This window comes from Delphinapterus leucas, chromosome 8 (genome assembly GCF_059928025.1).
Source record: "Delphinapterus leucas isolate spDelLeu-1000000601 "Yukka" chromosome 8, BTC_Dleu_Yukka2, whole genome shotgun sequence".
NCBI lineage: Eukaryota > Metazoa > Chordata > Mammalia > Artiodactyla > Monodontidae > Delphinapterus > Delphinapterus leucas.
In genome coordinates, this window is record NC_143136.1 from 100,108,517 (window position 1) to 100,180,605 (window position 72,089).

Here is a 72,089-nt window from a genome sequence, read left to right on the forward strand (position 1 = left end):
CTTTCACTGTGCACACCACTAACTAGAATAGAGACATTTATATCATTACTTGCTTGATATTCCTATGTCTTAGTGAGTAAGTGTGGTAGGTTGAATATGGCCCCCAAAGATTTCTATGTCTTGATTCCCAGACACTATACATTATGCTACCTTGCATGGAAAAGGAATTTTGCATATGTTGTTAAGTTAAGGATCTTGAGATGTGCAGATTATTTGAATTCCTTATAGCCACCGGCAGAAATAACTCTCATGTCAGTTTCATCTTCCCACCACTCCTGCCCCGTTCTTCCTGCTGCAGAGGATATTAGGAACCCAAAAGGCTAGACAAGCATCAAGAAGTGAAAAGCTTGACTGTGTCTTGAATTATAAATGGGAGTAGATCAAGTGCGGATGGTTAGGGAGTGGTTGAGAAAGGCTTAAATGTGAAGTGGTATTAGGTTGGACAAGTGGAGACAAAAAGACAAGAAACAAGAGAGAAATGAGAAGAGGGCTTTATAAACAGTGAAAAGATGAAAAGTAACACAGAAGGAAAAAAATGAGTATGACTGGAACAAAGGATATGTTGAAGGAAAACTTGGAATGATAACGTTTAAGAAGTTACCAAAAAAATCTTGATTGAAAGGATTAATGAGCTTAGATTTATTTTGATAGAGATGTTTCAGATCACTGAGAAGGGAAAATGATATATCACCAAGAATGCAATTCCAAAACTCTTCCCTGCCTGACATAAACCACTGACCAATATAGAAGTATATGCTCTTATTCTTTCTCAACAAAAGGAAAACCCTGATTCAGGCACAGGTATACACCCCACAGGACATTAGCATGAGTCAGCTCCAAATCCATCCTCTCCATGTTTGTCCAGGCTTCCTCTAATTCAGTCTGAATCAGGTCCAGATATGCCTTATGGCAATTCCATGTCTTGGGCTAAATGCTAAATTCAACCTCTCTCTGGCACCAGTGACTGAAGAGAAAGAAGGAATATGGTCCTAGGTAGACACCTTGCCTTCAATGGGTCTGTGGGGAAACCAACATGTCGACCACTGCAATACAGTGTGGACATTTCTGGGATGGAATTTTACACATATGTACTCAAGTGTTAGTCCTATTCTCTGAAATTAGATTGCAGCCTCCTTGAAGTTACACTTTACTCTCTCCTAGCATCTAGATTCAGGCTGATAATCACCCATTCATTATTTATTGAATGCACAGACAGAAAAACAGAAGTTTTAATGTAATTATTAAATTAGTGTAACTTGTCCTATATAGAGCCAACTGCTCATTTTTTTAAATAAAATTACCATTGTGAAGAGTGAGATGCTTTTCACTCTAAGCTTTAATAATGATTAGATTATACTCACTAATGTAGAAAAGCAAATTCAAATGAATCAAAATGTTTTTCATTTAAAGGTGATTTAGGAGATTGTTTCAAGATGGCAGAGCAGAAGAACATGCACTCACTCCTTCTCGTGAGAGCACTGGAATCACACTAACTGCTGAACAAGCATCAATAGGAAAACACTGGAACTCACAGAAAAAGATACCACACATTCAAAGACAAAGGAGAAGCCACAATGAGATGGTAGTAGGGGCACAATCACAGTAAAATCAAATCTCATAACCACTGGGTGGGTGACTCACAAACTGGAGAACAATTATACCACAGAAGTCCACCCATTGGAGTGAAGGTTCTGAGCCCCATGTCAGGCCTCCCAACCTGGGGGTACAGCTACAGGAGGAGGAAATCCCAGAGAATCAGACTTTGAAGGCTAGTGGGATTTGATTGCAGGATGTCAACAGGACTGGGGGAAACAGAGACACCACTCTTGGAGGGCACCCACAAAGTAGTGTGTGCATAGAGACCCAGGGGAAGGAGCAGTGACCCCATAGGAGGCTGAACCAGACCTACTTGTTAGTGTTGGAGAGACTCCTGCAGAGGCAGGATGTGGCTGTGCCTCACTGCAGGGACAAGGACACTAACAGCAGAAGTTCTGGGAAGTACCCCTTGGCATGAGCCTTCCTGGAGTCCACCATTAGCCCCACCAAAGTGCCTGCAGGCTCAAGTGCTGGGTTGCCTCAGGCCAAACAACCAACAGAGAGGGAGCTCAGCCCCACCCATCAGCAGACAAGTGGATTAAACTTTTACTGAGCTCTGCCCACGAGAGCAACATCCAGCTCTACCCACTATAAGTCCCCACCATCAGGAAGCTTGCATAAGCCTCTCAGATAGCCTCATCCACAACAGGACAGACAGCAGAAGCAAGACGAACTACAATCCTGAAGCCTGTGCAACAAAAAGCACATTCACAGAAAAATAGAAAAAGTGAAAAGACAGAGAACAATGTACCAGATGAATGAACAATATAAAACCCAAGAAAACAAGTAAATGAAGTGGAGATAGGCAATCCAGAAAAAGAATTCAGAATAATGGTAGTGAACATGATCCAAGACCTCGGAAAAAGAATGGAGGTAAAGACCAAGAAGATGTAAGAAATGTTTAACAAAGACCTAGAAGAATTAAAGAACAAACAACTAGAAGAACTAAAGAACAAAAAAACAGAGATAAACAATACAATAACTAAAATGAAAAATACACTAGAAGGAATCAATAGCAGAATAACTGAGGCAGAAGAATGGATAAGTGACCTGGAAGATAGAATGGTGGAATTCACTGCCATGGAACAGAATATAGAAAAAACAATGAAAATAAATGAAGACAGCCTAAGAGACCAATGGGACTACATTATGCACCAACATTCACATTATACGGGTCCCAGAAGGAGAAGAGAGAGAGAAATGACACAAGAAAATATTTGAAGAGATTATAGTTGAAAAATTCCCTAACATGGGAAAGGAAATAGCCACCCAAGTCAAGGAGGCACAGAGAGTCCCAGGCAGGATAAACCCAAGAAGAAACATGCTGAAACACACAGTAATCAAATTGACAAAAATAAAAGACAAAGAAAAATTATTAAAAGCAACAGGGAAAAAAATGACAAATAACATACAAGGGAACTCCCATAAGGTTAACAGTTGATTTCTCTGCAGAAACTACAAGCCAGGAGGCAGTGGTAAAATATGTTTAAAGTGATGAGAGGAAAGAACCTACAACCAAGATACACTACCCAGCAAGGATCTCATTCATATTCAACAGAGAAATCAAAAGCTTTACAGACAATCAAAAAGTAGGAGAATTCAGCACCACAATACCAGCTCTACAACAAATGCTAAAGGAACTTCTCTAAGTGGGAAACACAAGAGAAGAAAAGGGCCTACAAAAACAAACATAAAACAATTAACAAAATGGTAATAGGAACATACATTATTGATAATCACCTTAAATGTGAATGGATTAACTGCTCCAACCAAAAGACACAGTATCGTTGAATGGATACAAAAACAAGACGCATAATATACTGTCTACAAGAGACTCACTTCAGACTGAAAGTGAGGAGCTGGAAAAAAATATTCCATGCAAATGGAAATCGAAAGAAAGATGGAGTAGCAATACACATATCAGATAAAATAGACTTTAAAATAAAGAATATTACAAGAGACAAGGAAGGACAAAATAATGAACAAGGGATCAATCCAAGAAGAAGTTATAACAATTATAAATATATATGCACCCAACATAGGAGCAGCACAATATATAGGGCAAATGCTAACATCTATAAAAGGGAAAATTGACAGTAACACAATAATAGTGGGGGACTTTCACACCTCACTTACACCAATGGAAAGATCATCCAGACTGAAAATTAATGAGGAAACACAAGCTTTAAATGACACAACTGACCAGATAGATTTAATTGATATTTATAGGACATTCAATTCAGAAACAGCAGATTACACTTTCTTCTCAAGTGCACATGGCACATTCTCCAGGATAGATCACATCTTGGCTCACAAATCAAGCCTCAGTAAATCATATCAAGCATCTTTTCCAACCACAACATTATGAGATTAGAAATAAATTACAGGGAATAAAAAATAAAAAAACACAAACAGATGGAGGCTAAACAATATGTTACTAAATAACCAAGAGATCACTGAAGAAACCAATGAGGAAGTCAAAATATACCTAGAGACAAATGACAATGAAAACACAATGATCCAAAACCTACGGGCTGCAGCAAAATCAGTTCTAAGAGGGAAGTTTATAGTAATACAATCCTACCTCACGAAATAAGAAAAATCTCAAATAAACAATTGAATGTTACACCTAAAGTAACTAGAGAAAAAAGAACAAACAAAACACAAAGTTTTTTTGTAGAAGGAAAGTAACCATAAGGATCAGAGCAGAAATAAATGAAATGGAAACAAAAAAAACAATAGCAAAGATCAATGAAACTAAAAGCTGGTTGTTTGAGAAGGTAAATAAAATTGATAAACATTTAGCCACACTCATCAAGAAAAGGAGGGAGAGGACTCAAATCAATAAAATTAGAAATGAAAAAGGAGAAGTGACAACAGACAATGCAGAAATACAAAGCATCATAAGAACTACTACAAGCAACTCTATGTGAATAAAATGGACAACCTGCAAGAAATGGACAAATTCTTTGAAAGGTATAACCTTCCAAGGCTGAACTCGGAAGAAATAGAAAATATGAACAGACCAATCACAAGTAATGAAATTGAAACTGTGATTAAAAATTTTCCAACAAACAAAAATCCAAACCAGATGGCTTCACAGGTGAATTCTATCAAAAATTTAGAGAAAAGCTAATACCCATCCTTCTCAAACTCTTCCAAAAAACTGCTAAGGAAGGAACATTCCCAAACTCATTCTCTGAGGCCAGCATCAGCCTGATACCAAAACCAGACAAAGACACTAAAAAAAAAGAAAACTACAGACCAATGTCATTGATGAACATACATGTAAAATTCCTTAACAAAATACTAGCAAACAGAATCTAACAACATGTTAAAAGGATCATACACCCTGATCAAGTGGTATTTATCCCAGGAATGCAAGGATTCTTCAATATATGCAAATCAATCAATGTGATACACCATATTAATAAATTGAAGACTAAAAACCATATGATCATCTCAATAGATGCCCAAAAAGCTTTTGACAAAATTCAGCACCCATTTATGATAAAAACCCTCCAGAAAGTAGATATAGAGGGAACTTACCTAAACTTAATAAAGGCCATATATGACAAAACCACAGCCAACATTGTTCTCAATGGTGAAAAACTGAAAGCATTTCTTCTAAGATCAGGAACAAGACAAGGTTGTGTTCTCTCACCACTATTATTCAACATAATTTTGGAAGCTTTAGCCACAGCAATCAGAGAAGAAAAAGAAATAAAAGGAATCTAAATGGAAAAGATGAAGTAAAGCTGTCACTGTTTGCAGATGATATGATACTATACATAGAGAATCCTAAAGATGCTACCAGAAAACTACTAGATCTAATCAATGAATTTGGTAGTGTAGCAGGATACAAAATTAATGCGCAGAAACCTCTTGCATTATTATACACTAATGATGAAAAATCTGAAAGAGAAACTAAGGAAACACTCTCATTTACCATTGCAACAAAAAGAATAAAATACATAGGAATAAACCTACCTAAGGAGACAAAAGACCTGTGTACAGAAAACTGTGTGATGAAAGAAATTAAAGAAGATACAAACAGATGGAGAGATATACCATGTCCTTGGACTGGAAGAATCAACATTGTGAAAATGACTATACTACCCAAAGCAATCTACAGATTCAATGCAATCCCTATCAAACTACCAATGGCACTTTTTACAGAAACTCACAATTTTTATGGAAACAAAAAAGACCCCAAAGAGCCAAAACAATCGTGAGAAAGAAAAATGGAGCTAGAGGAATCAGGCTCCCTGACTTCAGACTACTATATAGCTACAGTAACCAAGACAGTATGGTACTGGCACAAAAACAGTAATATAGATCAATGGAACAGGACAGAAAGCCCAGAGATAAGGGCAAGAAAGCCCAGGCAGCTATGGTCACCTTATTTTTGATAAAGGAGGCAAGAATATACAATGGAGAAAAGACAGGCTCTTCAGTAAGTGGTGCTGGGAAAACTTGACAGCTACATGTAAAACAATGAAAGTAGAACACCCCCTAACACCATACACAAAAATAAACTCAAATTGGATTAAATACCTAAATGTAAGGCCAGACTCTATAAAACTCATAGAGGAAAACATAGGCAGAACACTCTATGACATAAATCACAGCAATGTCCTTTTGACCCACCTCCTAGAGAAATGGAAATAAAAACAAAAATAAACAAATGGGATCTAATGAAACCTAAAATCATTTGCACAGCCAAGGAAAATATAAATAACACGAAAAGACAACCCTCAGAATGGGAGAAAATATTTGCAAATGAAGCAACTGGCAAAGAATTAATCTCCAAAATTTACAAGCAGCTCGTGCAGCTCAATATCTAAAAAACAAACAACACAATCCACAAAGGGACAGAAGACTTAAATAGACATTTCTCCAAAGAAGATATGCAGATTGCCAACAAACACATGAAAGGATGCTCAACATCACTAATCATTAGAGAAATGCAAATCAAAACTACAATGAGGTATCACCTCACACCAGTCAGAATGGCCATCATCAAAATATCTACAAACAATAAATGATGGAAAGGGTGTGGAGAAAAGGGAACCCTCTTGCACTGTTAGTGGGAATGTAAATTGATACAACCACTATGGAGAACAGTATGGAGGCTCCTTAAAAAATTAAAAATAGAACTACCATACAACCTAGCAATCCCACTACTGGGCATATACCCTGAGAAAACCATAATTCAAAAAGAGTCATGTACCACAATGTTCATGGCAGCTCTATTTACAATAGCCAGGACATGGAAGCAACCTAAGTGTCCATGGACAGGTGAATGGATAAAGAAGGTGTGGCACATATATACAATCGAATATTACTCAACTGTAAAAAGAAATGAAATTGAGTTATCTGTAGTGAGGTGGATGGACCTAGAGTCTGTCATACAGGGTGAAGTAAGTCAGAAAGAGAAAAACAAATACCGTATGCTAACATATATATATGGAACCAAAAATAAATAAATAAATGGTTCTGAAGAACCTAGGGGCAGGACAGGAATAAAGACACACATGTAGAGAATAGACTTGAGGACATGGGGAGGGGGAAGTGTATGCTGGGACGAAGTGAGAGAGTGGCATGGGCAAATATACACTACCAAATGTAAAATAGATCGCTAGTGGGATGCAGCCACATCGCACAGGGAGATCAGCTTGGTGCTTTGTGTCCACCTAGAGGGGTGGGACATGGAGAGTGGGAGGGATACGCAAGAGGAAGGAGATATGTGGATATATGTATGTGTATAGCTGATTCACTTTGTTATAAAGCAGAAACTAAAACACCATTTTAAAGCAATTATACTCCAATAAATATGTTAAAAATAAAATAAAATAAAACATGTAGGAATAAACGTACCTAAGGAGGTCAAAGACCTTTACTCAGAAAACTATAAGACACAGATGAAAGAAATCAAAGATGACACAAAGAGATGGAGAGATATACCATGTTTTTAGATTGGAAGAATCAATCTTGTGAAAATGACTATACTATCCAAAGCAATCTACAGATTCAATGCAATATCTATCAAATTACCAATGGCATTTTTTACAGAACTAGATCAAAAACATCTTAAAATTTTGTACAGAGACACAAGAGACCCCGAATAGCAAAAGCAACTTTCAGGGAAATAAACAGAGCTGGAGGAATCACAGTCACTGTCTTCAGATTATACTACAAAGCTACAGTAATCAAGACAATATGGTACTGGCACCAAAACAGAAATATAGATCAATGGAACATGATAGAAAGCCCAGAGATAAACCCATGCACCTATGATCAACTAATCTATGACAAAGGAGGCAAGGATATACAATGGAGAAAAGACAGTCTCTTCAATAAGTGGTGCTGGGAAAACTGGACATCTACATGTAAAAGAATGAAATTAGAACACTCCCTAACATCATACACAAAAATAAACTCAAAATGGATTAAAGACCTAAATGTAAGACCGGACACTATAAAACTCTTAGAGGAAAACATAGGAAGAACACACTTTGACATAAATCACAGCAAGGTCTTTTTTGACCCACCTCCCAGCGTAATGGAAATAAAAACGAAAATAAACAAATGGGACCTAATGAAACTTAAAAGCTTTTTCACAGTAAACTATAAAAAAGACGAAAATACAACCCTCAGAATGGGAGAAAATATTTGCAAATGAATAAATGGACAAAGGATTAATCTCCAAAATATATAAACAGTTCATGCAGGTCAATATTAAAAATACAAACAACCCACTCAAAAAAATGAGCAGAAGATCTAAATAGACTTTTCTCCAAAGAAGACTTACTGCTGGCCAAAGGCACATGAAAAGCTGTTCAACATCACTAATTATTAGAGAAATGCAAATCAGAACTACAATGAGGTATCACCTAACACCAGTCAGAATGGGCATCATCCGGAAATCTACAAACAACCAATGCTGGAGAGGGTGTGGAGAAAAAGGGAACCCTCTTGCACTGTTGGTGGGGATGTAAATTGATACAGCCACTATGGAGAACAGTATGGAGCTTCCTGAAAAAACTAAAAGTAGAATTATCATATGACCCAGCAATTCCACTACTAGTTATATACCCAGAGAAAATCATAATTCAAAAGGACACATGCACCCCAATGGTCACTGCAGCACTATTTACAATAGCCAGGTCATGGAAGCAACCTAAATGCCATCGACAGATGAATGGATAAAGAAGATGTGGTACATATGTACAATGTATTACTCAGTCATAAAAAGGAACGAAACTGGGTCATTCATAGAGATATGGATAGACCTAGAGACTGTCATGCAGACTGAAGTCAGAAAGAGAAAAACAAATATCATATATTAACGCATATATGTGGAATCTACAAAAATGGTAGAGATGAACCGGTTTGCAAGGCAGAAATCGAGACACAGATGTAGAGAACATATGTATGGACACCAAGGGGGAAAGCAGAGGGTGGTGTTGGTGGTGGTGTGATGAATTGGGAGTTGGGATTGACATATATACACTAATATGTATAAAATAGATAAATAATAAGAACCTGCTGTATAAAAAAATAAAATAAAATTCAAAAATATAAAATAAAAATCTAAAGGTGATTAAAAAGGATCTACTTATGCCTTTTATCCATGAAATTCAATGTTCTGTATCCTCATGTTGTCAAAATAAGCTCTGTGGATTTTCTTCAATAGAATCCCCTGAGACACTTGAGAAAAATGTAGATTCCTGGGCCCCATAGTGGAACTGCTGCATGGGATTCCCCGGAGAGAGAAGGGTTTTATATTTCACAAACACATCAAGTGAATTGTTACACACTAAAGTGTGAAAAACACTGCCGAGCATTCTATATAATTGGTGTTTGTCCCTATTTGTCCAGCTAGCAGTCAGCTTTACTCCACTCTGAACTGAAAGAAGATAGCCTTTCTTGTCTGAAAAACTGGAGATTATATAGTAAATAGAATGTTAAGATCTCATCTTTTCATTTTTGCTTGAAGACTTAGTATTTACATCTAAGATGTTATTCCCAACTAAAATTGTTAGAAGTGACTAACTGACCAGGCAATAAAAACTAAATGTATTGAATCACTGAGAAGTGCTAGGACTGTGCTAAGACTTTTATCATGCATGATGTATAGTATTACTTCTCTTTTCACATATTAGAAAACTGGTGCTCATACAGTTTAAGTGCATGCCTAATATCACACCATACATTTAATAACTGGAACAGCTATTCAAACTCAGTTCCAACATCTTATATATTCTCTACTTATATTATCTAGAGGGTCAGACTGTCCTCTGAGATTAGTCTCAGATTTAAAAAAGTAGGAAAGAAGGAAGAGAGGGAGGGAAGCAGGGAAGGAAGAAAAGAAAGGAAAACCTCTAACAATTTTACAGAATCTATGTGTATTAAGAACCAGAGTATAGGTCAATTCAGATTCTTCAGCCCCTGAATATTCTTCCCTTGATGCTCCCCTCATCTCTGGGGCATGATTTTACTTACTTGTTATGGTCACAAACGTTCATTGTATGTTTGGAAAGTTTTGTCAATTAGAATGAAGCCTTCCTGGGCCAATAGGTTAAGAAAGATATAAAGAGACTTTTAAACTGTGGACCAAAGGTCCAAGAATTTCCTTAACAATTACTTTAATAATTGGTGTCTTGGGCTCAACCACTGAATATCAGTGTGACAGGTTAGATTTATTCCTTTTAGTTTGTGTGTTTTCATAAAGAAGAGGGAAAAAAATTACCCAATATGCAGTATGTGGGAAAAGAAAAGTCTGTTTCGGTAACAAAGCAGATTAACTTTAAAATACATGTTCTTTTCTGCAGTCTGCAAAGTCCATACATAAAGCAATAGAGAAGACATACATCAATGGGGGCAAATTATATTTTAAAATAGGTCAAGTTCTATGGACCTGATTAGGATTATCAGATCAGCAGGTTTTTTTTTTAATTGTAGTATAATTGCTTTACAATGTTGTGTTAGTTTCTGCTGTACAACGAAGTGAACCAGCTATATGTATACATATATCCCCTCCCTCTTGGACCTCCCTCCCACCCACCCCCATCCCGTCCATCTAGGTCATCACAGAGAACCAAGCTGAGCTCCCTGTGCTATACCGTAGGTTCCCACCAGCTATCTATTTTACACACAGTAGTGTATTTACCAGATCAGCAGTTTTGAATGTCATTTTTTATAAACTTGGTTTCCTCATATGCTGATGAAATTAATCGTATATTGTTTTATTTATCCTGAAAGGAAATTATATGTTGGTCCTTCGTTTACATGCTAAATCCACACCAAACATTCACCCAGCAATCATTGCACCTATCAGCCATTTTTGCAGCTCCATCCCACAACCTCGTATCTTCAGGTATGACCCATCCAGAATCTGCTGATATCAGTCAGTGCTTCCCATGTAGGAGACTACAGACTACAGCTCTATGAGACTGAGTCTCCTTCCTAACCATTCTTTTATTAAGGATCAAAAATGTACATGAGGTAAATGAATAAAATAATGATTGATTTTTCTTCAATCCAAAAACACTAGAATTTACACATCCACATTCAAGATGCACAGCAGGGGAATAAGCAATATTCTCAATCCACCAAATTTTATAAGAAGCCTCTTTTGGAATTGGATTTAGAGCTATTTCTAAACCCCACAAGAAAATTATCTTACTATTTTATAGCTACACTATTTGGACCCAAATTTGTTTATCCAGCTAACACTACTTCTAAAATCACAAAGAATAAAAATGCACCACCATCGTGGCTACTCAAAAGAAACTGAGGGCAGTTCCAAAATCAGAGTTCCCCAAAATGCTGTGAGCAGCTTGTTATAAGCACACAGCAGGGAAATCTCAGTTCGGAAAGTAACAATGCTCATTTGGAAATAGTATGTCTCTTAACTCCTGTTTACAAAAATAAAAACAAGCACGAAGAACCTAGTTTGGCTTTAAAGACTAGTTACATCTAGAGTCATTAGAACGGTGCCCAAATGAGATACAGAAAGAAGGCATTTTAGACAATGGACGGGGCAATGGGAATTGAAACTGATAATGGCTCTGGTGATGACAATGGCATAATAAATAACTGGTAATGGCACTGGAATGAGTAAAAAGTCACCCTCCTGTTTTCCGGGGGTGTGTGGGGTGGCCGTGGCTGTCGCGGCTTTAAGCAGGATCTCAGTTCCCTGACCAGGGATTGAACCCAGGGCGCAGGGCTGCCCTGGGTCTTTTTTCCCTTTGGAATGGAATTTCAACAAAGAGACGGAAAATAGTGAAGTAGGTAGAGTGTTTATTAAGAGAGGAATACGCGCAGATAGACACACAAGCAGACTCAGTAAGAGAGAGCGACGTGGGCTTTTGGGGTGGATTAAATCACTTACACGGGGGCAGTTCTTCCAGGTCTTTGTTTTCCTCTGGCAAATCATCTTGCTTTGTTCTTTGTTCACTTAGGGCCCTCCCCAGTAGGCAGGCACACCCTTTAGCCAAAATGGGTTTCAGTCCGAGGGTCCCCAGGAAGTTAGCAAAACTTACTATGATCTGGAGTCTCCTCCCTTTTTGACCTGGAGGAGCCTTTTTGCTCATGTGCGGTGGAGGCTTCCCTGACCCCAAGGATGAGAAATATGTGACCTCTTTACCTTTCACCCAAGCAGGGCTTAGCCCCTCTCTGCCCCTTCCAGTATTCATATTCAAAATATGAATTTCAAAGAATTATGAAGGATTATTAAAGGAAGAGGAATGATACTTGAAATATATCTCCAAGTTTTAATTGAGGCAGCATAGACAGGAAGACCAATAGATGGAGAGAAAGGAAACCCAAATGAGCTCAAGCCCTACCACTAAGTAGCTGAATGCTTTGGGGCAAATTTCTCTTGAGCTTAATTCCCTAACTTGAAAAATGAAGAGATGAACTAGTCAATCCCTTATATACCTTTTATTGCTGTCATTTTCTTATTTGGGGACTTCATGAGAGGAAGAAGGAAGAAGGGGACAGTTGTATACAGCCTACAGATGGCCCAGAAGGAGCAAGGATGTTTCCTAAGAAAGAGAGTAAATTGACGCTCACGAGTGATTTTTTTCCTGAGCATTGCCTTTCACAGAGAGAATAACTCTGGGAATCAGGGTACCCACACAAGCCTGATTACAGTTTGAAATATTGACATTTGGTGACATCACCCCACTACAGCCTATCCAAGATTTTTGCTGTTAGATGCAGCCTCTTTCAAATATAAGCCAAACCCATATCTTTAGAACCCATGCTGTTTCTTCTTGTCTCAAATAGCAACCAGCAAATGGATGTTAAATGTACAATCCATCCAGCCTAGATTTGTTTCCTCTGGTGTCTCATGTATTTTATGATCAGTATACCCATTAAGTGCTCTCCAACAACTTCATTAACTCTCTCTCACCTTTTAGAAGCCTCTCATTGCCTTCCCTGCCTAAAATCATGTTCCTATCTGTGCCCTAGACTCTTTAATTGTATACAAATATGTTTCATTTGTTTCTAACTGGAAGGCACACATTTTCCTGTGACTTATACCACCTTTTAATATCAGCTTCTTTCTTTCCTTCATCTCCTTCCTCTTTCTATATGCACCTTCCTCCAGTTAAATTTCTCTCCCACAGCACTCACTGATGAACTGATGAGGCTTCAGGTTGCACTGACTGTGTAGCTTATTTGTTCCACAACTGCCTGGCACGGAATTGCTCCCGATCAGAGCAGTTGTGCACTCAACGAGTCAGAGACAGTAGCAACTTCACAGGCAGTCAGTAGCTCATGCGTGCTGTCAAATTAACGTGGCTGAACTAGCACAGGGGAGCCAAGTCTTTGCTCTCATAGTGGTGTTCTGGTAAGGAGATAATATGCTGCATCCTAGTCTCTTTATTTTTCCTGTAGGACATTTGAAGAGCTCTTGGGGGAATTTCTTAGCACTCCTGCAAGTTGCTCTCAGCCAACCTTCCTATCGTTTCTAAACTGTGTCCTCAAAAAAAAACAACACCGGACCTTCCCTGGCAGTCCAGTGGTTAAGACTCTGCACTTCCACTGCAGGGGGCACGGGTTACTTCCCTGGTCGGGAAAATAAAATCCCGCATGTCACACGGTGCAGCCAAAAAAACCAACCAAACAAACAAACAAAAAACAATGAAACCTCAATGCCGTTCTAAGATTTTCACAAAACAGAGCCTAGAGTTAGAAAATAGAGGAGCCAGAAGAGACCTGAGGTGTCTTCTAGCCCAGACAGCTGGTTTGTCAGAAGGAAATCAAGGTGGACAGAGGTGAGCTTACTTAGCCAAAGGCACCTCCTCAATCAATACCTTAATTTTTCCCAGTGGGCACAGGGAGAATTTAAGCTAAAAGAAATGTTTAATGGTTGATCTACCTCAGTAAAGTGTTGACAAGATAAGTTTCAAATTTATATGAAGCTGGCAGAGTTGCAGGCTACTAGCTCACCCATCAGAGCAACTCAGTATGCACCAGTGGAAACAGAAGAAGCATTTGCCATGAGGTAAGGATGAGACATTCCCATGGGAAGTGCTGTTGGTATCGCAGCTGCACCTAGGCTGGGTTCTGGGTAGAACCAGCCTGACAGCAGGACTGTTAATAATGTAATGCAAATTGCTGGAGTATCCAAGAACCACATGGGTTAAAGGTTTCACTTTTGAGCTTAATTTTTTTCTTAACCAACATATTTTTATTGACATGAAATTTGCTAATACACACATATTCCCATAGACATTGTTTTCACACACTGGGAATAGGCAGTTCTCTTCTGCAACTCTGCTTCTTTCACTATGCAATATACAGAGGCTGTGCGTTCCTCCCAGGGTGCACATCTAGATCTACTGCATTCTTTTTGTTGCTGAATAGTATTTCAGTGTTTATATAACCATATTCATATAGTTACTTTTTTAAACTAGTCTTCTAATAATAGAAAAAGCACAAGACCTTATTAAATAAAAATAATTTGAATGCAGGAATAAAATAAAAGTGAAACAATCTTGCTTTCCCTCAATCTTCTTCCTACTCCCCAGATCTCTGCCAAGACTTTTTGTTTTCTGTTAACCTTCATGGCTTGAGATAAAACACTTTGCTATCTTTTTGGAATTTACCAACTTGAGAGCATTTACTGATGCCCTGTCATCAAAAATGAGGAACTTGGTCTAGTTAATCTTCCTTTGTCACCCCTCTCATGATCCATGAACTCCTCATTCCAATGTTACTGTGTTTATACTTTCAATATAAACATTCTCAATGTTTAATATACTACATTTTAAAATGAGACTATAATTTAGTCTTCTATACTTTGTATTTAAGGTGTTGCTAAAACTCAACATTGGGACTTCCCTAGTAGTCCAGTGGTTGAGACTCCGGGCTTCTACTGCAGGGGACATGGGTTCCATCCCTCGTTGGGGAACTAAATCCCACATGCCACGTGACCAAAAGATAAAAATCAATCAATCAACATTTTCTTTATTATGACTTTGTAATTCTATACCAATAACAGTTTATTGGTAGAAGAAAAAATTTTATGTACCTTTATTAAGAAAATATCATATTTTCTCTTTCATTTCTTTGACCTCTGTTGGGATATAGTTAACTGCCACTGTTTCTGATATCTGATGTTTTCTTTTCCCAGGATTAATTTTTCCTTTTCTTTTTTTCCTAGAGAATGCCCTAAGGTATACTTGTTCATATAGGATGCCTAGGAGAAAAATTTTCTGCCTTCTTACATGTCCAAAATGATTTTTATATTTTGCTCTTAAGCTTATTTGAGAACTTTCCTAGAAATAGAATTCTAGGTTCAACTTTTTTCTATCAGATTTTAAAGATATTGAAATATTATGCTCTGGTGTTCAATCTGTTATTGGTCTGATTCTTAATCCTTTGTGATTAACATAACTTCCTCTTAATAACCTCCACTTACTAAAATTATGAAGTCAAATTTGTATGATTGGTTTGTCATCATTAACTTCGGGTTAAATTCATATTCTTTCTTTTCTTTTTTCAAAAATTGTAATGAGTAGGCAATTTGTGGACTTTAACATTATGGATGTATTCTGTTCTCCAACAGCATTTTACCTTTGATGACCTTCGCCTGAAGCAATTTTCATAGTGGTGAATTGCAAAGTAGCAATTTTATAAATTGTTCATTCCTTCTATTAAAAAAAAGAAGCTTTTAAAAAAATCTTTCCCTCTTTCTCTCTGCCTCTGTCTCTCTCTCTCTCTCTTTCTCTCACACATACACACACACAAATATATACATATGTATATATGTATATCTTGACTATTAATAAGGACTCATAAAATTATCTTTATTCAATATTTACAATTCAAGTTCTGATTTTAGTAAAGCGGAAGTAACTTGTTTTGTATTAACCCTTCCAGAAATAACAACTATAAACAATGGGAAAATATAATAACTGTTTGAAATCCCTGAAGGCAGAACTTAGAAGGAATCTGAACCTTGAAGGGCAAGAATCATACTGAGTGAGACCCAAGTTTATCCACCCTTTCCCCAGAGAGCATCCCCCAAGCACAGGGCATTGCGCAGCTAGAATTCAAAAAGAGAGCTCCAGTATCATTGGTCTGAGGAATCAGAGGAGGAGTATGGGACTCTCAGAGTTGCACAAAATTGAAGGGAAAATCCTAGAAAGAGGGAAAACTTAAGGAATCCCAAATCTACATATAAACTCTTGTCAAATCCTTGGCCAACCCCTGAACTTACATCTTTGGAAGAGGCCTGAGAGACCAAGAAGAAAAGAACAGCTAAAAAGTTGAGACAGCTGAGTAGAGGTGTCAGCAGGTGGACATAGAATTCAGAGTTCTAGTCCTGCCATGAGAGAGGGGCTTGGTAAATACCCCAAGTTTCTGCTGAAATCTCACAAGGCTCACACATTAAAGACATAAAATAATTAAACAGATTTGTTTTAGGACTAAGGGAAAATCCAAAATAGACTCACACTAACAACACATAACCCTAAAGATAAAGAAAAATATCTTAAAAACTGCTTAAAAAATATGACACATGATTTACAAAGAAATGAAAATAAGAATGACAGATGATTTCTCATCACAAACAATGGAAGCCAGAAGATCATGTTTTGACATTATTAACTTACTAAAAGAAAAAATAAATCAACCTAGAATTTTGTATTCACAAAAGACAAAATAAAGATATTTTCATGTAAATGAAACTAATGAAATTGTTACTAGTAGACCATCATAAAAAGTATTAAAGTCCTCTGTTCAGGTAGTAGGGTAATGACACCACATGGGGAATTGGATCTAGGGGAAGAAAGGAAGAACACCAGGAAATATACGTGTAAATATAAAAAAAATTCTTTTTCTTTATTTTTTTTTAATTCTTCAAAGGAGAACTAACTCAAAACAAAAATAATAACACTGTATTGTGGAGTTACAACATATGCAGGCATAAACTATATGACAACAATAGCACAAAGGATAAGAGAAGATGTACATGGGATATTCTGGTGTAAATGTTTCTTATTTTATATATAATATTATTTTACTAATATTTTATTTATTTTTTACTGCAATTCAAAATTAAAATTGAGTTGGTTTGTAGTTTTCATTTTTGTGCTACTTTATCAGGTTCCAGTAACAATGTTGCACTTCTTTTGTATAAATAATTTTCTATACTCTGGAAGTACCATTGAGCATTAGAATTATCTAGTCTTTGAAATTTTGGTACAATTACCAATGAAACCATCTGGGACTGTAGCATTTTGGGAGGCTATTTTCAAGAAAACTTGCATTGCTCAAAAGGAGCAAGAAATTTGAGAACAAGTGTTGAGGACTAAAGGTCAGGAGGAAATCCAGCAAAGAGAGCAGCACACAAGAATTTGACTTTTCTATTAATTCTAAATTGAAAAGAAATCTAAGAAAATGCAATAATAAAGGAAACAACTGGCCTACTCAGAAGACTGGCAGAAAGCCACAAAAAGTAGAGGAGGATTGTCTAGTAGGAACCATTCAGTCAATTACAGACACCAACATGGTGGAAGGAGGAAATAAAGCCTCTGGCACAAGATGTCCTCAGGGAGAGGGAAATAAAGCCTCTGGAACAGGATGTCCTCAGGGAGAGGCAAGAGAGAACTTAATATTTATTATTGACGGTGTACCAGGTACTGTACTGGGACTTTCACGTGCATTTTTTTCTTAATGCTGACAAAAACCTTATGCAGTAAATAGTATTATACTATTTACTAGTATAATAATAATAGTATCGTTACTTCCTTTTTCTAGATAAAGAGACAGGAGTATCCAAAATTAATTAACCTTCCTAAAGTCACATAGCTAACAACTGTTGGCAAAGCTGAGACTTAAAGTCAGTTATGCTTGACAAAAACCCTTCCTTTCTGTTTGCCTTACATTTTTACCTTTTTCTTACTTTTTTATTGCCTCTTGTTTCCACAAGACCAGTGAGACCAATAAAATTAGGCATTAGAAATGAGAATGAATACTGTAACATATAGATATTCATGGACTAGAGAAGCACTGCTCTGCTCTAGAGGAAAGAGACCAGACAACTTGTCATGAGTCATGAGCACATCCCTCATATCAGAGCCAGAGCGGAGTCTTCCTTGGTTGTAGATTTACAGTGGCCTTCTTCCTCTGACAGATTAGCATAATTTTATCAACATTTTAGGGGCAATCCCTTTGTTGTAAGGTAAATCGTACAAGGACAATAGCAATCCAGCATAGAGCTTGAGCTTAGAGGCCCTGGAACCCAGCTGCCCAGTTCCACCACTTACTAGTTATGCGACCTTGAGCAGGTTACTTATTCTTTCTCTGCCTTACTTTCATTCATCTGCAAACTGTGGACAGCCATACTACCTAACTGTAAGTCTTTTTAAATTACATTAAACTAATTGAGTTTATACCTGTAACGTAGAAAGAGCAGCTTCACACATAGTAAGCATGCCCTGGTTAAAGAAAGGTGAATATGCATAGAATCTTCAACAATGACAATGCCTGCGTAGATTTTATAGAACCCCTTAAGATATCACAAAGCACAATCATAAAGCGCTGTTCTCAACCCTCTCATTTATAATTTTCTTGAAATGGCCCAACATAACGTGGAAACAGAAAAATAAAACCCTCTCTCCACCTTCATGCATCAAAACTGAGAGAGAGATCTTCTTAAAATGTTTTGTAAAAAGGTCCAGAACTCTAGGACAGGCAGTTTTACAGATACATTTTTACCAAGTTATAAGAGAATAAAATAATCTCTCTTGAATTAAAAAAAAAAAACTATTGCAGAAAGTATAAAAACAAAAGATTAATCAAAAATGAATTAAAGGATAGCAAAATAAGAAAAAAAGTGTTAACTAATCTCATGTAAATATAATCATCACCAAAAAAAATAATCATCACTTATAATCTTAGCTTTCATTATATATATTCAGGTATTTTATGTCCTTCAAAAATATTTTGTATTTTCTGCATAGATGGCTTAAACAAATTTGTAAAACTTATTCTAAAGAACTATGTATATTTGTTGCTATTTTTAAATAAAATTCTTGAAGATTAAAATCCTACAGTAAAACACTATTAAATATAATTCACCACAGTAAAATTAAAATTCATGTTTCAACATCAGAAAATCTATTAACACCGCATTAAGAGAGTAAAGGGGAAGATCATATAATCTTCTCAATAGGTATAAGAAAAAATATTTGATAGAACGCAACAGATGTCCATGGTAAAACTCTAAGCAACCTAAGGATGGAAAAGAAATTCTTTAGCCTGAAAAAAGATATCAGTAGAAAGTTGATATACTATCAGCTTTAGTAGGTAGTATACATAACACTGAAAAGGAATGTCAAAACATTCCCATTAAATTTAGGAAAGAATTAAACATGCCCTCTATTCCCACTTAGAATCAGTATCACACCAGTGGTCCTGGCTAATGCTTTGAGTCAACAGAAAGGAAAAGGAAAGCATAAGAATTAAAAAAGAAGAATAGAAATGTCAATATTTTCAAATTTATGATTATTGCTATAACAAATCCAAGAGAACCTATAGATAAACTATTGACATTAATAGCAGTTAGCAAGATTCCTGGATACACAAACCAATTATATCCATGTATACCACTCCCAATCAAATATAATCAATTATATATAACTGACAATAACCAGATATCAAAAGCACAATATTAAATAAAACCCTAAGTTACAGAGTGGTATATACAATATTTTATTATTTAAAAAACTTAAAAATGTGTACGATTTGGGAGTGTATACATAAGTAGATAAAAGCGTAAAAGCTTCATGAATATGACAACCAACAAATCAGGCAACGGCGGGCTACAGGAAAGGAAGAGGAAAAGAATGGGAGTAGGGAGGAGTATACAGGGGTCAACTGTTTCTGTAAAATGGCCTTTGAAAAAAACGAAGCAAATGGGACAAAACGGTAAGTTTTGATAAAGCTGGGGGTAAAACTGACTTCATTGTATTGATCTCCATACTTCTCATATATTTATAATATTTCCAAGATGCTTTTACTACACCCCCGCCCCCCAAAAATGAAAAGAAGTAGTGCAATAAGGGAAAATGTGTGCTAAAATTTTAAATAGCATTAACCTCTCTACACAGGTGGACCTATTACAAGCTCCTGCCAGAAGGAGGGGTCTTCCTCTAGCTCTATCCAGGCAGTACCAATCTGCAGCTTTAGAAACTGACATAACATGACATTTGCAGCAACATGGATGAACCTAGAGATTGTCATACCGAGTGAAGTCAGACAGAGAAAGAGAAATATCATATGATACCGCTTATATACAGAATCCACAAAAAAGTACAAATGAACTTATCTACAAAACAGAAATAGAGTTACAGATATAGAAAATAAACTTATGGTTACCAGGGGGTAAGGGGGGGAAGGATTAATTGGAAGATTGGGATTGACATATACACACTATTATACATAAAATAGATAACTAATAAGGACCGACTGTACAGCACAGGGAATGCTACTCGATACTCTGTAATGGTCTATATGGGAAAGAATCTAAAAAAGAGTGGACACATGTATATGTATAACAGATTCACTTTGCTGTACACCTGAAGCTAACACAACATTGTAAATCAACTACACTCCAATAAAAATAAAAAAAAAATACAGAGGTTTCCCAACCTTTGCCAATAACTCATATTCCAAGGCTACTGGAAGAAACCCACAGGCCAGCACAGCTGCCAGAGCAAGTGAGATCTGCGGTGCCTCGAGGGTACTTTCACCTCTGGCCATGGATTGTTGCTTCTCTTTTTTCCCCAGAGGAAAACAAGAGATCAATAGATGCATTGCTGGATGAAGACAAATGACTTCATTGCTTGGAAAATAAACGACTTCCACTACATGTTTTATACTTTTCTCGTTTTGCATTGTTGTCATTCATCCTGTCCCTAGAACTTGTCTGTGTCATTAAACGCTAGGAGTTTCTGAATATTTGGAGAATATGGAGTACAGTCCTTTATCTCCCATCATTTAATAGAAATCCTGCAGACAAATCCATTTTGTCTTTGTGGTAATCTGTCATGGAGACATGAAGGTATCTTCCCAGTCTTCCCTGTGTGATCCCTTTTAGACACAAAGTGTCTCTACCCTTCGGGTATAAGACAGCCCAAGCAAGGCCCCCTGAAACAAACCAGGATGTAACTTGGCATTATCCTCAAGAGAGCTCAGAAAACACCCACTGGATGAAACAAGTTGGACAAGCAGAATCAAAGGCACACTCCTGAGGAGCTTCATGCTGAAATACAAAATTTCAAGTCCCTAAGGGCAAGGCTCACATCAGACTGATTACAACATTTTTCAAATCAGTTCAATATTGAGAGCTCCCTAGTCAAGGTAAGAGAAAATGCATTTCTATCATATTAGGTGTCCTCACCTCTTGGCTCACATAAATACCCAGGGGGCTTAGGTGAGATGGGGAGGAGTCTAGTTCATAATCCTTGGCTCTTGGCACCATCATTGCTCCTTCTGCCACTTGGGGATCCTGGTCTCAGCATGTTGCACCACGTGTGGGGTCCTGATGTTCTCATCTGGCTCAGAGATGGCCTCACATTTATCCTTCTGCTGACTTCAGACCAGGCCACCCAGAGGCCCATGGTTCCCTGTCACACATGTGCACCCTGCAGTCACCCTATTTCTGCTCAGAAACCCTAAAACCCCAGCCCCAGAAAATGGTCTCTATCCATCCCATACTGAGCCACTGTAAAACCTGATTCTCTTTTCTTCCTCATCATTTAGGTCTCCACCTCTTAAAGTAGTGGAGTAAAAAGGGGATGTAAAAGGGGGATGGTAAGAAATGATGGTAAAAAGGGATGGTTATTATAAGTACCTGGCAAATTCTAGTATTGGTCCTCAAGCACATAGGCACATGAAAAGTTTAGAGGCACAATGCAAGTGTTGGGCATCTGATGTCTCAGGAGCTGCCTCAGTAAAATGGGAGGCTTTGGTTAAGTCAGTGGTTTATAAATTGTGATATTTGGAACATTAGTGTTTCCTGAAGTGCCTTACATCTGCTTCAGAGGTCAAGTGTGGCCAAGTCAGTAGGGATCCAAGACCTCCCCTCTTACTTTCCAGGTTCTCTCTTTAAACCAGAGAAGTTTTGTTTCACGTACATAATTTATATAAATTTCACTTAACAAATGGGTACATGTCCTTTAGCTCTCATTGTTTAACATATGGGACAGATTTGCAGACAAATCTAGATTAATTGATCTCCATGTGTCCTGGATGTCAAAAGGAGCTCTGTATTGTTAAAATCTACCAGGCACTATAACATCTGTAAATCTGTGTAGAATATTGATTTTTATCCTTTAACATACCTCCAAGTTTCTGTACCCACCCCAACTGTACAGCATAATACTTTTAACTATAGTATTTTCTCTTTATAGACATGGCCAAGTTTATCTGAATAGAAATTGTGTCACAGAAGATTATCCAATGCACTTTTTTTTTTAAAGTAGTGAATTAAGGTGAGAAAAAAAGTATGAGTATAGCCCTTCTTTCAATTACAATGCAGCCAGGAGCCAAACACTATTGGAAGAAAATGTAAAAACATAAGGAGTTGTGACATTGCATCTGACTCCATATATTCATCCCATCAAGTGAAGTCATAGTGCAATTGTTTGCTAAAGAGCCATTGTAGCCAGCCACAACCATCTTCATCTGTTAAATTTGATCTGCCTTTATCTGATTCTTCACTTGGTGCCTGTTTTCTAGGAAACCCTATGAAGAAGAAAAACTTCCCAGCAACAATGTCAGCCAAGTGTCTCTGGCTGACAGTTTGTATAGAACTTCTCCAGTTTCTATAGCCACACTCCATGAGAGAGAGAGAGAGTCTCCATTCTGAGAACTCTAATTCTATCATTTGCCATGGATGTCGGAAGCTAATTTTTATAGCTTTGCAATAAGCAGCAGTTTGTAGATTACCCCATTGTAAAGCCCTTTGGGATTTTCTAATAAAGGTAGTACAGCAAAAGTTTAGGCCATGCCAGAGCATCAGTCACTACATTGGTATCATCCATGTGCCCCCAGAGAAAGCCTGAGTAGATTAGAAAGAGATCTGGAAATGGAGGATGCTGCGTATTACAGATCTGGACTTCAGAAAAGAATGTTCTTTTTCATATTGTGCTGATAATGTTATCTAGCTTATATGGATATCTGGTTTATATGCTTCTGGAAAGCAAGCAGGTCTCTGGTCGGTGGACCCAAAGCAGACACACCTTGTATACTGGGTAATGAAGGAAAGCCAGGCAATTTGGAATTGCTCTAAACTGTTGCCTCAAGGCCATTTTCGTTTCCTGCACTTAAAAGACACAGCGACTTGATGGGACCTAACAAATTCAAGAGTAGTTATGTTGGCATCTTAAGACCTGTTAAAATGAGGAGAAGGAAAACCATACTCGAGCTCATTCCTTCTTCAAGGAAATCATACTCAAACTCTTTTAATGGCAACCAGTGGATATTTCAGAACATCATGAGAGAAATATCAGTTGAAAGGTATTGTGTATTGTTTCTTGTTTGGTTTTTCACTGTCCCATTATTTTCTGTAAATTACATTGCTAAACAGTATATAAATTTTCATTGTGTCTGGAAGAGGTATTTGTTTGAGTAACCAAAAAGTCCTTCTATCAGGATTATATGTACCTCTATGTAAGAGAAACCTTACATCACTGGCTTAAGCAAATAGGGGTTTCTATTTCGGACATGACAAGTAGTCGAGAAGTGAGCGATTTGCACAGGTGCAGTGGCTTTACCATGTTACCAGGAGTTCGTGTTCTTCTATCTTTCTTTTCCACAACCTTCATTTCAGTATGCCCCTCGACCTACAGTGACATGATGGCAGCCTGCATATGTGTTTTAGGAAAGAAGTAAGCACAAAAGGTGAAATGTGTGTGATAGCCAAATCATCCTTTTTTTCCCCTCAGGATAATAATAGATCTACTGAAACGTCCACTAAGTCATCTAAGTCTTAGATGCCAAAACTGGAGCACAGGGCTGTGCCTAGCTGCGAGGGAGTCTGAAGAGGTAAGTTTTTGGTTTTAAACTGGAGACATTGCCATCTGCAACAATATCAGGGAATTTTTGTTAATAAATACAGGTTCCAGTGTTGGGTAAGAAAGTAACAGTGTCTAACACAGTCTGGATTTGCTTTGGTTCTCTCTAAAACTTAGTAAATTTCATGCTATCTGCGGCATAGCATTCTAAACTTTCTCTTTTTTAACCCGAAAAGATATCTTTTATCAACTAACTTGGGGACTCTGTTTATCTCCCTAGCCCTTGACTTAGCAACAAGTAGTTACCTTAAGGCAATCCAAAATAAGCTTCATTTGGAAACAACCCCTTTGCCTGTCAGCTCACCTCTTAGCAGAAAATACTTAATGGAAGATGCCTGAGAAAGGCTAGAGGCCACAATGTAATCTGCTAAGGCTCACCACGTCATAGCAGTGCTTATGATGGTTTATGTTTGATGCACAGAGGTAAATATTTCCAACATTGCAAGGCTTCGTATTATAGGACTTTGGTCAATTTATACTGCAAGGCACAAGCAGAAAGCATCTCCATTAGCAAAGCTATATTTTCTTCATATCCACTTGCAGAATGGATACCCTAATTTATTCCACTCTTGAAGAGTTTTGCTAAAATAAGAAAGAAGTAACCAGCATATGCCAATTATCTGATTTTTTTCCTTCAATATCCTTCAAGGCTATATCTTTGGTCAACATGTGGTCTATATCCCATTTACTACAGGTGGCAACTTGACCAAAAGTTTTTCTGCTACATAACAAGGATCACCAGCTTGCAATATCTGGGTGCTCACCACTCATAGCCTACCTCTATCACTCAGCCAACTGTACATTGCTCTACATTCTATAACTGTTGGACCCCTATCTAATCAAATTCTCTATTAGTTAAAACTGTATATAGCTACCTATGACAGAACATTAACAACAATGTTTTCATCAAAATGTCTCTCATGAGACAAGAGAGTGATATAGCACACTCGTGATATCATCAAGAATCAAGCTTCTTCGTTGTTCTGCTCAGCCACCTTCAGCAAGTGACTCTCATCCTTGTGATCAAACTTTGGATGTTTTATAGAACTGTGTCATAAAGGATGTAGGGAAGTATTTTTAACCTGGGACATTTTCACTTCCAAACAATGTTGGAGTTCTCTTTGTAAGAAAGAAGGGAGAGTGGATATTTATTAGACAGATAGCAGTGTTTGCCACAGGTTCTGAACCCGAAGCTGGTGTAACATACCTGGTAAGGTGCATAGAGAGAGTTTGTCTTGTGAACTACAGCCAAGTCCTGTGGGAGCATTTGATTTCAACTGAAGTGTGATAGGAAGAGATCTTCTGATCCCCTTTATTACATACTCTGGTAGAAAAAATATGGAATCATGATGACATCTAGTTGATTATCATAATATTTTGATTAATTCACCTGTTGCCAGAGTAATACTGTATAACACAACTCCATGGTACTAAACAACCATCATTTGTTTTCTTCCTATATCTGTGGATTGTTTGGGACTTGGATGGTCTAGGCTGGGCTCAGCCAGTCTTGGCTCCAGGCTGTAAGGACAATGTCGGTTCAACATGATTGTCATTCTCCTGGTATCAGTGGACTAGCTGATATCTGTTCTTCCCAGCCAAGAGCCAAAAGCACAAAAGGGCACACCCATCCATGCAAGCATTATTTCAAGCCTCTACCAGTATTATATCTGCTAACGTCCTATTGACTAAAACAAGTCACATAACTAAACCCAAACTCACTCTGCTTCCTTAAGTAGAAACTCCAAAGACACATAGCAAAATGCGTAGATACAGAGAAGGGTAAAGAATTGAGGCTAATAATCAAATCTACCATAAGCCGGTGCATTCATAATATCTAACAAGGCACTCATTTCCAACTTAAAGCAAGTGGGACAATTTTTATGTATTCTATTATAGGAAAATATATATAAAAACAAAAAAATAATTTTTAGACAATAAGATTTGTTTGTAAGAATGCATGGTGTCATTCTTCACTTTGTACAAGAGACAGTGATAGTAATAGTTGCTTCATTTTGTGTTCTTCCTATAAGAAAGGAAAATTACTCCATAGTTTATGTCAGAGAACTTCAGACTCATAAAAAGATCAATCAAGGGACTCTAGTTATTTGCAAATACTTTTGGAAAGTTGTGGTTTATATTTTTAAAGATAAATTTAGAGATAATATATCTGTTTATGCCATGGAATGTCATTCTGGAAGTATTCTATGAAACTGTTTATTCCAAAATCCAACCAAGTCTAGGAATTATTTTTCTACCTTCTTTATTGATGAATAATCAGTCCGTACTATACTTCCAGTGGTGGGATGGTCACATTTTCAGAAGGCAGATCATTCCATTGTTCCATAAGCCCAGTTGGCAAAATTACAGAGTCTTCCTCCCTTGCCCTTAATTCTTAAAATCTAGAAAATATTTTGCCAATTTTATTTCAAAACAGTATCATTACTAAGGCTGTCATAGTAAATTGCCACAAACTGAATGTCTTAAAATAACAGAAATTTATTATCTCATAGTTCTGGAGAGTAGAGCCTAAAATCAAAGTATTGGTAGGACTATTCTTTCTCCAAAGAGATTACCCCCAAAGAGGACTATGTTCTCTCTAGCAAAGAATCTTTTCTTGCTTCTGGAGGCTCCTAGCATCGGGTGGTTCCTGGCAATCCTTGGCATTCCTCAGCTTATAGTTAAATTACTCCATCTCTGCCTCTGTCCTTATAACACTTTCTTCCCTTGTGTCTTCGTGTATCCTCTTCTCTTCTTATAAGGACACTGGTCATTGGATTTAAAGCCCATCTTAACCAGTATGATCTCATCTTAATTTAATCGCATCTGGAAAGACTCTATTTCTAAATAGAGTCACATCCTGAGGCTCCAGGTACACATGAATATTCGGGGGACATTATTCAACCACTAAGAAGACCATTTCAAATATCTGAAGAGATATTATGATCCCACTTTGGTCTTATCCTCTTTAGCCTAAAACCCTGAGTACCTTCAAGTGTCCTTAAATTATTTTGCCCCAGACCTTTACCATTTAGACCAACTTCTTTCAATTATATTCAAAGGCAACCATAAATTGATGTTGTGAACTGTTAATAGGTAATTTTATTTATTTCAAGCATAACTACTTTAAAAACCTTCATGAAAAGTTATTTGTAACTTTTCTTACCCAAGAAATAGTACGTAATTTTGTCTAACTAATAATTTAGCCTGGTGAGCAAAATACCTGCCCCTTGGATCCTGTACTTGGTGATCCAAGATGAGAAAGATATTACATTAGAAATTATCTGCTGATGCTGACTCTTATACTCCGTCGGGTGCTTTTTTTATTGTATTTTACTACCTAAGTCAAAGACCAATACTGGTCAAGACTTACTACCCACGATTGAGCTGTAAAGAGAATGCTGAAAAGGGCATCAGAGGCTACTGAAAATATAGGTCATACTCTGCTAGGGCAAAAATGCCCCTGGCCCAGGACTTTATTAGCATTAGAGTTTCATTACTGCCCTTTCAGCTCTGCTTCAGAGCCTCCCATTGAAACCCAGGGATTGAAAAAGGATGTGAATATTGAAAATATGCCTTATCCTACCCTAAAACACCACAGTAGGGACCACACCTCAATTAATTCCATCAGATAAATAACAGGTAGAATAAATGCAACTTTGTAGATGAATGTTCAGCCTCTGAACAGATATGGGCTTGCATTCACAATTCTGGATCAGCTACTTACTCATTAAATGTGACCTTGCTCTATTTACTAATCTCACTAAGCCTCAAATTCTTCATTTGGAAAATGGGAATGATAATCATTTTATAGTTTGTTTTTTTTTTTCAATACACGGGCCTCTCACTGTTGTGGCCTCTCCCGCTGTGGAACACAGGCTCCGGACGCGCAGGCTCAGCGGCCATGGCTCACAGACCCAGCCGCTCTGCAGCATGTGGGATCTTCCCAGACCGGGGCACGAACCTGCGTCCCCTGCATCGGCAGGCAGACTCCCAACCACTGCGCCACCAGGGAAGCCCCCATTTTATAGTATTTTATATGTATTTTATAGTGTTGTTTTCAGGACTAAATGAACAAATGCATGCAATGTACTTAACAGAATGTCTGGCACTCAGTATAACATTAGTTGCTTTCATTAAAATAGTGGGAAACAAAAGAAAACAATTTCAAAAAGGAAGAACAAAGTTGGAAAACACACACTACTTGATTGAAACACTTACTGTGATACCACATTAATCAAGACTGTGTGGCACTGGCAAGGGACAACAATAATTTGATTTGAAACTAACAGGTAAACTATTTGAACATATACTTCACCAAAGAAGACATATGGATGGCAAATAAGCACATGTAAAGATAGCCAACATGCTTAGTCATTAGGGAAATACCTATTAAAGCCACAGCGAGATGCCACTACCCACCCACTAGAATTTTTAAAATTCAAAAGATTGAAAACACAAAGTGTTGGCAAGAATGTGGAGCAGCTCTAACACTCACACACTGCTAGTGGGAAAGTAAAATGGTGCAGCCACTTTGGAAAACAGTTTGGCCATTTCTTACAAAGCTAAACATACTCTTACCATATAACCCAGTATTGCCCTCCTAGGTATTTCCCAAGAAATATGTTTCTACGCAAAGACCTGCACATATTGTTGCTTTATTTCTAATCACCCAAACCTGGAAACTACCCAAATGTTCATCAACTTATGAATAGATCAAGAATTGTGGTATATTCATATAATGGATTAATGTTCAGCAATAGAAAGAAACAAACTACCAATATGTGCAACGACATGGATAAATCTCAAAAACACTGTGCTAAATAAAAGAAGCTAGACACAGAATATCACATACTATATGATTTCATTGTATAATGTTCTAGAAAAGGAAAATCTATAGAGACAGAATACAGATCAGTGGTTTCATGCCAATAGCTCAACGGGCTGCAGTGGTGGGGAAGGGATTGACTGTAAAGGGACATGAGGCATATTCTGGACATAATGAAAATGTTCTATATTCTGATTGTGATGTTGGTTACATAACTATGCACATCTGTCAAATCTCACCAAATTCCACGCTTCAAAATAATAAATTTTATTTCATGTAAAACATACTTCAATAAAAATTGTTTATTATAGTAACATTCAAGACATTATAAGGCAATGTTTGATTTATCATCAAAGGAGACAGAAAACTAGAGAATCATATAGTCATCTGAATGTTAATACATCTTGTCCAATGAACCCATTTTTTAATTAATTTTATTGGTGTAGAGTTGCTTTACAATGTTGTGTTAGTTTCTGCTGTATAGCAAAGTGAATCAGTTAGATTGACATATATACACTACTATGTATAGAATAGACAACTTATGAGAACCTACTGTATAGCACACGGGAACTCTATTGAATGCTCTGTGGTGACCTAAATGGGAAGGAAATCTAGAAAAGAGGGGATATATGTATACATAAACTTATTTTTTAAAGGAGGACAAAAGTCCAGAAAGTGAACGGATCACTAATTGCTTACACATGAATTGACTTTGATCATCTAGGAAGGCTTTTTTTTTTTTTTTTTTTTTTTTTTACAGTGCACGGGCCTCTCACTGCTGTGGCCTCTCCCGCTGCGGAGCACAGGCTCCGGACGCGCAGGCTCAGCGACCATGGCTCACGGGCCCAGCCGCTCCGCGGTATGTGGGATCTTTCCGGACCGGGGCACGAACCCGTGTCCCCTGCATCGGCAGGCAGACTCTTAACCACTGCGCCACCAGGGAAGCCCTAGGAAGGCTTTTAAATCGAATACAGTTGCCATAGAAATGCATTGCTAAACCCCCATTAATTAAATAAAATCCACAGCCTTCCTTCTTATCACTCCTCAGTTTTAGGTAAGTGTTTTAGGTAAGTGACTGGTGTTGGTGAGGAAGAAATTTTCCTCTACCCTTCTAGGATCTTCTGGCTGTTCTAAGAAATAAATTGAGATGAGAGAGATAAACAGAAGAAAATCAAACAAAAGTTTAGTAACATGTACACATGGGAGAGACTCAGGAAAACTGAATAACTCACTAAAATGGCCCAAAATTTCACCTTAAATACCATTTTCAGCTAAAGACAAAAAAGAATGTTGCGGAGTAGGGGGTGGAGACTTCAAAGGGGAAGGGAATTGACATGAAGATTGAAAAGCAAATGTTTAGTAAATAAATGTTTGTTGGGCCCTGCAGAGACAATGGGACACAGAGTGGATTCTGATCTCTAAGAGTTTCTCCCAGCACACCTAGCCCATATTTTTTTTTAACATCTTTATTGGAGTATAATTGCTTTACAATGGTGTGTTAGTTTCTGTTGTTTAACAAAGTGAATCAGCTATACACATACATATATCCCCATATCCCCTCCCTCTTGCATCTCCCTATCCTCCCTATCCCACACCTCTAGGTGGTCACAAAGCCCCGGGATGATATTCCTGTGCTATGTGGCTGCTTCCTACTAGCTATCTATTTTACATTTGGTAGTATATATAAGTATATGCCACTCTCTCACTTTGTCCCAGCTTACCCTTCCCCCTCTCCGTGTGCTAAAGTCCATTCTCTACGTCTGCGTCTTTATTCCTGTCCTGCCCCAAGGTTCTTCAGAATTTTTTTTTTTTTTTAGATTCCATATATGTGTGTTAGCATATGGTATTTGTTTTTCTCTTTCTGACCTACTTCACTGTGTATGACAGATTCTAGGTCCATCCACCTCACTACAAAGAATTCAATTTCATTTATTTTTGTGGCTGAGTAATATTCCATTGTATATATGTGCCACATCTTCTTTATCCATTCATCAGTCGATGGACACTTAGGTTGCATCCATGTCCTGGTTATTGTAAATAGAGAAGCCATGAACATTGTGGTACATGACTCTTTTTGAATTACGGTTTTCTCAGGGTATATGCCCAGTAGTGGGATTGCTGGGTCGTATGGTAGCTCTATTTTCAGTTTTTTAAGGAACCTCCATACTGTTCTCCATAGTGGCTGTATCAATTTACATTCCCACCAACAGTGCAAGAGGGTTCCCTTTTCTCCACACCCTCTCCAGCATTTATTGTTTCTAGATTTTTTGATGATGGCCATTCTGACTGGTGTGAGGTGATACCTCACTGTAGTTTTGATTTGCATTTCTCTAATGATTAGTGATGCTGAGCATCCTTTCATGTGTTTGTTGGATATCTGTAAATCTTCTTTTGAGGAATGTCTATTTAGGTCTTCTGCCCATTTGTGGATTGGGTGGTTTGTTTTTTTGATATTGAGCTGCATGAGCTACCTGTACATTTTGGAGATTAATCCTTTGTCAGTTGTTTCATTTGCAAATATTTTCTCCCATTCTGAGGGCTGTCTTTTCATCTTGTTTATGGTCTCCTTTGCTGCACAAAAGCTTTTAAGTTTCATTAGGTCCCATTAGTTTATTTTTGTCTTTATTTCCATTTCTCTAGGAGGTGGGTTGAAAAGGTTCTTGCTGTGATTTATGTCATAGAGTTCTGCCTATGCTTTCCTCTAAGAGTTTTATAGTGTTTGGCCTTACATTTAGGTCTTTAATCCATTTTGAGTTTATTTTTTGTTAGGTATTAGGGAGTGTTCTAATTTCATTCTTATACACGTAGCTGTCCAGTTTTCCCAGCACCACTTATTGAAGAGGCTGTCTTTTTTGCATTGTATATTATTGCCTCCTTTATCAAAGATAAGGTGACCATATGTGCATGGGTTTATCTCTGTAGCCCATATTTTTTACAGATATCTCTGGTGATATCTCAATTCTAAGAACAGGCTTTCTATCTAAATTCTTTTAGGCAGTTAGGGGAAAGGTCAAAGTTTCTTCCTGAGTCTTGGGCCTTGATTGTTTTCAGCTGAAAGTAATCTGCATGCAGGAGACATTTTGGGGTGGCAAATTTTGCTTCCGTATACTGGAAATGAAATGTAGAGGAGACATGTAGACAAGGAATTGGTAAGAGGAATTCCTACTTAGTCCTGGAAAACCTCCTTTACACAGTGATTTTAGGAGCCACTTTGCAAGGTGACAGCAGGTTGACTTGGGAAGTCAATAATACAATCTTGGATGGCTGGGGGAAAACAGCAGAATGGATGGAATTTTTGAAAAATAAAGGCTCTTGAGAGTGAAGCAGCATGTGGGTAGGAAAACAGAGATGCTGTCAGAGTAATGTGACTTTGAAGATCAAGGTGTGGACCTTGGTCTGGCTCTGAATCAATAGGGACATATTTTGTCAGTTTAGTCTCCAGATTCTCTCAAGAGAGGTCTGAAAACTCATTTGACTGGCCTAGGGAGCCATTTGCTGGAGAGCTTTCTTGATTGGAAAAATGATATAAATTGTTTGAGAACTGAGAGTGTTTATTGAACCCCCTCTGAGTAGAAGGGCTGGAGAATAAAGTGGACATCAAAGAGCTAGATTCTAGACCTGGCTCTGCCAGGTTAACCTGTGTAGACTTCTAGGCTTCATCTCAAATTCCTCAGTGGTTAAGAAGAAAGAAAAAAAAGATAATTCTGGGGTAAGTGGGAGATGCTAGAGACATATATAATAACTGACTGGTTATTTGGGTGAGACAGTCTTAAATAAATGGAATGATATGGGCTATGCCTCTCTATCTAAATATTTATACTCTATTCTTTGTAGGACTGCAGGCAAAGCTGCAGCTTTTTTGTTTGTTTGTTTTGTTTTTTTTAATGAGGTACGCGGGCCTCTCAGTGTTGTGGCCTCTCCAGTTGTGGAGCAAAGGCTCCGGACGCGCAGGCTCAGTGGCCATGGCTCACAGGCTCAGCCGCTCCACGGCATGTGGGATCCTCCTGGACCAGGGCACGAACCCGTGTCCCCTGCATCGGCAGGCGGACTCTCAACCACTGCACCACCAGGGAAGCCCTATACTCTATTCTTTTTGAGAAGAATAAGCAATATCCCAGGGAGTTCATATTTGAATTGATCTCTAACTTAGTTCAAATGAGGAATGATTCCAAGTAGGTGATCAAAAATTAATATGTGTGTCCAGGTAACTCTCCAATGGGCACTGAGGTTCAAAGGCAATGAATGTACAGAAGGAGGAAATAAGATCATGTAACTAAAGATCAATAGGAGACAGTGGCTTGATCTATAAATATCATGTCCAAGAGGGTAATCTCAAATTGAGCATATAAGGTTAAACACAACCAAATGTCACATTCCTAGTAGAAAAAGATCAAAGAAATCAGAAATAAGTGCTGTGGAGCCTTTCGTATAATGCTGATGTGCAGCATAGACGAAAACCGAACTGCTCACTTCCCAAATGGCATCTATCCTTCCGTCAAAGGGAAAAAGAAAATAGAATGGGCATCCATGAAGACAATATAATTTCAGGGTGGTGAAGAAGAGTTCTTTTCTTCTGAAAGGCACTACCCTTTAACAGTGTGGAAAGCATCATTCTTATCATTGCAGCTGAAGGAGAAAATAAAATCTAAGGTTAAAAGGAATGTGGCATGCAGGAAAATGGTGTCCCACTAATCCGCAGGAGGGAGCCACATCAGTGGGAAGGTTTCTGCAGAGAACAACAGATAAAGAGTCACCTCAAATTGTGTGTCTTATTTTTGTTAATACTTCACGGAGTGTAGCCAAATAGCATGAACTTCACACAAAAATTTAAGAATGTATTTTCAGAGGAGGCACTGAAAGACTCAGAGCGTGTTCCCAGAATTGAAGACTAGCTTGGTAATTATCTTTCTAATTTGAGTAATAATAATGGCAATTACAATAATTTACATTCAGTAAGGTGGGAAATTTCCCCATGGTAACTAATCTTATGAAATGACCATTAAACAAGTACAGTTTTCCATAAAATCTACCAGGATAAATGGAATTGGCGCTCACAGACATGACAGTGAGGGAAACTGTCCTAGCCACTCTATCTTTACAGCCCCAGAAAGCAAGCTTTATTGAGACCAACTGCACATTCAGTAATGGACAAAGGGCACAAAGAATGTCACCTACAACCATCAAAGCCTTCACGAATTTCTAGACGTGGCCCTTCCAGTGGATGGAGTGGGGTTAGTGTTTATCACGTGGCTCAGCCATGTGTCCCAGATGTCTTACTTCTTTGTGGACTCCTGTTTTGTTCTATTCCACGTATTTTCCTATAGTATTGGGCAAGCAACAAACAGGCACGTGCCCTGAGCGTGCTGATGGCAAATGAAGCAAAGCAGGAACCGGCCTGCTGGGGAGGGAGTGGGCGGAGGGAGGGACTCACCAGGTTGACGGAGCTGCTGACCTTGCTGTTCATGAGTGCCACGAGGCCGTTCACCAGGTCGCTGGAAGAGAGGGAAGGCTGCTCAGGTGCCCACTGAGGCTCACAGGCACCGTGCATGGGACAGAAGCCAGCCACCTCCCGGAAGGAAACCAAAACCCCCATGGGAGACTGGACGTAAAAATAAAACCCTGCACATAAGAGGGCGCAGAAGATGCTCAAGTGTTTGCAGATGAGATGATGTGGCGTCTGGGATCTGCCTTCTGTGGGAGGGTGTAAGCAGATGGCTGAAGAGGATGGAAGCTGAGTGATGGGGCTGGTTTCCCTGCTTTGTATATTTCTGAAATCCTTCAGCAATTAAAAAACGAAAATAAAGTATGCACACACACCCCCAAAAAACTCTTAAATTGTGTATAGCACAGGGACCCATATTCAATATCCTGTAATAAACCATAATGGAGAAGAATGTGAAAAATAATATATATATGCATATATATACATATATATATAACTGAATCACTATATATATATAATTGAACCACTTTGCTGTATAGCAGAAATTAACACAGAATTGTAAGTCAACTATACTGCAATAAAATAATTTTTTTGAAAAAAAGAAAAAATAAATTTGAATTGGAAGCACATGCAAACAAGGAGTAATGTGGAGCTCATCATGGATTCTAGAAGAAAGGAAATCAAGCAGTACAAATTTACCAGCACTCCTCAGGTGAGATTCTTCTAACAGGCCAAACAACAGAGCATCTTAGGTACAAAATATGACAATGGCTGTGGGAATACTGTGCAAATGTCAGATATATTCTAATATAAAATACTCTTTTCCATGATTTTCCTGGCTTAATGACAGTCTGCTTGTCAATTATATTTTTCTATAGAAATGTATAGTGTTCTGATTGGTCAGTCAGTGTCTTGTGATTTTGATCAATTTGGAATTTGGATCAGTTCTTTGACCTGTCATAACCCAAAGAACTAAAAAAAAAAAAGTTTTATTTTGTATACAGTACTCTGGCGGACCCTGAAACTAGACAACTCAGCAGGGTAAAAATGCTGCATAGGCTTAGCATAAAATACCTGCCATTTTTTTCTAATATCTCACCATGACACCCCAACCTTATTCATATTATCCCAAAGCTATTTACCATCTGTCTTAGACTCTTTTGGTTACAAATAATAAAAACTGAGTTGGGCAAATAATTAAAGCAAACAAACAAAACAAGTGAAAAAAAGTGAGGTGTATATGATCTTCTTTTTACGAAATGGCTTTCTCTACTTCTAGGCACACATGGTAGAATACGGCGGCCCCCTAATGTCCAAGGTTGCGTCGCCTCAATTCAAACTCAGTATATGATAAACTGAAATCTCTCATCCACACTTCAAAAAACTTAGGGTTAGGGTTAGGGTTAGGGTTAGGTTTTCTAAATACTGAAATCAGAGAATTTGATTGTCCCACCTCTGATCCAGCATCCACCCCCAGGCCAAACAACTGTGGCTACAGAGGGGTTCATAAAGTATTGACAAGACAGTCATAAGAGGATGAGAGGGGCTAGATAGACTGGGTGAATGGGTATAGTTCTCCAGAAAAAAAGTCTTCATGTCTTCAGAAATGTAGCAAAATATCCTGTACATCAGTGCTTCACTAGCTATAATACATCTATGAATCACCCGGGAGGTCTTGTTGTACTGATTCTGATTCAGCAGTTTCTGTGGGGCCTGAAAGTTTGTATTTCTAGCAAATGAGGTTGATACTCTGATATGTAGGTATACTTGTCATTCAACCAAAATCGCTGGTCTCCTGTTTACACTTCAATGATTATCATCCTTGGACAGCCAGCATGGTGAACTACTCAGATCCTGATTCAAAAAAGGAAGCTGCCAGGAGGAGCACAACTAGCTGAGAGCCTCACGCTATCCTAGCCTTTAGGATCTGTCTAGGCTTTCAAACTGAGGCCAAATATTGTCTGGGCAGCTCCCCAACAGTAAGTGGGTACAGTCATGTTACAAGGCCTTGTCATTTCTCTGCCAGATAATGGAGCTTAGGTGATGACGTTTATAAAGTTCAGCCTCCTGGGGCAAGGAGCAGGGCAGAGAGGCTAGAAAATGCACCTGAGAGTTGGAGTGGAGAATTAGCAGCCCAGCGGGGTAAATGCTAAATTTAAGGTCTAAACAGAGCACTGCAGTATTGGGAAAAGGGAGAGAATGGTTGTGGAGAAAGGGGACCTTCCTTAAATCAAAGAAGAATCAAAACATGACATTGATGTCTGTCTTTAGATATTTAAGAATTGTCTCACGGAAGATGGTTTTAAGTTTTCTGTGGTGCTTTAGAGAACAAGACAATGTTTCTAATAGAAAACATATTCCATTTCAATAGAAGGGAAACATTTGTTTTCAATGGAGCTACCCTACCATTATATGACTTATGAGAGGGGGTGAGTTTTCCATTGCTGGCAGGATCCACAAAAGGATTGTTGGAACAGAAGCTTGGTTGATGGTATGATCAGATTAATTATAGTTAACTGGCACCAGAGACCAGACAGGCCTAAGGGAACATATAAGCTACTGGGGTGAGGACCAAGGTCCTGGCATAAGGAGGCGTTTAATCAGACATTATTTCTCAGGTCTAGTTATGTTGTATTCCAGACATCATAACAGGTGCTAGTGACCAAAACTCTCTCATTGACCAAACTTTGTCAGGTTCCTCTAAACTTTCTTCTCAATTAGGACTCAATCTTTGGACTTCTGTGTCTATCTTTGTACCACACAATTTTAGCAAAAATTCTGCTAAGTCAGTTTAGCAACAATCCCCACCCTGTGTATTTGATTACTCCTGATATCTCACCAAATTTCTTATCCCAGAGGGGGAAGATAGCGGAAGAGTGAGACGTGGAGATCACCTTCCTCCCCACAAATACATCAGAAATACACCTACACGTGGAGCAACTCCTACAGAACACCTACTGAACGCTGGCAGAAGACCTCAGACCTCCCAAAAGGCAAGAAACTCCCCACGTACCTGGATAGGACAAAAGAAAAAAACAATAAACAGAGACAAAAGAATAGGGATGGGACCTACACCAGTGGGAGAGAGCCGTGAAGGAGGAAAGGTTTCCACACACTAGGAAGCCCCTTCGTGGGCAGAGACTGTGGGTGGTGGAGCGGGGAAGCTTCGGAGCCTCGGAGGAGAGCGTAGCAACGGGGGTGCGGAGGGCAAAGCAGAGAGATTCCCACACAGAAGATCGGTGCCGACCAGCACTCACCAGCCCGAGAGGCTTGTCTGCTCACCCACTGGGGCAGGCGGGGGTGAGAGCTGAGGCTCGGGCTTCGGTCAGAGCACCGGGAGAGGACTGGGGCTGGCGGCGTGAACACAGCCTGCAGGGGGTTAGTGCGCCACGGCTGGCCTGGAGGGAGTCCGGGGAAAAGTCTGGACCTGCCGAAGAGGCAAGATACTTTTTCTTGCCTCTTTGTTTCCTGGTGCGTGAGGAGAGGGGATTAAGAGCACTGCTTAAAGGAGCTCCAGAGACGGACGTGAGCCACGGCTAACAGCGTGGACCACAGAGACGGGCATGAGACGCTAAGGCTGCTGCTGCCGCCACAAAGAAGCCTGTGTACGAGCACAGGTCACTATCAACACCCCACTTCCGGGGAGCCTGTGCAGCCCGCCACTGCCAGGGTCCCAGGATCCAGGGACAACTCCCCCGGGAGAACGCACGGCACGTCTCAGTCTGGTGCAATGTCACGCCAGCCTCTGCCGCTGCAGGCTCGCACTGCACTCCGTGCCCCTCCCTCCCCCTGGCCTGAGTGAGCCAGAGCCCAAGAATCAGCGGCTACCTTAACCCTGTCCTGGTTGAGTGAAGAACAGATGCCCTCCGGTGACCTACATGAAGAGGCAGGGCCAAATCCAAAGCAGAGACCCGGGAGCTGTGTGAACAAAGAAGAGAAAGGAAAATCTCTCCCAGCAGCCTCAGGAGCAGCAGATTAAATCTCCACAATCAACCTGATGTACACTGCATCTGTGGAATACCTGAATAGACAACGAATCATCCCAAATTGAGGAGGTGGACTTTGAGAGCAAGATTTATTATTTTATCCCCTTTTCCTCTTTTTGTGAGTGTGTATATGGATGCTTCTGTGTTAGATTTTGTCTGTATAGCTTTGCTTTCACCATTTGTCCTAGGGTTCTATCCGTCCTTTTTTTATTTTTTACTTAAAAACATTTTTTTCTTAATAATTATTTTTTATTTTAATAACTTTATTTTATTTTACCTTAGTTTCTTTTCTTTTATTCTCTTTCTTTCTTTCTTTCTACATTTTCTCCCTTTTATTCTGAGCTGTGTGGATGAAAGGCTCTTGGTGCTACAGCCAGGAGTCAGTGCTGTGCCTCTGAGGTGGGAGAGACAACTTCGGGACACTGGTCCACAAGAGACCTCCCAGACCCACGTAATATCAAATGACGAAAATCTCCCAGAGACCTCCATCTCAATGCCAAGACCCAGCTTCACTCAATGACCAGCAAGCTACAGTGCTGGACACCCTATGCCAAACAACTAGAAAGACAGGAACACAACACCACCCATTAGCAGAGAGGCTGCCTAAAATCATAATAAGTCCACAGACACCCCAAAACACACCACCAGACGTGGACCTGCTCACCAGAAAGACAAGATCCGGCCTCATCCACCAGAACACAAGCACTAGTCCCCTCCACCAGGAAGCCTACACAACCCACTGAACCAAATTTAGCCACTGGGGACAGACACCAAAAACAACAGGAACTACGAACCTGCAGCCTGCAAAAAGGAGACCCCAAACACAGTGAGATAAGCAAAATGAGAAGACAGAAAAACACACAGCAGATGAAGTAGCAAGATAAAAACCCACCAGACCTAACAAATGAAGAGGAAATAGGTAGTCTACCTAAAAAAGAATTCAGAATAATGATAGTAAAGATGATCCAACATCTTGGAAATAGAAAAGAGAAAATGCAAGAAACATTTAATAAGGACCTAGAAGAACTAAAGATGAAACAAGCAATGATGAACAACAAAATAAATGAAATTAAAAATACTCTAGAAGGGATCAATAGCAGAATAACTGAGGTAGAAGAATGGATAAGTGACCTGGAAGATAAAGTAGTGGAAATAACTACTGCAGAGCAGAATAAAGAAAAAAGAATGAAAAGAACTGAGGGCAGTCTCAGAGACCTCTGGGACAACATTATATGCACCAACATTCAAATGATAGGGGTTCCAGAAGAAGAAGAGAAAAAGAAATGGACTGAGAAAATATTTGAAGAGATTATAGTTGAAAACTTCCCTAATATGGGAAAGGAAATAGTTAATCAAGTCCAGGAAGCACAGAGAGTCCCATACAGGATAAGTCTAAGGAGAAACACGCCAAGACCCATATTAATCAAACTGTCAAAAATTAAATACAAAGAAAACATATCAAAAGCAGCAAGGGAAAAACAGCAAATAACACACAAGGGAATCACCATAAGGTTAACAGCTGATCTTTCAGCAGAAACTCTGCAAGCCAGAAGGGACTGGCAGGACATATTTAAAGTGATGAAGGAGAAAAACCTGCAACCAAGATTACTCTACACAGCAAGGATCTCATTCAGATTTTATGGAGAAATTAAAACCTTTACAGACAAGCAAAAGCTGAGAGAGTTCAGCACCACCAAACCAGCTTTACAACAACTACTAAAGGAAGTTCTGTAGGCAAGAAACACAAGAGAAGGAAAAGACCTACAATAACGAACCCAAAACAATTAAGAAAATGGGAATAGGAACATACATATTGATAATTACCTTAAATGTAAATGGATTAAATGCTCACACCAAAATACACAGTCTGGCTGAATGGATACCAAAAAAAAGACCCATATATATGCTGTCTACAAGAGACTCACTTCAGACCTAGAGACACATACAGACTGAAAGTGAGGGGACGGAAAAGATTTTCCATGCAAATGGAAACCAAAAGAAAGCTGGAGTAGCAATTCTCATATCAGACAAAATAGACTTTAAAATAAAGACTATTACAAGAGACAAAGAAGGATGCTACATAATGATCAAGGGATCAATCCAAGAAGAAGATATAACAATTGTAAGTATTTATGCACCCATCATAGGAGCACCTCAATACATAAGAAGAATACTAAAGGCCATAAAAGGAGATATCAGGGCTTACCTGGTGGCGCAGTGGTTGAGAGTCTGCTTGCCGATGCAGGGGACACGGGTTCGTGCCCTGGTCTGGGAAGATCCCACATGCCACAGACCGGCTGGGCCTGTGAGCCATGGCCGCTGAGCCTGTGTATCTGGAGCCTGTGCTCCACAACAGTAGAGGACACAAAAGTGAGAGGCCCGTGTACCGCAAAAAAAAAAAAAAAAAAAAGTCTTCCAACAAACAAAAGCCTAGAAGCAGATGGCTTCACAGGCAAATTCTATCAAACATTGAGAGAAGAGCTAACACCTATCTTTCTCAAAGTCTTCCAAAATATAGCAGAGGGAGGAACACTCCCAAACTCTTTCTATGAGGCCACCATCACCCTGATACCAAAACCAGACAAAGATGACACAAAGAAAGAAAACTACAGGCCAATATGACTGATGAACATAGATGAAAAAATCCTCAACAAAATACTAGCAAACAGAATACAACAGCACACTAAGAGGATCATACACCATGATCAAGTGGGGTTTATTCCAGGAATGCAAGGATTCTTCAATATATGCAAATCAATCAACGTGATACACCATATTAACAAACTGAAGGAGAAAAACCATATGATCATCTCAATAGATGCAGAGAAAGCTTTTGACAAAATTCAACACCCATTTATGATAAAACCCTCCAGAAAGTAGGCATAGAGGGAACTTTCCTCAACATAATAAAGGCCATATATGACAAACCTACAGCCAACATTGTCCTCAATGGTGAAAAACTGAAAGCATTTCCACTAAGATCAGGAACAAGACAAGGTTGCCCACTCTCACCACTCTTATTCAACATAGTTTTGGAAGTTTTAGCCACAGCAATCAGTGAAGAAAAGGAAATAAAAGGAATCCAAATCAGAAAAGAAGAAGTAAAGCTGTCACTGTTTGCAGATGACATGACACTATACATAGAGAATCCTAAAGATGCTACCAGAAAACTACTAGAGCTAATCAATGAATTTGGTAAAGTAGCAGGATACAAAATTAATGCACAGAAATCTCTGGCATTCCTATATACTAATGATGAAAAATCTGAAAGTGAAATCAAGAAAACACTCCCATTTACCATTGCAACAAAAAGAATAAAATATCTAGGAATAAACCTACCTAAGGAGACGAAAGACCCGTATGCAGAAAAGTATGAGACACTGATGAAAGAAATTAAAGATGATACAAATAGATGGAGAGATATACCATGTTCTTGGATGGGAAGAATCAACATTGTGAAAATGACTCTACTACCCAAAGCAATCTACAGATTCAATGCAATCCCTCTCAAACTACCACTGGCATTTTTCACAGAACTAGAACAAAAAATTTCGCAATTTGTATGGAAACACAAAAGACCCCGAATAGCCAAAGCAATCTTGAGAACAAAAAACAGAGCTGGAGGAATCAGGCTCCCTGACTTCAGACTATACTACAAAGCTACAGTAATCAAGACAGTATGGTACTGGCACAAAAACAGAAATATAGATCAGTGGAACAGGATAGAAAGCCCAGAGATAAACCCACGCATATATGGTCACCTTATCTTTGATAAAGGTGGCAGGAATGTACAGTGGAGAAAGGACAGCCTGTTCAATAAGTGGTGCTGGGAAACCTGGACAGGTACATGTAAAAGTATGAGATTAGATCACTCCCTAACACTATACACAAAAATAAGCTCAAAATGGATTAAAGACCTAAATGTAAGGCCAGAAACTATCAAACTCTTAGAGGAAAACATAGGCAGAACACTCTATGACATAAATCACAGCAAGATCCTTTTTGACCCACATCCTAGAGAAATGGAAATAAAAACAAAAATAAACAAATGGGACCTAATGAAACGTCAAAGCTTTTGCACAGCAAAGGAAACCATAAAAAAAAAAGACAACCCTCAGAATGGGAGAAAGTATTTGCAAATGAAGCAACTGACAAAGGATTAATCTCCAAAATTTATAAGCAGCTCATGCAGCTCAACAAGAAAAAATGAAACAACCCAATCCAAAAATGGGCAGAAGACATAAATAGACATTTCTCCAAAGAAGATATACAGTGTGCCAGCAAACAGATGGAAGAATGCTCAACATCATTAATCATTAGAGAAATGCAAATCAAAACTACAATGGGTTATCATCTCACACCGGTCAGAATGGCCATCATCAAAAAATCTAGAAACATTTTTCTTTCCAAGATTTTAACTTTTCTCTCTTAAGTATTTTCAATTTTTGAAGAGCCTTCTTCAACAATGAAGTTTTCAGCACAACTGCTTTATTAAGTTGTTAGAAGCCTCAGAATTTCTAGAGTCAAGTTAATTCTAAAATTGTTAAGCCACTAATACTAAAAAAAAAAAAAAACCTTGAAATCTGTGATCACTAATAAGATCTTGCACTTTGAACGTGTCCAAGGATGTGATCTACCCACTTCCTGCTAAAACAGATTAATGGGATTGTACATCACTAATCATGTATTTAGTAATACATGATTAGTGTATACATGTATACACTACATGTAATACATGACCATGTATTTAGTAATATTTAAAGATCATGTTTTGATATAAAATTCCTTCTGGTTTACATTTTAAAATCTTACTTATGGGAAAAGAAAAATGACTGTGTTTAATAAATTGTTAATCAGTTCTGAAAATTACAAAAAAAGTAAAAACTTGCTATGAGACTCACTTGCTCATTATACCCAGGATGGGTGGGGGAGAATATGGCATCCTTAAGGTTTGTTTTACACAAAGGAGATCTGTGTGATTTGAGGAAAGGAAATAAGGTATTCATGGGTTTTCTTTGAGTATGAAGAATTAATGAATTAATGTCTATTTTAATTTATCTATTATCCATAATAATATAATTATTTATTGAGCATTTACTAGATACTGGTCACTCTGCCACACATTTATATGAATTATTTCATGAAAGCCTCATACCCAATGTTATGCTAGTAAACCAGCTCTTTAAAATTAAATTAAATTAAGTTTTACAATAGCCCTGATTTGTAATGTTTGCCAATTTTTGTGAACTGCCATGAACAGTTTAACAACCAGCTCAAGAAACTCCTGAATATTGAACAGCTGTCTCTCAAGAATTAGTACAAGCTTGGTCCAGTACAATACTACTTAAGAAACTGTATCTGTTAGAATACTGGGCCACAAACTGCTGTTACAAAGAGAACTACAGTACAGTGGCCGAATAAGAGGAGTTTATTTCTCTCTCACATAACAGTCTGGGATGGGTTAGAGGTCTCTGCTTCTCAAAGTTATCCTCTAATCCAGGCTGGAGGGTCAGTCTGCCATCCTCAACTGCATAGCTTCAAACAGAGTTCTAGCAACAGCCTTTGCAGACAGCAGAAAGCAGAAGGAGGAAAATCAGGGCAATCACTCTTAAGATTATCTGAGCTGCCCATATCTTTTCCATTCACATTCTTATTGTAGTCACTTAACCACACCTACCTGCAAAAGAGGCTGGAAAATGCTGTGGTAGCCCCATGCCCAGCTAAAACATGAGTGCGTTCTCTAGTAGTGGACGGGGCCCCCATGAGAGTCAGTCATTTCTGCCACACACCCCTGCACGAAATGTCCATGAGGCAGGAGCGTCCTGAGGTCACCATTTAAATCCCAGCTCATTTTACCAGCTATCTGATTTTCAGATGAGTTATCTCAGTTTCCTTGTCTGTAAAATAGAGACAATAATAGTACTTACCACATGGGTTTTTTTGGTAAGGAATAAACAAGTTAATAATATTGAGACCTTGGAATAGTTCATGGTACATTGTAAGCATTCAATTTAAGGGAGCTAGTGATTTTCTCATTTAGTAGACATGGGAAGAGGCATATGAACATCATACAGCTGACAAGCAACGAAGAGAATTTGCATTTTCTCCCTCCTACTTAATTCTAGACGTTTTTGACAAATCATGTTGCCTGCTTTGCTTCCCTATCACCCTTGTATCCCAGGCTAAACAAAAGGACTTTCAAGGGAAGAATCAAAGTTGTACACAGCAGAGGCCAGGAGAGGTATAATCGTATTTGCAATCCTGAGAAGTTTTCAGGGTAAAATTTAAATGACAGCTGAATCCTGTGGAAATGAAATTCTTTGTTATGCGGTTTTGGCCAAATCCCACATCAAATAATTCAAGCACAAAAATGTATACCAACCTGCAGTGACAATCTTAACACTGTGGTTGGGTGGTGGGCAGATCGACACAGCTTTGTGAAAAGCTACTGAAATACGGTTTTGAATTACTTATTATTATCTGGATTTCTAGGATTTTGTTCCCTTCAATGAGTATGAATAACTCAAAGTTAGTTGAACATATATAGCAATAGTAATTTTAAAAATTATGGCCAATTTTTTTTAATTCAAAGAATGGCATACATCTTCTCCGGAGTGAATTCCCCACAGACTGGTATTTGAGATCATTTTCTTGTGACACCACTCAATTTCCTGATGTGGCAGGTACACTAACTTGCCACAATTCTGGAACTTTGTCAATCAAAATTCATTTTCACTGACAAAAAAGCACTCATCTTTTCCTGGTGGATTCTATATTTTTTCCTTGAACTTAGTTGCTCTGTTTGACAGTGTTAATGATTCCATCAAATGTCCTGATGGAACTAAAGAAAAGAAATAGACATCTGGGGTTTCTCTGAAACATTGTCCCCAAACTCTCTCATCATGGGATTCAAAACAGGGCTACTAGGATTGTCTAGTGCCCTGAATAAATGCAGATCACTCTACTCCTCTCTCTGCCTGAATGATTTTTGTTTGTCATATTGCAGTTATTTGAGGAGCCATGAGGTTGCCCTGAGAAATGAGGGTAAGTAGGAAGGTGTTTTTCCCCAAGGTATTGTGAGGTAGCACAACACAAGGAGAACCTAAATTGGGAAGGAAGAGAACCACAATGGGAGACAGCATGCCAAACCTTGTCTGGAAGGTTACATGGTCTGAAGATGAGAGATTGAACATCACAGTCAAAAACCAAAATGGAGCGTGGAAGAGAAATAGATCAGGACTATTTACTCTGCTGTCACCAGAGAGAGAGCTCAGATCCATTTTTATTTGGTGTCTGGATTGTGGTCCCTGGGTCCCAGTGGCTGCTGGGCTGAGAAAGAGAAATCTTGTTTCTAAAGACAAAGCCACTTCCTCAAATCTGGGTCTGAGAAAGGGGACCATTTTCCCACTCTGGATCAGATGAAGATCAGTTTCACATTCTACCCACGTTTGTGGCATCCCAGTGCCTTCACATTTCTGCCCAGCTATCTCTACTTTCCCTCTGCAGATGCTGTGGCACTACTCCCCTCCACTTTTTACAATATGTCCACATTTACCTGTCCACTCTCCTATTCACTCAGCTCCTACAGTCTGTTTTTCAAGACTGTCATTTTGAGTAAATGCTCAAGAAAACAAATCAAATACAATGTTTGCCTGCAGTGCCTGTTGTTTTATTAGGTACACTTGCATTCTCAACAGCGTGGCCAGGACGTGGCACTAAACATTAGGTCATGTGCCATTGGTGACTTCCATCTTTTTTGTTTTTGTATTTTTAATACACAAAAATCACACCATATCTGCAAATTGTATGTGGTTTTTGGATGAACATTATCTCTATAATTATGATTTTTTAACAGAAAACAGCACATGCACCACCTGTCCATCTTTCAGCTTCAAAAATGATCAACATTCTGCTGTTCTGTTACTAATGTTGAATGTTTATCTTGTTTTCCATACCTTGCAATTATAAATATGTTGCAAAGAATGGTACTTAGGGTATATAATGTATTTAGTTCATCTCCTTGGCACAGATACCCAGAGGCAGAATTTCTGAGAGTAGTCCATCCCATTTGTAAGTACTCCACGTATCAGGGGGTTAAACAAGGGTCCACTTGTTCTGTTTATGCTCATGCATTGCCCATTAAAGACAAGCCTTACTCTTTTTGGTTGCTTTGCAGATAAGGAATGACCCAAAGTGGGCTCCAAGCTCAGGGTTAAGGACTGCTTTACGCTGTGGGCAAGTCTTTGGGGATCACTTTATGAATGTCACAGAAGCTGTTGCTGTGATTGTAGAGAAATGTGAGGAGCACGGATCAGAGTCACAGTCAAAGTTGCAAATAATTTCTTTGTGTATTTTAACCAAAGAACAGTTTTCACGCAAATTATTTTTTTCTCCCTCTCCCAAGCCCTTCTTGACAACACAACAAATGATAATCTGAAATCAAACACGACACTCTACCTGCAGGACCCGATACTGACAGATGGAGCTGTGTTTAAGTAGCTTCATGTTGCCAGTTCCAATAAAGAAAAAGTACACAAAAGCGCAAGTCCGATGGGGAAAGAGCAAGCTCTCTGAATTTTAAAGGGAGTCAGGTAAGCATATTGGTGATGAGAATCATCTGACCTGTCAGTACCCGGGGCAACGTTTCCTCTGATTGGCTGGAAGAGCCATAGCTGTGGCCTGCGGCCAACTCAACATGGGTGGTGGGGTGGTGGAAAGTTTGGGGATGCTAAGGGCTTTCGTTTAGCTTAGATGGGGCATGAGGGAACCCTGCCAGATTTTTGATCCATGTTAGGCTGGTGGGTGTGCAACAGCTGCTTTTGTTATCTGAGGATGAGGCATCCTGGAGCTGTGGGACTGCTCTAGGCTTAATGATTCTGGGGTTTTGTTAAATAAAGGCACTCAGATGACATTCCAGTGAAGGATAAGGCCTCAGAAGGCCCCAGAAAGGAAAACAAGCTTTATCTTGAATTTTTGGGTTTGGTTCTTATGGGGTGGCTGTTTTGTATCAAGTTGAAAAACCTATGAAATACTTTGTGGGAAGAAAAAAAAAAAAGGGTTTTGTCCTCAAACTGATTTGAATTTGTTCCAACACCATCTGGAGAGAATGTTAAATTTGGTCTCTTTGATCAAATATGGCAAGGAACTTTGCTTCACTGTTTGTGGCCTTTTTTTTTTTTTTTAATTGAAGTAGAGTTGACTCACAATGTTGTGTTAGTTTCAGGGGTACAGCAAAGTGATTCAGTTATATACTCTTTTTCAGATTCTTTTCCACTATAGATTATTACAAGATATTGAATATAGTTCCCTGTGCTATACAGTAGGTCCTTGTTGTTTATCTATTTTATATATAGTATTGTGTATAGGTTAATTTCAAGCTCCTAATTTACCTCTCTTCTCCCCACTCCCTGCTATCCCCTTTGGTAACCATAAGTTTGTTTTCTATGTCTGTGAGTCTATTTCTGTTTTGTAAATAAGTTCACTTGCATCATATTTTAGATTCCACATATAAGTGACATCATATGTTATTTGTCTTTCTCTGTCTGACTTACTTCACTTAGTATGATCATCTCTAGGTCCATCCATGTTGCTGCAAGGGGCATTATTGTATTCTTTTATATGGCCGAGTAATATTTTATGTTTGCGGACTTTTTAATCCTCACCTTTCAGGAACTAGCTTATATCTGTTCCACAGCACTCACAGCAATCTAGAGCAGCGGTCTCCAACCTTTTTGGCACCAGGGACCAGTTTCATGGAATATAATTTTTCCACAGACTGGGGTTGGGGGTGGGGGAACGATTTCGGGATGATTCAAGGGCATTACATTTATTGTGCAATTTATTTCTATTATTATTAATTGTAATATATAATGAAATAATTATACAACTCACCATGATGCAGAATCAGTGGGAGCCCTGAGCTTGCTTTCACTTGCCACTCATTGATAGGGTTTTGATATGAGTCTGCAAGCAATTGATTTATTATGGTCTCTGTGCAGTCAAACCTCTCTGCTAATGATAATCGGTATATGCAGCCACTCCCCAGCGATAGCGTCACTGCCTCAGCTCCACCTCAGATCATCAGGCATTAGATTTTCATAAGGAGAGCGCAACCTGGATCCCTCGCGTGCACAGTACACAGTAGGGTCTGAGCTCTTGTGAGAATCTAATGCCGCCTCTGATCTGACAGGAGACAGAGCTCAGGCGGTAATGTGAGCAATGGGGAGTGGCTGTAAATACAGAGGAAGCTTCTCTCCTTCACCCACCCCTCACCTCCTGCTGTGCGACCCAGTTCCTAATAGGCCACAGACTGGTACTGCTCTGTGGCCTGGGGGTTGGGGACCCGTGATCTAGAGTTCTTGCCAGAGATGTCCTGGGTGCTTCATTGATTTGGAATTGGCTTCATCCTGGTGTTCTTCAGTTGTACTGGAGAGTTGTCCTGTATCCCTGTCACCATCTTTAAAACCCACTGATACACGGAGTCCACTAGCCTTATTGGTTAATCTTTTTGCCAAGCTCTGTAGGAAATACTGGGGTTGCAAAGATAAATAAGACAGTCACTAAACTTGAAGAGTTCATAGGAGGGACAGGAGACAGACATTAAACACATCATTATAAAATAATGAGCAATAGTCAGGGCAAGTTTTATAACCACCAGAAAGGTTATGAGGAGACAGTGACCCATTCTACCTGGGCTTATTGGTAAGAGCTGCCCAGGAAGATCTGAGGAGAGTTCACCAACTGCTCATTAAGAGAACGGTAATCCACAAAAAGCTACTATTTATGGAGTACTCAGAATGTGCCAGGTTTTAAGCTAGGCAATTTAATTTAATTAAGTGCATATAACAACCCCATGCATTAGATATTATGAGTCTCAATGTACAGCTAAGAAAGCTGAGAGAGGTAATGAGCTGCAAGATACCCAATAAGAAAGGGTCAAAACACAGAGATGAATTTAGTATTTTTCTGACTTCAAAGCCTGTGCTCCTTGCTCAATATAACACTGCTTTTGAACAAAGAGAAGTGACAGAGATGTGCACCCAAGCAGAGAGGTGGAGTTACTACCACCAACTTTTCCCATCTCTTCCTTTACCTTTTTCCCGCAGAAGAGACTCAGTATCCTGACATTTTTCTCTGCCTTCTCAGTCACCTGATTGTGACATACTAACTGCATTCCCTTCCTCACCCCTTCAAAACATGCATTCCTTGACAGACTCCCCAAGACAAACCTCAGAAATTCATACTCCTGTAAGAACAAACCAAAAAAGTGAAAAATCCAACAAAATCTTCTAAAAATGACTGATGGGCTTCCAGCCTCCTCTAGAGTCTAGATGGCTTTGCCGTGTCAATGGTCAGGGCAGCCTGGTATCAAACCATGATCTGTGCATTTTTTGCAGAGCTCTCTGCTGGTCTCAATTAACTAAAGAACACCTCTACTAGTTTGGTCACAGCCCTACAAAGGCACATGGACAATTTCTGAAGAATAGGATGAGCTAGGACCTTAGCAAACTCCAACAGGAACACTAAATACAACACTCCCCTTCCAACCAGGTAGAAGCCAAGAGGATAGAAACTCTGACTCAAGAGTTATCACAGACCACAGGTTTTAACTAGTTATTGATCAGCTGAAGTGAGCCTCTCTGTTGTCTTTGGACATTTATTATGCACCTTTATTTGTGTAGAAGGAATGAATTATTGATCAAATTTCACTCCACCACAGCACATGGGAATGCACCTCGGTTTGACTTAGCTTCTGAAATATTTCACAGATTTAGTGACATTTACTCAATGTGCAGGTGCAATGGCCATGTGTACTGTGTGGTTATACTGAACAATGTCTCATCACTTACCTTGAGACCAAAATGGGTAATACTGGCCTTTCTGACTAGAGATGCAATGCCTGTCTCACTAGTCACAAGCCCTTATTAGATGCCTCAATTTTCATAAGCCATTGACAGTCCAAACCTAGCCCAGCTGACTATTAAAGCACATTATTTTATTCTTAACTGGTAGTAAGTAGTTCAATGTCATATGAATCCCCTAGGGCAGGGGTCCCCAACTCCTGGGCCACCAACCGGTACTGGTCCAAGACCTGTTAGGAACGGGGCTGCATAGCAGGAGGTGAGTGGCAGGCGAGCGAGTGAAGCTTCATCTGTCGCTCCCCATCACTCCCCATCGCTTGCATTACCGCCTGAACACCCCCCTACCCCGTCCGTGGAAAAACTGACTTACACGAAACCGATCCCTGGTGCCAAAACTGTTGGGGACCTCTGTATTAGGGGGATTCCCATGCATATTCTGATTTCATAGGTCTGGGGTGAGTCAAGATTTGGTATTTCTAACAATCTCTTAGAAATACTGCTGATTCTTTGACCACGCTGAGTAACAAGGTTAAAGACTACGTTCAGGGTCCTTATCAGAGAGCAATCTCTAACACATGGCTACTCAACCACTTTTGAGGATCTAGAGAAATGAATAAATTATGTAGACTTTGGAAAATCCTCAGTAAATAGTATTTATCTCAGTTGAGCTTTTGAGGATTTCTCTAAAGCGTTAAACAATACTTCAGTGTATGTTAATATAATTTCTTGTTTAACTCTCAAACAGGCTTAAGAAGTAGCTACAGTTATTGCATTTATAGATGGGAAACTGAAGTTCAAATGGTTTCAGTAACTCACCCAGCCAGTCAGCGCTTAAACAGCAGAGCCAAACTTGGACCCAAATTTACTGTGATTTATTCTGCCTTTTACTTCTGATTTCATTTTACTTTCTTACTCTTAGTTCCATTTTCTATTATTTTTCTTAGTTACTTTAAATATATCTTTATTGCTATAATGCATGGACTCTTTATGTTATCTAAAACACTTGGTTTTCTTATTCATTAAATTTCTTTATTAAAGAAATAATTCAAGTATGAAAAATTTGAACATAGAGCAAATCATAATTAAGGAAACACAAAAGCGCTTCTACTTTCTACCCTCAGAGATAATTCTTAAAATCCTGGTTACTCCCCTTCCATGTATATGCTTTGTGATTGCCTTTTTTCATTTAGTCATATAATTTAATCAACTACCCATACTAATGAACATACTTCCAAAATGTCATTCTTAATAAGACACTTGTTTAAATGAGTAGAGACTAATTTATTTGTTCTATCTCTTGTTCTTGGGTATTTACATTGTTTTATTTTTGTTTGTTTTAGGAATTTAAGTAAGGTCACAGCCAATAACACCCTGTGTATTTGTATCTGTGCACATTTTTAACTGATTTTTTTCCAGTTACTAAAGTGACACAGAATGTTATTTTTGAAACATTTTTATCTAAAACAAGTAAAGAGGAACTCCCTTCCATTCTAAATTCCATTTCTCTCCCTAGAATCCTCTCAGTTGGGGTGTTTCCTTCAGTACCTCTCTACTTTGATACACAGATGTACATAGTGAATGGTTCTAGAATTTTTTATATGAATGGGAGCAAACCACAGGCCTCCTGAAATCACATTTTATAAGATATATTTCTTAAAAAATATGCATCGCTTGGTGTAAGTGTCGGAGCAGCCTTTCATTCCACCCTGCCATGACTGCCCATTGTCTTCTGTTTATCTTTGTCAGGTTGGTAAGTGGTAATTAGTACTCAGTAGTACTTTTAAATTAATTTGAATTCTATAAATATACACAAATACATTTTTCTTAACACTTTTAAAACATTGCTTCTATCTTTAAAGTTCTCTTTGTCCATCCTTTCCCCACAGTCCTTGTCCCTTCTTCCACCCTTCAGGAGTAATCACATTTAAGAATTTGTATGCATTATTTTAGACCTTTTCCCAAACTTACATATGCAAACAGACAAGTTTACACACACTAAGGATATATACTGCCCTATATGTGTGTGTATCTTTTTTAAATAAGTGATATAATCTACAAGTTGCCTTGTGGAATGAACAGTATTTCTTAGCGAACAATTCATACAAGTGTAGATCAGTGTAACTATTGTGATTTGAGGCCAGATCATTCCTTGTAGTGGGAGGCTTCCTTGTGCATTGTAGGATGTTTAGCAGCATCCCTGACCTCTACCAGATAACAGTAGTACTTCCTTCCATCCCCTTGCATTTGTGACAATCAAAACTACCTCCATACACTGCCAGATATTCCCTGGGGAGCAAAATTGCTCCTGCTTAAGAACCAATGATACAAATGTACCTCATTCCTTTTTCATACTGCATTACATTCCAAATCATTTAGCAGTGTTTTCCTGTTACAATGTTGCAATGGAAATCCTTTTACAAGAGAACAATTCTCTTGCGAGATAATATGGCATAATGGAAAGAACACAGTTTCTGGAGCCAGGCTACCTGACTTCAAAGTATAGGTTCAAAATTTGTAAAATGGGGATACCAATGGGAACTAATGAGGATTAAAGGCATTTAAGTATGGAAAGCATTTAAACCAGTGGAAGCAATTTATCAGTAAATGATACCTATTATCACATGACTCCACAGGCATGCGTGCAAGTGTTTCTCCAGGATAGAAACTGAGCAATTACATAGCTGGATTGTATAAGAGATGTATGTTTTTAATTTGAAGAGATGTTGCAAAATCTCCTCCCAGAGAAGTATAGCAATTTATACATCATCAATAATATATTACAGTTAGTACCTCATGCACTCACCAGCATTTTTATATCATGTTCTATCACTTTTTCTAATCTTATGGAGGATAAGCAGTATGTCATTTTTATTGTAATTTGCATATTCCTAATTTCTAGAGTTTGAGCAATTTTTCATACATTTATTGGCTATTCATATTTCCTCTTCTGTGAATTGTCTGTTTACATTTTTGGCCACTTCTACATTTTTTGTTTCTCTTTTTCTTATCGGTGTGTAGTACTTCAACTATTTTGCTTAATAGTCTCTTGTTTTATATGTTACAAATATTTTTTCACAGAGTCGCACTTGATTTTTAACTTTGTATACGGTGATTATTGCAATGCAAAGATTTAAATTTTCAATGCAGTCAAATGTATTGATCTTTTCACTTGGATTTTTGCTTTGGGGGGGTCCTGTTTGAAAGAAGGCAGGTTATGAACAAACTGTCAATTGATTGGGAATTATCTATTTTACCAGTCCAGAGAAAATTAGAAGCAGAAAATAAGATGATAGAAAAGGGAATAGGAGAAAACACAAATATCGTGCATGAAGTAAACTAATATTGATGAATCACCAATATGCACTAGGGCTTCCCTATATATTAAATCAATTTCACTGACAGTTGATCATCTCACACTTCAGGAGAAGACAGAAAGAATAAATGAAGATGCCATCATAGTAAGCTCATAGTAATTGCGGACAGTCAGTGTAGGAGCCAAGTTTAGTAATAACTCCTGAACAATTATGGTACAGTTTAATCATTGGATTTGACAATAAACCCTGACATATTTTGAACATTCTGTTTGAGTATGGCATTCCCTGGAATTATATTTACATCAAAAGTGGCTGAAAGAAACGTTGGTGTCTTTGTTATTTTAAAAATGAAATATTTTGAAAATGCTGCATCTCTATGAAGTTAAACAAAGTGCTACTATTTCTGAATCATAGTAACATGGCATGAAAATTTTTGTGCCCACCTTACCTTTTCTGGTTGTGGTGAATACCACCTCTCTGACTGGATCCCTGCTGCTATCAATCTAGAAATAGGGATGGTCAGAAAAACAAAGCAAAATGAGGAAACTGACTTGGACTCTGAGCATAATAACACATTGCAGTTATGTCAAGTGCTAGTCAACCTCACCAGTTTAACATTTAACCATAAAGCTGAGTCTGAAAGGAAAATTTTCTTCAACCCCTCAGACCAGGGGCAAAATCTGATTTTACCCATCCTCCCTCTCAACAAAACTACATCTAAAAAAGAAAAATAAGCTGTGTGTAACCATCTAACTTTAGTCAGGTTAGAGGGTGAGAGGAAGAAGAAATAAGACATTGTGAGGAAGTTAGGGGATTAGAAGACCAAGAGGCCATGAGGGGAAAGGGAGAGAAATCATAGAGGAGGGCTCCTTTATGCCTCTCTGAGGTGGACTAAGTGTGGATTGACAGGAGACAGAAGGAGGGAAGTTAAGAACTGTCTCCATTCCCAGGATTTGGTGCACGACTCTTCTTGGGATGGACTTCTTGCCTAGCTTAGGTTTCAATATCTCGTAAAATACTTCCAGATACAGTGAAGTATTTGCAAAGACTAAGGGAGAAATAGTGGCTGGATACATAAGCAACTGTGTCCTGAGGAGTCTGATAGGAGGAAAAGCCTGCAGTAAGTGAAGGCAGCAGCCTTACCACACAGCAGGTACATTCCAGAAAAGCCCTTCATTTCATCTGCATCTGGCTTGGTCTGTGGAACTGACAGGTGGTTATGGATCCTGGGTGAGGGCAACCAGACTGATGGAGGGTAGCAAATCAACTCTTTCCCTGAGCAGTGATAAACTTATGCATTAGAGACAACTCTGCAACTAAGGAAAGACTTGAACTTCAGTGAAATGACCCTTAATAAAAAGAAAAGGATGACATGCAAGGAAGACATGTTTTACTTTTATGCAGCTCCTGTATTCCTGTAAAGTTGGATGTAAATTAAATACATTTTCAAAGGATAAAAGTATTTTTGCCCTTTTTTAAATGTAAACTTTTTATTGAAGTATACAGGTATATTTCAGAAAACTATCCAAGTAATTAGTTTCAGCTTGGTGAACCTCTCAAACTAAGTATGTCCATGTGACTGGAACCCAGGTCATGGACAGCTCCCAGGAAGACCCCTCATGCCTCCTGCAGTCACTACCCACCTACCCCAAAGGACCTCACCCTATCCCAACATCTAACAGCAGAGAGCAATTTTCCTAGTCTTGATCCTGATAGTAACGTCTAATCTAAAGTCATAAAAATTTTTCTTATGTTTTATTATAAAATGGTATAATTTAGGGGCTTCCCTGGTGGCACAGTGGTTGAGAGTCCGCCTGCCGATGCAGGGGACACGGGTTCGTGCCCCAGTCCAGGAAGATCCTACATGCAGCGGAGTGGCTAGGCCCGTGAGCCATGGCCGCTGAGCCTGCACGTCCGGAGCCTGTGCTCCGCAACGGGAGAGGCCAAAACAGTGAGAGGCCCTCGTACTGCAAAAAAAAAAGTATAGTTTTATATTTAGCTCTAAAATCCATTTTGAATTAATTTTCACATAAGATATAAATTATAGGCTGAGGTTCTCTTTTTTTAAAATATGAATGTCCAATTGTTTGTTGTAAAAAAAAAATAACAAAACTATCCTTTCTCCATTGAATTTTCTTGGCACTATTATCAAAAATAATTGGCTGTGTTTCCACCTGTCTGTTTCTAGCTTCTATTCTTTCCATTTATCTATCTGCAGATCCTTTCTCCAATACTAAACTGTCGGGATTATTATGCCTTTATACCAAGTCTTAAAATCAGATAATGTATTTTTATTCTTCTTCTTCAAAGTTGTTCTGGCTATACAAATCTCTTTCCTTTTTCAAACAAATTTAAAAACCAGCTTTTGATAGCTACAAAAGATTCTAACAGGATTTTAATTCCATTGAATCTGTAGATCAATTAGTGAGAATTGACATCTTAGATATCTGCTTCATCACATCCATGAACACAATGTCTCTCCACTTACTTACGTCTTCATTGATGACTTCCGTCAGACTTTTGCAGTTTTCAGCTTGAAGATCTTGCACAGATTTTATTCGATTTATGACAAAGTATTTCATTTTACTTGGTGGTATTTTAAATGGTGCTTTTATTTTTTATTTGTGATTTCCAGTTGTTCACTATTAGTATATAGAATTGCAACTGATTTTTGTATATTGGCTGTGTCCTTCAGCCTTGCTAAACTTATTTATTCATTACAGCAAGATAATATAGAAAGGAGAGGACAAAGGGACTAAAGTTAGGAAGGGTTCTTACTTGGAGTCAAGATAAACAGAGCAGAGCAGCCCGGAGAGATACAGAAAAGGAACTGAGATGAAAGGAGGCATGGTCAGAGGCAGTATTATTTAATACTCTTCTAACTCAAGTCATCTTTCATCAAACTCTTGAAAAGCCCAGAACCTGCTACACAGTGCATTACTCAATTATACATTTACTTCACTCCAATTTTGTTTAATATCTTCAAATTTTACTTCCTCTACTCACTGCCATCCCTTCAAAGTTCTTAGATGACTTTTGAAGTCAAGGGACAGGGCTTAAACACTGGCTCACAGAACAATCATATCTCATTCTCTGTCTCTCTCCCACTCCTAACTCTTTTCCTATATTTTTTACAATGTTGAAACAAGCTGGGGATCTTTTCTTTAACAAACACATATTTATCATGTACTAGGTGCAAGCTACTGCACAGGAGACTGTGGGCTTGGAGTTACAGAGCAGGAACAACATTACAAATAATTAACAACTTGTACAACATCTAACCTATTTGAAAGGACAAAGCCATAGCCTGGGCCAGGATCCTGCAGACCCTGCTGGGCCAGATATCAACCTTTTAGTTATTTGAATGAGGGGACAAGGGGTGTCCTGAGGGAAGGGGTGAGTGACTCTTTACCAAAGGTTATAGTCAAATTTCAATACTGTGATAACGGCTATGTCCCTAACCACAGTGGTCCCAAGAACTGGAGAGTTTATTGCTCTTGCTAATCAGAAAGACAATATACAAATGAATGATGACAATATCATGAGGAATATAATGTGTTCCTCAAGAGGGCATGAGGGAAGTTTTATTGAAATTCAGGGAGGTAAATAGCATTTCTTTTGGGAGAAAGAGTAAGGACATGTCAAAAGGCAAAAATAAAACAATGTAGCTTGATGTCCTTTATTCAAGGAGAACAATCTGTGGATTAGAGGAGTACAGTGCCTAACAAGTAGTGGAGCACTCTTCCTGAGGGATCTTGGGCAAAAACGAATTTTATAGAGTGTTAGAGGCAGCATCACAGAGATAACATGATTGGCTGGGGTTGCATATATTGAGACAGGCTGGGACCTGGGACCTGGGATCCTTTGCTGCAGAGCTTGTCCCTGGACACATGTCTCTTCAGCTCCTCAAGCAACTTAATACAAAGAAACTATAAGGGACCAAAAATAACTGTGTGCATGTGCAGTTGGGGCAAATTATGGACAAAGAGATACAAAAAAGACCAAAAACAACCCAACTGCCACTTCTGAAGAGCCGGGAGCAGAAACAGGGCGCTGGGAGCAAAAGCAGGGTACTGCACATGCCCCCTGCACTCAATACCACTAAAGAGATGGACAAACCACCTAATGCCCCCCTCCGCCTGACCCCTGGACACACGCCTACCTTCACCCCATATAAGAAACCAGCTTACTGTCCACTTCGGGGAGTGAGCGAGCAAGCGAGGGAAACTGCTGTTTGTTCTCGCTCCCCACTGCTGCAGCAGGGGCCCCAATAAATTGGCCTCTTATCAATTTCTATTGATTGGGGAAAGCCAAGAACCCTGGTTGGTATCAATATGACCTTATTAAGAAACATCAAGGAACAAAAAAATAAGTGTAGAGCACAGAGTGGCTAGGCATTTGGGGATAGGGCTGCCTGGAGTGACTGCATTTCTGGTCAAGTGGAGTATTTATAAGAACATGAAAGTTCCATCTGCTGACGTGGCATTCCAGACAAGAGTAACTCCATCTTGAGCCTAGATGTTTACTTCAACAGACATTTTTGTTGAGTCCCAAAGACCTGTGTTGTTAAAACAGAGCTAGTTGTTAAAACAGAAGCAGTAAAGGTAAAGAAAGGTCACAGATTAAGCAAAGGCAGAGAGGTAAAAGTGCCCTGGGTTTGCCTGTAACAAAGAGGCCCAGGAAAACAGTGAGAGATAAAAATGGCAACTAAAACAGCAATAAAACAACAGTGGGGGGGAAATGAACAAATTTTGGGATTACAGATTGATTCTTTGGACATTACAATATATCATAGAATTTGGGGGCTGAAGAGGGACTCAGGGATCCTACAGGCCAAACCCTTCAACCCTCTTGTTGTATCGGTGAGGAAACTGAGACCTGTGGGCAAAAGGGAAGATTATACAGTTACTGACCTCAGAAGCACAGGCTTCTCAGTTCACAGCCTTCTCCCCCAGGCCTCATTGCCCTCCTCTTCTCAAGTTCTTTAAAATGCGAAATAAATAAATGCCTGTAAGCATTAGCTTCTGATGAAGAGCCTTTGATTTCTCCCCCAGAGGGCTGGCATCCTGCCTTACTTCCTGTGAATGCATTCAGACAGATTCCACCCTTCAAGTCTCTGCTCTCTCTTCAGGTGCTTTAATAAAAGTGAGCACTGTAAGTGGATGCTCTGGTGTCCCTCCACACACACAGAGTCAAAATCAGCTTTCTTTCCTTCTCCAAAGCAACGATAGCACAGCTCAGCTGTCTGCTGGAAGACTGATGAAAAACACGTTATATAAGTTTCCTCCTCTTTCCTCATCTTTTCAGACACAAAGCTAGTGTCCTGAAGGCTTTTCTCCCTTCCCCTTACTCTCACTCCTACATTAGACTTGCTTGTTATTAAGCAAGTTGTTATTAAGCTACATTCTCTTCTAAGATATTATTGGGACTCATTTTATTTCCCTTTCTTTCATTTCTTCTACCAGTCAAGAGGAAAAGAGATAAAAAGCCTGCTTTGAGAACAAGTAGGAAAGCTCACAGTTTTGAACTCACCCAATGTTCATCTCTGCTTGTAGATTTTGGGCTTAATGGACAATAATCATATTTCAGGACCCAATAACAGAGCTGAACATTTTACCCAGCCTTTCCCTAATATAACTTTACAATTCTAACTTTGTAACATTTAACTCTTCTGAGCACAAACTTTTAACCTATTTATGACTCTTCATAACAGAGTTTTATTTCTTAAATATTGTCTCCCATTAGTATTATGATTTTTATGTAGACTGTAAGGTTTTGAATAATTTCCACTGACATTTATTGCATTCTTTCTGTGACTACATAGCAAGCTCTACTAAACGACAAACATACATCAGCACAGTTAGTGGCCACAATCAATCCTCTGAGATAGACATTTTTATTATCTTCTTATACATAGGGGGAAACTGAAACTTAGAGATATTTAATTACTCACCCCTAGTCTTCTAGCTAATAATTAGGAGAACCAGAACTTGATTCCAGACAGCATGAGTCTCATACTATCAGACACATCCGCAATATTATCCAACCCTATTCCAAGATGTACTTTATTTTATCCAGCCCCATTCTAAGTAGTTAATTACAGCATAGTGCCCTAAAAATTCACTCTATAAATTTCATTCACATTGGTCTAGTGATTTCAGAGAGTAAAGATTTACTCCTTATGAAAGAAAGAAAGAAAGAAAGAAAGAAAGAAAGAAAGAAAGAAAGAGAAGGAGGGAGGGAGGAAGGAAGGAAGAAAGGAAGAAGGAAAGAAAAGATACAAATAAACAAAACAACAGCAATGGAAAACTATGACTAGAATAACACACTGAAACATTTTTATTCATAAATATAATCATAATAAAACAGTACTTTCTTTTCCAGGAGGTCAGCGTTCTTGACAGTTCAGCAATTTAGGACCTCATCTCGAGCAAAAGGTGCCCCCGAAAAGCTCTTTGATGTCACAAATACCACATGCCAACTTCCATGCAATTTAAATAAAAAGCTAGGGACTGAGGTCATTGCTAAATCATCATCAACTTGTATGTATTACACAGTGGTTACATCTGGCTATATAGGGTGTTTTTAACTTATAAAGTATTAAAAAAATAGTAAATTAGAAAATGTGTAGAGAGGGGTAGACAAGTAGCAGATACATAGAAAACAAGAAAATCACAATGAACAATAAGACAATAGGTTGAGAAGAAAACCTAAATCAAAGGAGTTAGCAAAGGTATAACATCCTTGAGCAATTTAGAGAAGAAAATCAGCTTAAAATAATGATGACCACCAAAGATCGCCTATGGTATTTCAACAGGACAGTGCATGATTTTGCTAATGAAGAACCCAAATCATTCCCAAGAGGATTAAATATCATTTTTAACACTTTTATTAATTGTCCTGAGAAGATAAAACACATGTTACATATTTTATTTATTTTAAAATTTACATTTGTTTTATTTTTTCAGTGTCATTTATTTTCCTTTTAGCTACTTCCAATTTATCTTAACATTTTTGCTGAGTTTACTATTTCTTCACGATTTTCCTGGAACTCCAATCCCTCACACTCCAACTGCTTCTGTTGCCAGGGAACATCAACACTGTGCTCTGGAATCTCTGTCTGGTGCTCCCATTTTATAGGAGTGATTGCTTTGCTAAATTTTATAATTATATGACTTTTAGCCCCTAGTGACTCTTAGAAATAGGAGCAAGGCAGCTGAGGGACTGTTTACACGGAAAGGCTCTCTATATCCCTTTGCTGTGATAACAAAATGTCTCATCTGTGTGATTTATTAATTAGCTCCACCTCACCTGCTTCTTAGTTCCAAACTATGTGTATAAAAGTTCCTGTCAACAGTCCATGCACTTTGTTTCTGTTATTACAAACAAGAGATTCAAATTTTGTACTGCAGAATGTGTATGTCCCTTTGGAGAAGTGCACTCAGAGATCTGCAGCCTGGGGCATCCTCACTATATACTCCCTCCTGAGCTTCTGTAGTCCCTCTGCCGTTTTCATGGTTCAGAGTTTTGGTTCTCTACTGCTTTTACTGAAGAAGAAATTGTGTCTTCACTTGTCATTTTTGCATTTGGGTGATTCTGGAGAGGAAAAACGGGAAAGCCAGACTTTGTGCCATTATCTTCAAGCTGCAGGAGGCACTAATCATTTTCTGAAGATCTGGCACTGAAAGCATTAAAAACATCTAAAACTTGAGCATTTTTTAAATCAAACTGTATTTTCGCTGGTTTGCATAGGTATGACACAAAGCAGTGGCTAGACCCTTCAAGTTATAGAATTTTGTCTGGCCTAAGATGGAAACCATTCCACTTTAGTTAGTAACTCCGAAGAATCCCACTCTTATGCTTGTCAAAAAGGGATAAATATTAGCAACATCATTTTTAAAGTTGGGGAAACTAAAATATAGAATATTTGGAAGAAATGCTTCAAATTACATGAGATGAACAGATGCTAACTATATATATGCTAACTATAATTTGTGGCCTTCACATACATTATTAATTCTCAGAAGAGCCTTTTGAGAATTAAAATTCTTATTCTTGAATAATTATTTTCTTGGCTTGACAGAAATTATTTTTCTTGACTTCACAGATGAATAAACTGAGGCTCACAGAAAGAAGTGATTTTCCGATGGCTATTTAAGCAGTAAGTAGTTTATCGGTGATTTACATAGTTATTGCAAAATAGTCACAGACTCTTCTCTTCAATTCTTAAGCAATTGAGAGCAGACACCAGACACAGATGAAGATTTTCATCAGTGAACCTGTGCTGAAAGATATGCTTTAGTCCTCCCACTACATCCCTAATCTAGACCTTGGGACCTGCTGGGGGGAAGGCTAAGTCTACAGAGCAGACTCTGGGACACACTTATCCCACCATCTTCAACAAGGCTTGCGACCTGCATCACACCTCATTTAGGGTGTGCAGGTTTGAGAGAGCTGGACAGAGCTCATATTCCACCCAGCTCATATTGCTACATGGAATAAGAGCAGAGAGAGATTTAACAGGCATATCTGAGAGGAAAAGAAAGTAAGCAGGAGCTGGGGCTACCCAACTCCACCAATCCTATGTCAATCCTCCTCCATTAGGCAGAGGAGAGGACTGGTGACCGAGAGAAGTTGGGATGTCCCTCCAGTATTATGCTCTCCTAGAGATAGGGAAGTCTTCTCTCCTTTATAAAATCAGGAATAATGGGTATTAAGTGTCTCGGTCACTTTGTAGGAAAGGTATGCTGTTTCCAAAGTCGTGAGCCATCCAGTGCCCTATCTACCTGCCTCCAGGACTGCGTCAGCAGAGGAGGGGAAACAGGAGCGTTTGACTCTTACCTTTAATTTCCAACCTTCACCACTAATTAAAAGTGGATGGTTGGAGGACAGAAAGCCTCGCTCTCAGGGGGAGTTCCATTGGGTCTCTCACTCGACTCCCCACCACTCCCACCAGCTCCCTGTTTATGATGTAAACTGCAGCCTTCTCCAGAGCCATTCTTCCAGTCTGGGAGTTAAGCTGGGTCTCACACTCTGTCTGCTCCTTCACGGGAAGGTCAACACATCACTAATTTTTCCTCTCCTTCCATCTGAAGAACACTTACACTGAATCTCTCTCCTCACCCCTCTTTTTTTAACTGGCTCCTTTTTAATCTGTCCAATTTGCTTTTCTTTCTTTCTCTACCTATTAATTGTTTTCTTCCAAGTGTATTTCCTACTCATGCCCTTGAATTCCTGCCTGTGCTCATCTTGAATAAAGTTCACCTTTCTTAATAAACATCTACATAGCTTGTCCTCTTTACAAAGTCCTTTCAATTAAGGCCTCCTTAATAACTCTGGAAGGTGGTTGGATGGCTTTAAATCTACCTCCCTGGCCCCTCCCTTTCTACTTCTTGCTCAAGTCTCCTCCCTCTTATTTCCGCCCTGATTCACCATTATTTTCCTGCCACTTTGTTTCTTCCAATACACCTCCTTTAGCTTTTCAGATAGATCTTCATAGACATTTGCTCTGGGGTCAGCTGTGTGGAGCCCCAAGCCTCAACACCCTCTGGGTACATATGTGGGAGTGCTAATATTAATACCTAATCTTTCTGGCTCATTTCCCCAAACTGCTGATGCATGAACCCCAGCTTCCTGAAAATTCCCTCTTAAGAATGTTTAAAATCTCCAGAGGCATGTGTGACATATGCTGCCCTTTCCTGGAGTCTGTGCCATTCTGCTGGCCACGGCCATGTCCTCCTGCCACCCGGCGGGGTTGTCTCTGTCCCACTGCTCTTTACAGTGAAGCCATTCTCTGAAAATTGCCCCATTCAGCATGGCAGGCACCGTCACTCCATCATGCTGCCCCTCTGGGTGTCAAGACCCTCTTGTTGATTCGTAGCTCAGCATTTCTCATCTGGTGACACCTCGAACATGCCAGAACTCAAATCTGCTCTCTGGTGTATGGCAGGGTGACAAAGACTCCCAACTCTGTTCTGAACTCAAGTAAAGGTGTCCCAGGGGAGGATTGCTGGGAGACTATATTTCTTTGCTCAGGCTGCCACAACAAAGTACCACAGAAGGGTTGGCTTAAACCACAGAAATTTAATTTCTCACAGTTCTGGAAGGTGGAAGCCCGAGATCTAGGTGTCAACAAGGTTTATTTCTCCTGAGGCCTCTCTCCTTGGCTTGTAGATGGCTGTCTTCTCTCTTTTGTCCTAGCATGGTCTTCTCTCTGTGCATGCCCAGCCCTGCTGTCTCTCTCTAGGTCCTACTCTCCTCTTCTTATAAAGGACACCAGTCAAATTGGACTAGAGGCCATCCTAAAAACCCCATTTTAACCTAGTTCCCTCTTTGAAGACCCTCTCTCCAAATATAGTCACCTACTAGGGTACTAGGATTAGGGAATTTTGGGGATACATGGTTCAGCCCATAATAGGTACCAAGCAATTCAGATCATAGAGAAACAGTTCTTTCTCTCTTTCTCTATGGTATGGACATGCATTCTAAAGCCTAGTATCTGGTAACCCCTTCCTCACCTCACTGAGAATTCCTGCACAACTCTGGAAGCTAGGCATGCGTTAGTACTGTGCGGCTCTGTTCCTAAAGACCCCACAGACCCCATGCCAAAAGCCATACCTGGAGCCAGGTAAGTTCATCACACATACCCAGACACACCAGAACCCTCAACAGTGGAGACCATCTGGACTTAAAATGAATTACTGGTAAACATGATACTCAGAGCATTGTTTAGACTGTGGGCTCTACAGCTAAACTTGTGTGCGTTGTCTTAACTCAGCCTAACTTCTTAGCTGTGTGACCTTGGGCAATCCACTTAACTTCTCTATGCCTTAGTTTCCTTATCTCCAACATAGAATTGACAATAATAGTACACATCTCAAAGGGTTGTTGTGAGGATTAAACTTGTCAATACAAATAAAGCACTTAGAACATAGCAGAGTATATAGGAAACATTCAATAAATTCTAACACTTATTACAGTATTTTAGTGCCATGGGGGAGAAAGTGCGGCCAGAAACTTAACCTGAACTCTCTCTATAAAATGTATTCAGTAAGGACTTCCCTGGTGGCACTAATGGTTGAGAATCTGCTTGCTAGTGCAGGAGACACAGGATCGAGCCCTGGCCTGGGAAGATCCCACATGCCGCAGAGCAACTAGGCCCGTGAGCCACAACTACTGAGCCTGTGCTCCATAACAAGAGAGACCACAACAGTGAGAGGCCCGCGCACTGCGATGAAGAGTTGCCCCCACTCACCGCAACTAGAGAAAGCCCTCGCACAGAAACGAAGATCCAACACAGCCAAAAATAAATAAATTTAAAAAAAAGTACTCAGTAAATATGTGTGCAACAAGTGTATTATTATTACAACATTTATTTACCACATTTTAATGTTTATTCAGTTCTTACATAGATTATTTTAGTTAATCCACTAAAAGGTAATAATTTTCATCCCATTTTATAGATGAGAAAACTGATGACCAGTGATTTAAAGAAATTTGACCAAAATATCACACAACTAACAGGCAGAGTAGCTAAGATTTGAACCTCTCTCTTTCTCCCCATATCTCTTGCCTCGTAATTAGTACTGTACAGTCCAAACTCCTATCCTGCCTACCTTCTACTGCAGAGCAAAAGTGAACCATCTCCACCTCTTGTGGGTAAATGTGTTCTTACCTGGTTGTCCTTCACTGTATCATTTAATTCTGTGCTTAGATCACCACTTGGACTTTGCTGAAGGCCAGTTTGGCTAGAACACCTTGAACAAGTCTGTGATCAAACAAACGTGGAGGAAAATCTCTCAGTATGAATAGAGGGGTCCATCACCCCTTGGGTCAAGTGAACCATGGCTTTGCACCAGGAGTTAGCAAATGTTTCCTGGAAATGGTCAGAGACTAAATATTTTGGATAGGAAAACCACACACCCCAAATCTCTGTCATGACTATACAGTTCTGCTATGATAGCACAAAAGCAGCCATAGATAACACATAAGTTCAACGTCATGGCAGTGTTCCAATAAAATGTTATTTACCAAAGCAGGCAATGGGCCGTATTGGACTCAATTACCAGCCCCTGCTTTATACACATTTCTGATTTTAATTTTCACCACAATCCTACAAATCTGGTGTGTTCATTCTTATCCAAAGGTGTGGAAGTGGACTCAGTATGGACTAAGTGCCAGACCTACAAGTCTGGGAGGGAGGAAGCCATGAGAACATCAGCCTTAGGACCCTTTGTTTTGTTCCAGCATGCTGAGTTTTCTACTCTGCATCCTGATCACATGAGCCTGCATATTTATGTAGCTGCTTATATTACATTCAAATCCTTTTAATGGGTGGTGTGATCTGACAGTCACTTTTCCAGTGCTTCCTGGCAGCCGATGACAGTGATGTTATTATTTACCTTCACTTGTTAGACACACAAGTTGAGTACTTAAGAATCTGTTTATACCTTTCTTGCTCCTTTAAGTGAACACAGGTAAAGTACCACAAGATAAGGTGATTTTTCATTCTCACCTTTTAGTTTCTAGATAAGAATATGAGCTTTGGAGTGAGAGTTGTATTTGGTTTTCCATAAATCAGAGATAATATTACTTGCTTTGTAGGACTGTTGTGAAGAGTCAATGAAAGGATGGTTAAACACAATATGGCATTTAGAACATAGTAAAAGCTGATTAAGCATAGCAATTATTACTTATTTTTCTGTCTTCTCTCCCTTCTCCCATGTTCTCCCCCACTTCCTTGCCAGTGCTGGGCTGGTATTCATCAGTTCTAGTTTTGGGAAGTTAGCACAGCTCAGGGTTTCTCAGCCTCAGCACTGTTGGCTTTTGGGGTCAACTAATTCTCTGTTGTGGATGAGGCTGGTGGTGAGGGGGCTGGTCTATGCATTTTGGAATGTTTATTTAGCAACATCTGTGGCCTCTACCCACTAGACCACAGTAATGACAGTAGTGACCGCTCTTTTGTAACAACCAAATATGTCTTCAGACATGCCAAATTTCTCCTGGGGGAAAAAACTGCCCCCAGTTGAGAACTCCAGACCCAGCCCATAATGAGCCCCTTTCTCTAGTCTCCATTCCAACACCTGGGGAGCCAGCTGTGGGCTCCCTGACCTCTGCGTCATTGCCCACAGATTGGATCAGGAGGGAGAAACTGATCTAAGCCAAGCCAATCAAAATTCACCTCGTGTGAGTATGAAATTGAAAGTGAAAGCTAGCCATTCTGCTTCATCAGGACTCTTACCCCAAGGGGATGAATACTCAAGGGAGACAGGATGTATCTTAGACCAGCTTCTGCTCATGAAAAAGAAAGACCATCTGCAGAAACAGAGCATGATGCTTAGAGAATCAGAGAAGAGAGATGCAGGCAGAGCCCTGCAAGGGGTTTCTGGCCATTTCCACATTCAATTTTCAGGTCTTGGGGAGGCCTGATGATCCTTCTCTCTTGAGTTTGGTGAACTATTCCAGATTCTTTCTAATACATTCTGTACGTGCTTGCCTGTCTTCTACTTTGAATTCAATTGTGTATCTTGCAAACAAGAGTCTTAACTAAGACATTATTGAGAGGGTTGTTGAGGTTTTAGAGGGACAGTAAATATCACCGCTTTCCCTCCCTCCTGAATTTGGAACTGTGTCAGTTAGTGTCCAGGCATGAAAAAAAAAAAAAAAAAAAGGAAATGCTAGCAGTTTCAAAAAGAGAGAGTTTTACACAGCAAGTAGCTTACAGAGGTTATGGGAGAAATGAAAAACCCATGGTGTGATGAAAGAACCCAGAGATTAATACTGTTAAACCACCCTCCTACAGTTCATTCAGTGAGCAATCTCAATTTATTTCCTCCTTTTCTCCTTATCCTTTGGTTTGAGCTTGGCCGTTTGACTTGCTTTACCCAATGACATGTGGGTGAATGTAAAATTTTACCAGTTTTCAGACTAGATCTTAAGAATTCCAGTTTCAGATCTGACGTGTAAAGAGCTTAGAAGTAATTACTCCCATTTTACAATAAGAAAAAGCTGGAAAAATGGAAAATCAGTTATTTTTCTTACACCAATCAGAAAACTGATGTTTCAGGGCAAACTGCCACCCCAAAATTTAGAGAGACAGGCCTAGCCAGAGACCCACAGCTGAGGTCTGCTTACCTGGACCAGAAGCTACTGGAACCATAAACTGATAGGAGCATTTAAATGGTAATTTTGAGGAATTGCTGGAGGCTGACGCAGACTAGCTTGAGAGTGAGAAACTCCTGGGGGCCATGTTTTTAGGAGGTCCCCAGACTTTTGCAGGATTTACCTCCAAAGACCCCACCAGGTTCTCATGGTGAACATCTGAGAAAGATCTCCTCATAGCTCCTTGGAGAATAGTCATTGTGAAATATGCCCAGAACATTCTCCGTAACAAGAGAAGAGCATTCTCCACGAAAAAAGACTTTGGCAGAAGCTCATCCCAGTTGGAGGAAAGGTATCTCACACAGTCCAACTGCTGCAGCCTTCCTATCTCATCTAAGGAGGAAAAAGTAATTAACAGGAGTCAAGTAAACAGACTGAGAACACAGCTAGGGAAAGGTGTAGGAGGAATTGGAAAAAGCTATATGACCAGAGAAACACTTGTGAAGGTCACAGCTCCAAAGACTGAAATTTAATAGGAATGCTATATAATGTTCTCTCTTTCTCACACCTTAACACAACACCAACAGGGTTCCAGTATAATAAAGTGAATTACAGCTGAAAGAGCTGAAAGAAACTAAGTATTCCTGAGGAGTACTTAATGAAGACCAAAGTCAAATCGAAAAACAAAATCCAGGAATCTAGAGGAATTTGAGGCCATTGGCATTTATAGCTATAGCAAATGTTAAATCCTGTGCAAATCCTAACCATATTAACATAAATCCTCACACTAAAGATTTATTTACCTCAGTTCCTAATACTTGATATAACATGTCTGGCTGCCTGGAACAAATTACAAGGCATGCCAAAAGGCAAGGAAAAAGATACAGTCTGATGAGACAAAGCAATTATCATCAGAAATAGACATATATAACATAGACATTAGAATTATCAAACAGGAAGTTTAAAATAGCTATGATTAATGTGATAAAGGCTCTAATGGAAAAAGATTCATGAATAGACAGGTAAGGTAAGAAAAGAGATGGAAACTAAGAAAGAATCAAAAAGAAATATTAGAAGTTAAAAACACTATAACAGAAATGGTTTTAATGGGCTCATCAACAACTCAACACATCCAAGGAAAGAATCAGTGAAGATGAAGACAGGTTAATGGAAAATTACCAAACTGAAATGCATAGAAGATTAAAGAATGAAAAAAAGCCAAACGGAAGATCCAAGAAATGTGAAACATTTCAAAGGATGGAATATATGGATACTCGGAATAAGAGAAGGGGATAAAAGAAAGAACAAAGCAGAATAAGTAGTTGAAGAAATAATGACCAAGAACTTTCCATTAATAAACACCAAAGCACAGATCTAGGAAGCTCAGAGAATACCAAGAGCAATTAATATTAAATTAAAAACAAAAATTTTGTTTTAATATTAAAAACAAAACAAAAATTGACAGCATGAAAAACACTTAGACATATCCAAACTGCAGAAAATCAAAGACAGAAAATCTTGAAAGAAGGAAAAAGAAAATAAATAAATTTTTATTGAGGAATAATGGTAAAAATCACAGCATACTTTTTTTTTACATACTAACAAAAATTATTTTTAATGGTGTGCTGACAAGTAGATTAGGTCTCCTTCAATTTCTTTATTTCTAATTTTTATTTTATATTGGAGCATAGTTGATTAACAATGTTGTGTTAGTTTCAGGTGTACAGCAAAGTGATTCAGTTACATACATACATGTATCTATTATTTTCCCATTTAGGTTATTATAGAATATTGAACAGAGTTCCCTGTGCTGTACAGTAAGTCCTTGTTGGTTATCTATTTTATATATAGCAGTGTGTATTGTCAAACCCAAACTCCCAATCTATCCCTACCCCTACATTTCCCCCCTGGCAACCATAAATTTGACAACAGACTTTTTAATCAGAAACCATGAAAGAAGAGAGTGGGGTGAGATAACTAAAAGATTGAAAGATGAAAAATTTTATATCCAGCAAAATTATCCTTCAAATATTAAAGAGAAATTAAAAATTTCTCAGGCAAAAAAAAAAAAAAAAAGGGAAAAGAAAGAAAGAATTCAACAGTAGCAATCCTACTGAGAAAAAAATGTCAGGAAAATGCCTCAAAAAAAGGAAAACTATATAAATCAGAAAATCAGATCTACATAAAAATGCTCAGAGAATTATAAAAAAAAGACAGAAAACTGAATAAAGAATAAATGTAATGAATAGTACAGTTATAAGCATGGTAGATATTTACCCACAATCACTTTATATATAAATGGTATAAATATACCAATTGAAAGCCAGATACTGTCACAGTGGATAAAACATAAATAAATAAAAAGACTCTCGGGTCCTTGCTTCCTCCTTTGCCATATTAAAGTGATTATCAGCACAGAAGCTGAGGGATCTCTTCACAATATCAATTAACTCATGTCCCTTCTCCGCTCAGAGCTCCGCAAGGATATTCTATTTTACTCAGAGCAAAAGTTAAAAGCCTTACGTTAGCTTTCCAACCTTTTTTATGATCTGACTTTCTCCCTCTCCTCGCTGGCCACTCTCATCTCCTTGCTTCCCCAGCTTGTGAGGCAGGCAATTACCTCCCAGATTTCTGTGTGACTAACTCCCTCACCTCCTTCAAAGTTTTGCTCAAATATCACTTTCTTTAAAGTCTACCCTAACACACTATAAAGTTTACTTGTTTATGCCATTTGTTGTTCATTATCAGCTATTACAAATTCATTATAAACTCCATTGGGCAAGGATTTTTGTCGGCTTTGTTCGCTGATCTCCTAGGACAGTACCTGGCTCAATAAATATTTGTTGAATGAATGGAGTCCCTAACAATATCTACAGACACCTTCCAAAATGTAAGGCTTATATTCTGACACACACTGTGTTCTGAACATGTATCTTGTACCACAGACCAAAATTCAGCAAAATACAGCTCTGGGGCCAAATCTGTCCTGCTGATGTTTATGTAAATAAAGCCTTATTGGAGTATAGCCACACCCATTTGTATAGTTATTGTCTATGGCTGCTTTCAACCTACAGAGGCAGAGTTGAATAATTGTTCCCCAAATTCTGTGGTCTTTGAAAACTAAATATTTACTATCCGTCACTCTACAGAAAAAATTTGCTACCCCCGATATAGATATACATCTGGCCCACTGATTTCAAACATACAAACAAACAAACAAAAAATTAGAGATTTCAAGTCTGTCTTTCTTTTCTTATCACAGAAAGAGATGCCTTCACTAGTAAAGTCTTTAATTTCATTTTATTTCTCTGATTGAGTTCATTATGTGGAAGGAGAGGATGCAGAGAACACAGGGAGGGAATATATAAGAGAGAGTAGGTACATATTTTAATGGGCATTAGATGAAACAATTGATAACTTCTTCTGAAAGTTGAGCCCTTTCATATGCTTTTAGCTGCAGAAATTTTCTTCACACAAAACTCAAAGTGTTAAAAAATAATGTTGAAAGAATGCCTTCCTTCTCAGCTGGTGAGCCTTATCTGGTTCTTGTGTGTGACCTGATGAAGAGGGAGTAATTTAGAGAACTTCTAGCTGAGGTGAGAGGGTGGGGGATGCATCTATTTTATCTGCAGAGAGGTCTGGGGTATACTGGGTGCTCCTAAAGGATGCCCAGACCCTGGGTAGGTGTTGAAGGACAATTGTCAGACAAAATAGCCAGATGAGAACAGTGGGACATAGAGCAGCAAACTCTTGAAAGAACTACAAATGGATGCAGCCCCAGAAACTCTCCTGGGAGCACCCCAGGTAACTTGCTCTGTCTCCACGTCAATGTTCTTTCTGTTTTGCCACAATGACAAGCAGAAGTATGGAGAGAGAAATTCAGCCACAGGGAGGTATGTAAATAAAGACTACTCAAATGAGAATAGATTCTATCGATTCAGAACTTGCTCTAGCAAAGAAGTCAGAAAACATCTTGGTTTGGGAGAGGCTCAAAACTCGAAGTCGGGAAGAGGAGTGGGAAAACTTTATAGTGGAAAAAGGGGGATAAGGCCTCAGGTATGCACTGATTGCAGCCTGTTGGTGTGGGGAAACTAGAAGTGATCAGACTAAAGGTGAAGCAACTCACGTGATGATTTGGGAAACACATTTGTCTTTTACTGGTTGGCCCTGAGTTGGAAACAAGGGCAAAGAAGAGGGAAGTTGGTAGTCACTGATGAAGTGCTTACTGTTCTGGGAACTACTGCAGACATTGTGGTTGGCTTCCCGGACTGGCTGCTGTAGAGGTTATGGGTCAGAGATCTATTGTCATGTATGGTCTGGCCATTGTCTATTTGTATATTCAGTCTCTCAGAGA